Here is a 72089-nt window from a genome sequence, read left to right on the forward strand (position 1 = left end):
TTTGGATGAGGGGATCGAGCCTACCCTTCGCAAATTTGCAGAAGACACCAAGTTGGGGGGGAGTGTTGATCTACTGGAGGGTAGGAGGCTCTGCAGAGGGACCTGACCAGGCTGGATCGATGGGCCGAAACCAGTGGTACGAGGTTCAACAAGACCAAGTGCTGGGTCCTGTACTTTGGCCACAATAACCCCGTGCAGCACTACAGGCTGGGGACAGAGTGACTGGACAGCAGACAGGCAGAAAGGGACTTGGGGGTTCTGATTGACAGGAAGCTGAACATGAACCAACAGTGTGCCTGGGTGGCCAAGAAGGCCAATGGCATGCTGGAAGGCCATCTACCCTTACAGCAGGAAACACAGTTTGATGCTTTTATATCAACACCTTTCACATGCGCATAGCTTTAAGGCTATATTCTCTCCTGTGCTTTATGGCCTGCCTGTCTTCCAGCAGGGGCCCATAGGCATGTCTGAGAATCTTATCTCTTCTTGTAGCGGGGGAGTTACTTCTCTACACACAGAGAGAACATACACAGCACCATGTGTGAGAAAGAACTCTTTCCCATGCTAGGTCTTCCCTGGCAGCCAAGGTTTCCTTGAACAAATGCTCACTTTTCCCTCCTTGCAACTTTTCCAAAAACCTTTGCCCCTGACAGTAGCAAAGGATAGTAGTCTGTGCTCCTGACAATTTGTTGCACCCTCTCAGCAACAACTGAGACCGTAGCTCCCGGAATGCTGCATACCTCTCATGACTCTCTGTCAGGTTGGCAGATGGATGCCTCATTGCCCCTTAACAGTCACCCACTGTTAAAGAAGTTTCTTCACCCTAGGTGTACTGTAGCAGAATTTCAGGTTTTAAGCCCAATAAGGTAATTTATTTGAGTGGTACAGTGGTAGAAACAGCTCGAGCTGGGTACCTCCACAGAGGAACCCTGAACAAAAAAAACCCTGGGCAATTATACCTTTATGATCTTAATTCCTCACCCCTCTCATGACAGTTCTGACCAGTAGTAATATTAAGGTCTGGGGTCTTCCCATTCCTCACTGGGTCCCTTCATTGTCTCTAGGATGGCTGTTTCTTTTCTTATCTCTAAGGTTCCAGCTTCTGCTGGCTACAACCGGCTCTGGGGCCTCCTTTTATTTAACTAGGTAAAAGTTCAGCATATCTAGGTGAAAATTCACAGCTTGCAGCCTAAGGCTTCAACACACCTAGATACTAACGCTAAGTTATGCTAGGCAACTAATAAATATCCTTTCTTTACACCTGCTATGAGTACTTGTCTTTTTTTTTTTGTGATATCCAGTGTGTGCTCCTGTTACACTTTCTCCTTGCAGACCTTGCTTGTGGGTGTCTACAGCTGTTAAAGCTTCATATTTGGTTTTGCTTGTAATGCCAGAGGGTGAGGACTGAAGCAGAGTCCTGCTTTTGTAGGTCACTGTTAAGGAAACTTCCCTGTCTGACCATCCAAGAGCCACTCTGGCAGTCACACCCGCATCACCTGTGCTAGGACCAAAGCCCCTTCGCACTGGGCAGCTCCAGTGAGCTGACAGGTGTCCCACTTGACTCTCTACACACACCACACTTGTCGCTGTTAAAGCCGGAACAGCCAAAGCAACACAGATATCAGTCGTAGTCCAGGTGTAAGGTGATCAAGAAGCTGTTTATTGCTCTCAAGTGTTTCTTTTATACTCTTTGTATACTATCGTGCCACAACATAATTGGTTAAAAGTCTCAAGCATAAAACACTGTACATACTTTCATTGGTAACACAGAAGACACTGTACAGGCTTTCACTGGTGACACTGAAGACACTGTGCACACTGTCATTGGTGATACTATACACATTTTGATTGGTGACCTTTGGTCTCGACTGCATTACGTTTGTTCCGTCCGGCATTGCAGTAGATATTTCCTTAGAGTTGTTTACATTCCTCTGCAGTCTCCATATCATCTTCTTTTCAGGGATACACCGCAATCTAGTCAATGTCGATTGCCTCGTTGCTAAATGCCAGGCTGCTGACAGGCTTGCTGTCAACCCCGACACACACACACAGAGTCAAACCAGGTTTCCTTACCAGCTCGACCCCAGGTTTCCCATAGTAGAGTCTCAGACATCCTGATGGTTCAAATAGTTTAATCTTGGTGCAATAGCTAAATAACAAAGTAACAGCTCAAGCTGGGTGCCTCTGAGGAAGGACCTCAAACAGAGGACCCCCCTGGACTTTTATATCCTCACAGGAAAATCTGGGGTCCTTGGCTTCTGCTGTGTCTCTCAGTGTCCAGTCACCTGGCTTCACCCCAGGTCCCCGTGGCCTTTGTTGTGCAAAGGGTTGGTGCCAGTTCACAACCTCTTGCCTCAGGCTCCAGCCACCCAGAGCTCAACCTGCAGCTCACACTGCAGCTACACCTCAAGCTACCTGCACCAAATGTATTCCTCAACAGTCACCAAGGTCTAAGGTGCCTCATTCTCTGTGGTGTCCACCACAGGAGCATGATTCTGAAACCACTTATCTATCTCTGTCTTGGCCGTCCTAATACTGCTCAGCCGTTTCCGCAACTCGGTCACCTGATGCAAGAGATCATCGACCTGTGAGCATCTTTTGCAGGTTCTTACCTTTTCTCCAGGATAAGGGCCTGGGCACTCGTTGCAACCTACCATCTGTACTGATGTCTCCTTCCTTACCAGTTCTGTCTGGGTGGAAGCACTAGACATCTTGGGGGCTCTGTAGAAACACTGGTTTTAACTCTGGGGCAAGTGCTCACCATTATGGCAGAGACCTACAACACTTCCCTGGGCTCTGGGGCTACAAGCAGTGTGCACGGCCCTTCTCACACACTCTGTGCAAACTGCTGCACCTTCTCAATCCCTGTTTGCATACCCTGTTTGTATTTTTCCATTTTATTTTTACGCATGTGTATCTATGTGTGTGTAGATAAATATATATATTTTTCCCCTAGGTTTAAGAAAAAAAATATTTCTATGAGAGAGCAGGGGCAGTGAGTTTGATAGAGGGAATGGCTAAATTGAATTCCTTGTTCATGACACCTATGTTAGTGTAAAATTGAATTTGAAAGATGCTAGTATTAAGTTCTTATTTAAAAAATAAAAGTCAAATGACATAGTTTGAAATTATGACATATCAGTTTTACACTTTATTAAAGAAGAAATGTTTTAAAAGTAAAATAAATATTATTTTTTGGTAAGGTTTGGCCAAAGTACAGGAAAAACAGGGACATAGTCTGCACCTGGAAATATGTGACAGCTAGTGATTTGCCTTGGAATAAACTCATTCTCTTCTGGCTCTTAGACTACAGTGATCTCAGTGGTAGAAATAAATATATCAATTTTCTCTCTGATGTTTGGAAAAGTTGAGTTTTGGAGGTGGTTTTTGGGGTGGGTTTTGCTTATTTATTTAAGCGTAGGATTTAGGGACTTGTCTGGTAGGTATTTTCTTGTGTCTCAAGGTTTCTTCTTGCTGAATTTTTTTCTTTTCATATACCATCTTCCACAGTTCCTGTGACATTTACTTATGACACTGTGCTATGCTGAGAAATGCTATTGTTTTATAATGCTCTAATTTACCCAACACTAAAGGTAAGGTGAAAGTTGTGTATGATAATACTATTGTATTTAAAATATCTTTGGTGAAACATAATGGAAGTTGCCTTTAATTTTTAGTAAATGGTTTAAACTCCAGTTATATTCTACAGTGGATGCCTTGCTTTTATTTTTCACATCAGGTTAATATGTTAGCATTATATCATCATGCCTGAAGTAGGCCCTTGATGACAGGAATGGGAAGCAGCTTTGTTGCTCTCCAGCAAGTCTAAGTAAACACAGCAGTTGTATTTCTTCATATCCCCCCACTTCAAAATAAGGAAGCTTTATCCTGGTTTGTTTCTTTCTTTCAAAGTCAACGGATGCAAATGGTTGGTTGAGGTGCTGTCTACAGGAATCAGTTTGTGAATAGCTTAATTAATTTTTTCCCTCACTAGTACAATTTAATTGGTGTTAGTAACAGGGAGAGTAGTGGTTCTGTTTTGTGGCTTTAAATGTTGTCAATTAAGTGTGTTCTAGTGCAGAAGATGATCAACCTACCCCCTCCTCCCCCCACACACACTCTTGCTGGTTGACAGCCAGATGAATTGTGCTGTCAGTGATAGGCTTAGACTTTGATATTAGTTTTTGGGTTTTTATTGTTTTGAATTTTGTTATCATCTTTAATGAGGGGTTGTTTCTTTTAAAGGCTTGCAACACAAGTGTACATAATTTAAAATAATTTTGTTTGTGTGGTGGTGTAATTCCAATGTTTTCCCCCATGATATCTTAAAAGTATGGTAGTATTTAACCTAATGAGGAATTTGATTAAAGTTTTAACTTGGTTCCTTTGTAAAATTATTTTAGAAAACCAAATGTTTATATGTTTTTGAATAGTCATGAAATAAATGTTTAAATATTTTATTTGAATATGCTAAATCTAGTGTGAAATGGATGTACATGTGGAATAATCCAGTGGCTCAAGAGTATGCTCAGGTCACTGATTATATGACTTGGTACAAGTCATATAATCAGTGACAAATTCAGAGTTTGTCTGTGTGGGAAATTTTACTGCTGTTATTTTAACAGTATAAGATGGTCTGCATGGATTTATATTATGTGTGACAACCCACCTCTGGTTTTCCAGTTACTTCTAAAAACACTTTATTTAATCAGCTGTTTGGTCATATTTTGTATAAAGATGGTCCAAATCGCAACATGAAATGTAACTTGCAAGTGCTTCCTTAAAGATACTTTTCCCCCCTATTCTTTTAATGAAAAAATAAAACTAGGGGAACAAAACAGAGTTTATATTTGCTTTGAAGAAATGCATGCTCAAAATAAAAAATTGGGGGGACGACAGTCTAAAAAGACTTAAAGCAATTGTGTGTGTGTATACACAAAAATATGTGGGGTTTGATAGAGTTAAGTAAAGATTTTGGTGGGTGAAAAATAGTTTTGTTTGACTCCTCTAAATTAATGAAAAATGTTCTTCCTTCTTTCTTCTCTCCCTTCCCTCCCTCCCTTGCCGCTTCCTCTTTCCGCCCCCACACCCCCTGCTTCTTTTAAGGTTTGGTGAAAAGTATCTGATTAAACTCTGAATTTTCATTCCTGATTTATTTAATCCAGTGCATTCATTTGTATGCTATCTGTATGTCTGGGCTAAGCTAACAATTGATTTATAGGTGAAACTAAAGTTTTTTTAATGTGACCTGTTTTTTAATCCTATTTAATTAGCCATTGTATAATATCCTGTTAACTTCTAATTGCAGCCAGTCAGATGATGATTCTGGGTCAGCATCAGCTTCTGGATCTGGTTCAAGTTCTGGAAGCAGTAGTGATGGAAGTAGCAGTCAATCAGGTAGCAGTGACTCTGAATCTGGTTCAGAGTCTGACACATCTAGAGAGAAGAAACAAGTTCAAGCTAAACCACCACCAAAAGTTGATGGATCTGAGGTAAAACAAAACATAAATTAACCCTTTGTGGGGAAAAAACATTCTGTACAGAGTAGTTACAAGAGCAATTTTGATTTAAACAAACAAAACCCCCATAATTTTTACTTAAAATTTGAGTTGATTGAGTCAATGAGGTCACATACTTAGCTCTCATAACAAACAGGGCTGCTAAGTTCTCATCCCTGAAATACCTACAATTAGATAATTACCTAAATTTTATCATGCAGAAGCACCTATTAACTTATTGCATATTTTTTAAGACAAAGCCACACATAATGTTGCTATTTCTAAATTTTTTTCAAGTTGTCTCTCTAATACTTAGCTTCTTCATATCAATAAATGATTGTACAACAATTTCAGGCTTAGGTATGTCTTTTCTTCTGTATGGGAGAAAAGTCTGCCAAATTTAGAAAAAAAAAAGTGGTGTCTAGAAATGTCTTCAATGCAATGGATGAAAGTTATCTGATCTTTCCTCTGTTTCTCTATGTAATATGGCCTTAATTTGGATGATATGATATACATGAAGGGTAATAAAATATTTCCTACTGTAAGATTCAAAGGCTGTTAAGGATACTTTTTTTTGTGGTTTTTGTTTGTTTGTTTGTTTGTTTTTGTTGTTGTTCATGTTTGTGCTTTTGATATTGTCTCTTACAGTATCCTTCTGGACAAAATGTCCAGCATACAGCTAGACAAGTCCATAAAATGATGGGTGAATAATTGACTGATGGGTCCGACTCAAAGAGTTGTAGTAAATGGGGTTACATCAGGCTGGTGACCAGTCATTAGTAGAATTCTCCAGGGCTCAATATTAAGCCCATTTCTCTTCAATGTTTTTATAAATTATCTGAGCACAGGAATTGAATGTACATTAAGTTTGCCAACAATACTAAATGAGGAGGAGCTGTTGACTCCCTCGAGAGTAGAGAGGCCTTACAGAAAGATCTGGATAGACTAGAAAACTGGGCAATCACCAACTGTATGAAATTTAACAAGACCAAATGCCAGATTCTGCACCTGGGACGGAGTAATTCTGGGTATACATACAAACTGGGGGACAAGCGGCTGGAGAGCAGCACTGCGGAAAGAGATCTGGGGATTTGGGTTGATGGCAAGTTGAATATGAGTCAACAGTGTGCCCTGGCAGCCTAAAGGACTCATCAAGCACAGCATCGCCAGTCAGTCAAGGGAGGTGATTGTCCCACTCTACACTGCACTGGTGCAGCCCCACCTCGAGTACTATGTGCAGTTTTGGGTGTCACAGTATATAAAGGATATCAAACTATTAGAATCACAGAATATTCCGAGTTAAAAGGGACCCACAAGGACCATCAAGTCCAACTCTTAAGTGAATAGCCCGTATGGGGATTGAACCTGCAACCTTGATGTTATTAGCACCATGCTCCAACCGAGTGTCCAAAGGACTGTGAACAAGATGGTGAAAGGTCTTGAGGGCAAGACTTACAAAGAGTGGCTGAGATCACTTGTTCGACTTGGAGAAATGAAGGATGAGGGGTGACCTCATGGCAGTCTACAACTTCCTCAAGAGGGGTAGTGGAGGGGGAGGTGCTGATCTCCCTCAGTGATAGACCAAGAAAATGGAATGAAGCTGCATCAGGGGAACTTCAGACTGGACATTAGGAAAAGGTTCTTCATTGAGATGGTGGCTGGTCACTGGAACAGGCTCCCCGAGGAAGTGGTCATGGCACCAAATCTGTCAGAGTTCAAGGAGCATCTGGACAACACTCTTAGTCATATAATTTAGTTTTAGGTAGTCCTGCGAGGAGGAGGGAGTTGGACTCAATGTTCCTTATGGGTCCCTTCCAATTTGAGATATTCTATGATTGTGTGTACTTCAGTATTCCCATATGAAGCAAAAATATATCAGCAAAGTGACCTGGAAGGACTTATCTAGATCAGTTGTTACTTAAAAAAAAAATTATCTTAATAATAGAGGCCTGCACAGTTATTGTTATATTTACTGTAAAAATTGTGCTGACAATTCTTATATAACATTCCTTTCTACAGAAGTCTTACTATAAAATGCTATCCAATATTATTAATGCATGTGGTATTTTGTAGTGAGTTTTTTATTAATGATAAAATTGAGATTTATCTTAGTAGTGATGCTGTTCAGGTAAGTATGTGTTAAACTTTAAAGTTTCAATAGGTTTAAATGACTCTTGTATCTGAATTCCAATTCAGTTTTGGAAGTCCAGTCCAAGTATCCTTGCTGTGCAGAGATCAACAGTGCTCAAGAAGCATCAACAGCAGAAGGCACCCTCATCAGACAGTGGTTCAGAAGAGGTGAATAACATATAAGTTAGTAAATAAAATGTAAAAATGCATTTCTCATTACTCCATTGGTTAGAATAAAATTATGTAGAGCTAAGTTCTGTTCTCTCTGTGTTTAACAAGTCTGGTTTTAGTCTATAAAAGTAATGTTCAAGTAACTGACATATTTATAAGGAAACATGGGGGGAATATTTAGTTGCATGTTTTCAGGTGAGTTGTGCCAAAATGATAGCAGTTTGGATTGATATCTTAAGCTAGATATTTTGTGATGTATGGGCAAATTTTTCAAGTCACATTGTATTAACTTTCATTGTATTTCTTCCTTCTGAGTTCTATAAAGGCAGTTAAAAATACTAAAAGTTTTTTCCACTATTGTTTCTATATAAAGGTAGCTGCTGAAGTTTTCAAAAACACTATATGGAGTAGAAAGCTACATTTTTGCAACTTTTATAACAGCTATAAAAGAATTCTTGTATTTTAAGAACCATACTCCAATTTTAGAGATTTTTAAAACCTAAACCATAGCCTAAAGAAAAGTTGACTTTGTGCAGTATGAATATCTTTTAAGGACACTAGTGACTGAATTAGAAATAGTAAGCATTGTAATCGCAAGTCATCATTACCCTGCGTTTCTTTTTTTTTTTGGGCAAATCTAGCTGCTTATCATTAAAACTAAACAAAACAATTATATATAGTTAAAATATTAATTTATAGCTGTTGCTAAGTACTCTTTTCCTGAAGACTCTTTTTCAGGGTAAAAATTGTCTAAGTTTAATCTCTATGAGTTTGGTTTTAGGAAAATAATTTTAATAGGGTTCATAGATTTATTTATTAATTTTTGTTTAGGAGTGGAGAGAGAAGAAACATACATGCTATTCTAAAAATTTTCTTAGTGGTGTTTAAATGTCAGAGGATATGAAAGGTGAGACAGCTCTCCAAGGGCAAGAGGTTTTATTAAGCTTTTGATAGAACCTTCATCTTCATTTATTAACTCACAGCAGTCTAAACTATGACTATATGTAGGCACAATGGTTATATTTTAAGACAGTTTTTTTGTAGTGTTTCCTAGAGTTCTGCTGACATGGTATGTTTGTAGATGGAGAAATAGGAAATCAATAGCAATCCTGATCTTATTTGATATCAGTGGGTACACTGAGGGGGGTTAAGAGGATAAGACATGAAGAATATGATTTCAGTTTGAAAGTGGGAGCTGAATTATCTTTTTAATACTAAAAATACTTCATTCTTTTTGTGGCAATGAATCATGTATATTCTTTTCTTCATCTGCAGGATTCGTCGAACAGTGAAGACTCTGCAGATGACTCTTCCAGTGAAGCCAAGAAGAAAAAACACAGAGAGTAAGATATTTTTCGTAAATAATATAATTTTTTGTTATGGCAACATAATGCTTATAATTACCCAGGCTTTATTTCTCTGCACTCAAAATACATAATCTTGCACTTCTCAATTTTGATTAAAGTTTTGAATTATTTTAAAATAAATACTCTCAAAGGAACATACATGATCTTAGAGGTCTTTTCCAACCTAAATTATTCTATGATTTTATGATATCACTATTCATTTCTGAGCAAAAGAGACTGTATTACCTACAGTGTTATTGGAAAACATTCATCAGCACTTTTTATTTTGTAGTCTTATTTGTGGCATATTTTTGAGCTGAAGGTCCTCTCTGAAAATTATTGAGGAAATAGGAAATTACTTAATTAGATTGTCTTAGATAAAATTTGAGTTGGAATCCCATAGTTAATGCCAAATTTTTAAACACTTAGGCAACCTTTGTCCCCAAATTATTACAGGTTTGACAGTAATAAATCATCTTGGCTAGTCAATAAAGCCAAGTTGAAATTGAGCTGGTTTTAAGCTGTAGATGAAATAGTTTGTGAAAAAGGTTATACCTTCTCATCGGTAGTGACCTGTGGGGGGGTGGTTTTGTTTGTGATTTTGTGGGGTTTGTTTGGTTGTTGTTGTGTTGCTTTGGGTTTTTTTAATGAACAATGTATAGAAATTGAATTGTTTTCTCATTCTTCTTCTCCAGTTAATTGAATCTTCTAAATATTCAAAGTTGTCAATATAATATCTTCAAGAAATTGGATGGGGGAGGAGGAGGCAAAAAAGCCTGTTATGCAAAATAGTACTTCTTTAGTGATGAATTGTCATTCACAGTATTTTGTTACTTAAGAATGTGATTAAACCTAGTAACATACTCTGTTACCGGAAAGATAGTTTAGAAAGTAGTAACCAAATAACCTCATGTATCCAGTGCTTCAATTTTGATTTATGCCTATTTTGAACAAGTATGTTTGCAGTTGCTATCTGACATGCAGAGCTGATTTATATATATATATACTTAGTACAGGATCCAAGCCCTATAGAGTATGGTGTTTTATGTGTTGTCTTTATCTCCAAATAAATACAGGTTGTGGATTTGCATAGGAGTGGCGGAGTTGGTTGGTTTGGGGTGGGGTTTTCTTTTGTTTTTATTGGAGGGAGGTGTTGTTGTTTGGGTGTTTTTTAATTTACAGCTTACAGAAAAAAAATCTTTTAAGGAGACAGATGATTCTGTAGTATTTCTAAGACACACAGATGTATTGACCACAATGAAAACATAATTTCTAGGACCACTGCATATTTAATTGAAAGAAATGTCAAAGCCCTGATTCTTAGGTTTCCTGATCTGAAATGTAATAAAAAGGTCTTTGAGTAATATTTCATTTTTGAAGGACATTAGTACTGTTTGAGCATCTTGGTCAAAGACCCCTAAACCCAGTAATAGATGGTAGTATAAAGATTTAGCAACCTTTCAAGAATGCATGCCAGACTTTTCTTCCACCCCTACCCAAGCTTCTAAGATTAAATTTCTCTGTACAAACAGAGTCTGAGGTAAGATACTGTTGATCAGTGGGTACATTTTTCCTGTTGCAAAGTAGATCTCAGCTAAGCAGGAGAACAGAGATAGGACGACTGGGAGTCACAAGTGGCTTACTCATAGTATCTTGCATAGGTGTGAAGCATTGATTTGGAAGCTCTGTGGGGGCTTTTGGGAGCCAGTGCCTCTCAGATTGCCATGGTTGAAGTCTTTCTGTGTGTTTCTCTGTCTGATTCTGTATTATTTTTTGTTCCTGTGCTGAAGTTTCTAATTATTCACGTGAAGCACAGGGAACATAACCATTAGAGAAGAGGTTTATTACTTGAGCATAGGTAAGTTCCAGTAAACATGTATCTTTCCAGCTAAAGTCTTGTTAAGGACGTTGAGTTTATTCATGTCATAATAACTCAATTATTAAAGCTGCAATTTATACAGAAATCCAGACTTTTAGTTTGATTTGTTTTTTACATCTGTCTCTTGATAACAGAAAACTTAATTAAATTCCCTTTGAAGCCACTGGATATTTTTACCTGTAATCCATCCATGATAATTTTCTGTCATTCCAGCTGAAATGAATATTATATCAATTTTATTTCTGTGAAGAATGTTGAAATTAAAGCAACAAGCCCGTGGTGAATGCTTGATTTAAAAACAAACCCCCCAAAAAACTAATGTGAGTTACTATTTTGTTTCTCAATATGTACAGTGAAGACTGGCAAATGTCTGGGTCAGGGTCAGTGTCAGGAACTAGTTCTGATTCTGAATCAGATGAAGATAGAGAGAAAAGCAGTTGTGAAGATATTGAATCTGACTATGAGCCAAAAAACAAGATCAAAAGCCGGAAACCTCCAAGCAGGTAAGAAGTCTTGCATTTTAGATACCCTGGTACTATTTCTAATTTGTAATCAAGTACTATACTGCTATACAGCCAAATGAAAACATTAATGTTTATTATAGAACTTGAAGACTCTTTTTAATCTACAAAAGATGTTATCATACCAATGGTTTGTGTTGAATACCTCTTTCCTGTCTGCTCCAACTGAAAGTGGTGTAACTGAGCAGTCATGAAATACATGTATTCAGAAACAAATACAGAAGGCTTGTAGTTGTCCATGTTGAAACCCCACTGTTTTGGTGTATCTTATTGTCTTCAAGAATTGAGCCAAAAAGCAGCAAAAAGATTGCAGGACAGAAAAAGAGGCAACTTGATTCATCGGATGATGATGACTACGACAAGAGAGTATCTCGTCGCCAGGCAACAGTCAATGTTAGTTACAAAGAAGCTGAAGAAACCAAGACAGATTCTGATGACTTGTTGGAAGTTTGTGGAGAAGATGTCCCACAGACTGAAGAAGATGAATTTGAAACTATAGAGAAGTTTATGAATAGTCGAATTGGCCGAAAAGGAGGTAATTTTTTTATCAGCGTTCTTAAGATGCTGCACTGCATTGTGGTGCAATGTAAACAGTAATTGTTCTCAGCTGTAGATAACCCATGATGTTTGTAAAGAACTTTCAAAATACTGGAAAATAATCTTATTTTGTTTTTCATATTCATAAGGATGTTTCTTTTGTAAGCCTTATAAAATAAAGCATAGAAGAACATAAGTAACTTAAGTTCTTAAGTAATGCAAAAAGAAAAAATGAATTGGAATATAGCTTCATATCACATAAATGCATAACATACTGTTACGTCACTATTTGTACAGTTTATCGATACTTGATAGGTATAAACTGTATACAGGAGGGTGAAGAAAAAATGGAATGAATAGAAGAGCTAACCAGTAGCCTGAATGATGAAGGATGATGTTGGGAAGGCTGATGTTGGGAAGGCTGAACCATTGAGATTGTGATTTCAGTTATTCATTTCCAAAGAGTCCCAATACAGTGCAATGGATGGTGGAATATAAATTCAGTGGCATGCTTGCATGTGCACTTCTAAAAGTAATTTTATGAACAATGATAGGAGTGTCATATTTCCAGCAGCTGATGGGATGCAGTGTCCTGCTTGTGTGTTGCTTTCTTTTTTCCAGTGTATTCTTACTCTAGCCCCTTACTACTCTAATGCACAGTGTCACTGCTGTGTTAAAAGCCTTTTGGACTATGCTTCTTATATTTTGCATGCCCTTTACTATTGCCATGCTCTGTTGCTATATCTGTCCCCTGCATCTGGTTAGGTCCACTTCCTTATTTGTCTGTCCTCAGAAGTGAACCTGTTTCTTGCTGCTAGTGTGCTTCAGGTATAATACTGACTATTTAATTAAAAATTACCCCACATAAGATTCCAAAGATGGAGGGGTAGTAGTAAAATGAGTTTAGGGAGAAATAGTTCAAGAACAGCCCATCCCAAAGAGCAAGAAGTCAGGCAAAATTGCCAGTAGGCCTGCATAGATAAACAAGGAGCTCTTGGCAAAACTCAAAACCAAAAAGGAGGTATATGGAAGGTGGAAGCAGGGACTGGTAACCTGGGAGGAATACAGAGACTCTCTCCAAGCATGCAGAGACACAGTTTGGAAAGCCAAAGTCCACTTGGAATTGAATCTGGCAAGGGTTGTCAAGGGCAGCAAGAAAGGCCTCTATTTAGGTGACAAAAGGAAGACTAGGGAAAATATGGGCATACTGCTGAATGGGGCAGGGTCCTGATAACATAGTACATGGAAAAGACTGACATAATGAATGCCTTCTTCACCTCAGTCTTTACTATCAAGGACCGGTCTTCAGGAATCCTCGGTCTTTGAGATTGAAGGGAAAGTCTGGAGCAAGGAATATGTACCCTTGGTGGAAGAGTATCATGTCAGGGAATACTTAGGCAAACTGGACATACATAAGTCCATGGGCCTTGATGGAATGCATCCACAAGTACTGAGTGAGCTGGCAGATGTCCCTGCAAGGCCAGTCTCAATAATCTTTGATTGATCATGGCAACTGGGAGAATTGCCTGAGAACTGGAGGAAAGCAAAATCATAGAATGGTTTGGGTTGGAAAGGACCTTTAAAGGTCATCTACTCCAATCCCCCTGCAATGAGCAGTGACATCTTCAACTAGATCAGGTTGCTCAAAGCCCTATCCAACCTGACTTTGAATATTTCCAGGAATAGGGCATCTCTGGGCAACCTGTTAGTGTTTCACCACACTCATCAGAAAAAATTTCTTCCTTATATCTAATCTAAATCTCCCTTCTTTTAGTTTAAAACCAATACCCCTTGTCCTATGGCAACAGAGCCTATGCAACTAAGCCCCACACAGCCTCTCACTCACTTTCCCCCGTGGGATAGGGGGGAGTATCAGAACAGTAAAAAAAGTGAGAAAACTCGTGGGTTGAGATAAAGGCTGTTTAATAGGGTAAAGCAAAAGCTGCATGCACAAGCAAAGCAAAACAAGCAATTCATTCACTACTTTCCATTGACAGGCAGGTATTCAGCCATCTCTGGGAGAGCAGGACCACATCATGCATAATGGTTACTTGGGAAGACAAGCCTCCTCTCCCAACTTCTTGTGCACCCTCAGCCTACTTGCTGGTGGGGTGGTGTGAGAAGCAGAAAAGGCCTTCACTCTGTGTAAGCACTGCTCAGCAATAACTAAAACATCCTTGAATTATCAACACTGTTGCCAGCACAAATCCAAAACATAGCCCCATACTAGTTACTATGAATAAAATTAATTCTATCCCAGCCAAAACCAGAACACCCTAATAAAAAGTTTGTCTCCATCTTTTTTATAAGCCCCCTTTAAGTATTGAAAGACCACAATAAGGTGGAGTCTTCTCCACACTGAACAACCCCAACACTCTCAACCTGTCCTCATAGGAGAGGTGCTCCAGCCCTCTGATAATTTTCATGGCCCTCTTCTGGACATGCTCCAACAAATCCATGTATTTCTTGTACTGAGGACTCCAGAGCTGGATGCATTAATCCAGATGGGGTCTCACCAGCATGGAGTAGAGGGGCAGAATCACCTCCCTTGACCTGTTGGCCACACTTCTTTTGATGCAGCCCAGGATACAGTTGGCTTTTTGGGCTCTGGGAGCACATTGCTGACTCATGTCCAGCCTTTCATCCAGCAGTACTCCCAAGTCCTTCTCCACAGGGCTGCTCTTGATCACTTCATCCCCCAACTTGTATTGATACCAGGGATTACCCCAACCCAGGTGCGGGACCTTGCACTTGGCCTTCTTGAACCTCATGAGGTTCCCATGGGCCCACTTCTTGAGTTTGTCCAGGTCCTTCTGGATGGCATCCTGTCCTTCAGGAGTGTCAACTGCACCACTCAGCTTGGTGTCATCTGCAAACTTGCTGAGTGTGCACTTGGTCCCTCTATGTTGTTGATGAAGCTATTAAACAGGACTGGTCTCAATATGGACCCCTGAGGGACACCACTCATCACTGATCTCCATCGGGACATTGAGTCAATTCCTTATCCACGAAATAGTCCATCAATTTAGAGAGAAGGATATTGTGGGGGCCCATGTTAAAGGCTTTACAGAAGTCCAGATAGATGACATCTGTAGCCCTTCCCTTGTCCACTGATGGAGTCACACCATCATAGAAGGCCACTAGGTTTGTCAGGCAGGACTTGCCCTTGGTGAAGCCGTTCTGGCTGTCTTGAATCACCTCCCTGTCCTCCATGTGCCTTAGCATAGCTTCTAGGAGGATCTGTTCCATGATCTTCCCAGGTACAGAGGTGAGGCTGACAGGTCAGTAGTTCTCAGGGTCCTCCTTCCTACCCTTTATAAAGATGGGTACAATGTTTCCCTTTTTCCAGTCACCTGTGACTTCTCCCAACTGCCATGACTTTACAAATATCACTGAGAGGGTCTTGGCAACTACATCAGCCAATTCCCTCAGGACACTGGGATGCATCTCATCAGGTCCCATAGACTTATGTATGTTCAGATTCCTCAGGTGGTCTTGAACCTCATCTTCACTTACAGTGGTGGGGACTTTGCTTCCTCAGTTCCTGCCTTGACTGAGGCAAAAAAGTTGTTGAGTAACTAGGAATGCTAAGAAAATTCTCATGAAATGAGATACTATAGGTTAGATGCAGTGGTTTTTGGTTGCTTTTCTGAATCTTTGAATCATCATAATTCTTCAGATAAGAAGAGTGACATAAGCATTGCAGATATAATTAATCAAGTTGCATCCTCATACAAGAGCATCACAGATTGCTTTCTGCAGTGTTTTTTGTTAGTTAATTTATGGCAGTGCACGTTTAATTGAGCCTTATAGTGTGGTTTCTTTATTAGCTACTGGTGCTGCAACCACCATCTATGCAGTTGAGGCAGATGGTGACCCAAATACGGGGTTTGAAAAGTCAAAGGAGCTAGGAGAAATACAGTATCTTATTAAATGGAAAGGCTGGTCGCACATCCATAATACATGGGAAACTGAGGAAACACTGAAACAACAAAATGTTAAAGGAATGAAGAAACTGGACAACTATAAGAAAAAGGATCAGGAAACAAAACGCTGGTGAGTATTTTTATAACTATTTCCATGTCCCATATTTTTTGTAACAATATAGATGTTTTCAAGTGCCTGTACAACAGGAAGACAAAGCTTTAAAGTTGAAGCTTCCCTAACACCTTATGGTCCTGTAAGATTCTGAGCACACCAACTTGAACAAGTGACAATACTCACACATCTTGTAAAATCAGGCCTTTTAAGGAAGCAGCTTCTGCACCTAGATTTTAATATGTCTGTTATAAATGACGTTTTAACAAGATGAGTGGTGGGTTTTCTGGTTTTGTTTTAAATCTTAACTTTTACTAATTTTCTCATTGATTGATTGTTATTTTGATCAGAGTTCTTTGGGAATTACTGCAGAGATAAAAAAAAATCAGAAATGGCTGAAGCACTCAAAACATTACAGCATTTAGTTTTCTTGGCTCAAACTTTTGTCAAAGCCTCAGAACCAAGAAATTAAAAAAATCCTTGTGTTTTAGTGGTATGTTTTGGTATTGCAGTTAATGAGTATGTTTAATATAATCTATGAATAGTGCTGGAATTTTAGTGACTCCTACTCATAAGATAGATTCTTATAGTGAGACATCAGTGCTGTTCTGTGAAAATACCATGTGAAGTACACTACTGTGTTGAGAACAGATATTGTAAATTATCTGCATGACTAGTACAAGCTATAGCTGATAGTAATTTCTCTTGATAAGCTTCCTCAGTCATCAGTGATGAAGGACCTAGGCCAGATGCAACACTTTTATAGCAGGAATTCCAGAGCTGTAGCTTCTTCAAATAAACTCTCTAAGCAGCATTCCTATGGTGCTTACATTCAGAACTTTAAAATTGCCAGATTTTCTTAGTTTCAGAACTACACAGTGTAGTAAGTGCTGCAAATAAATTCCCGTTTCAGGCTGAAAAATGCTTCTCCAGAAGACGTGGAATATTATAACTGCCAGCAGGAACTTACAGATGATCTACATAAACAGTATCAAATAGTGGAGAGGATAATTGGTATGTGACAAAGTTCCACATGGAAAACAGTGTTGAGAATATTACAACTTTATTACTTGCATGTTTAATTTATAGTTAAGAAATTTAGGTTGTTAATATTCCTAGCAACTTAAGGCAAAACAAAATCTTTGGTGAAAAGTTGTCATATTGTCTTTGCTGTGAAACTAGTTCATGTTGTCTTATCCCCTAAAATGAATGTTTTCTTAAAATACAGAAAGAAAATATTGATCTGGTATCTCTGGTATGTTTCTGCAGCTCATTCAAATCAGAAATCAGCAGCTGGTTATCCAGATTACTATTGCAAATGGCAAGGTCTGCCTTACTCAGAATGTAGCTGGGAAGACGGTGCTCTCATTGCCAAAAAATTTCAGGCATGTATTGATGAGTATTTTAGCAGAAACCAATCCAAGACCACTCCATTTAAGGACTTCAAGGTGAGTGTGTAGTTTCAATGGATTTATACAGTTACAATAATTTAAAAAAGCTGATATATTTTATACATCCAAAATGCATATTATAAAATATTTTTGAATGCTGTCCAAAGCAGTAATAATGATAACTATATTTATATATGTAGGAAATATTACTCTTAAGAATAGCCTTAGGTGTCCCTGCCCATGGCAGAGGGATAGGAACTAAATGATCTTTAAGGTCCCTTCCAACCCAAACCATTCTATGATTCTATATTTGTTTTCTACTTATTTTATTGCCATTCAAAGATGGAATTGTTTATTACTTTAATTTGTTTTAAAAGTAACCTTTGTGAATGAGTTCATGTCACTTCTGTTGTGGAATTTAGATTAGCAAACTAATTTTAGCTTGCAAATGGATGGATATTGTTATATGGTCGAGATGTCTGTGATGAATAAAGACTAGATTTGGTGATCAAACAGAATCCTACTGCTACTTTGTTTCTATAAGAAGACTTTTTGGTAACTTCACTTAGTAGTAGGACTGATGCTCAATTTGCTTTTGACAGATTTTAAAACAGAGGCCGAGGTTTGTTGCACTAAAGAAGCAACCATCTTATATTGGAGGACATGAAGGTTTAGAGTTAAGAGATTATCAGTTAAATGGACTGAACTGGCTTGCTCACTCATGGTGCAAGTAAGTAGTCTTAAATTAGTCTTGCTGTTTTTAACTTGAAAGCATTTAAAATTTTGTTTGTTTGTTTGTTTGTTTGTTTTTTAGAGGGAATAGTTGTATTCTTGCAGATGAAATGGGTCTGGGTAAAACAATACAAACGATTTCTTTTCTGAACTACCTGTTTCATGAACATCAACTGTATGGGCCTTTCTTGCTAGTCGTGCCACTTTCTACCTTGACATCTTGGCAAAGAGAAATTCAAACTTGGGCTCCTCAGATGAATGCTGTGGTTTACTTAGGAGATATAACTAGCAGAAATACGGTGAGTATTTCTTTGTATCATTGAAAAAGATTAGCGGTAAACAAGACTCTTCATGTTCCTGTCTTATGCTAATCTCCAATATTTTGATTAGGAATGAGCAAATAATTAATTGAAACATTGCATGTGGTTAAAATGCAAATTAAAAGCATAAATTTTGATCAGATCTGAATGAATGTGAAAAATTTCATTCCTGCTTAATAATAAAAAGGATTAAAAATGCAACCTTGCATTTGAAAATAAATTGTCCTTTGTCATGCGATTATTTAGGTGAGTAAAATAAACATTTAAGACAGACAGGCATAATCTTAATTTGCTTCCTGAAAGGGGGAATATAAGTAACCTTATCCATTAAAGTTTAAAAAGCAAAAAAAACCCAAACAAAAACCACCCAATCACAAAAAAACCAAAACACACACACAAAGAAATCCACAAAAAACCCCAACCAAACAAAACCCAACAAACATATCCCCACTGTTTAACAACTTTAAGAAAAAAAACTTCATGTGTTGTGTTCCTTTTTCATGATCAGATTCTTGTATGTCACTTAACATCTATATTGCTATAGTACCTGAAGTCATCCTGATCAGTAAGACCATTTTTCTCTAGCTTATAGTTTGCTTGATTGTTCTTGTAGATAAGAACTCATGAATGGATGCATCCACAGACCAAGCGATTAAAATTTAATATACTTCTAACAACTTATGAAATTTTGCTGAAGGATAAGGTAATCACACTTACTTCTTCAGGGAGATGAAAATAATTTGTAGAATGTAAAATTCCTTTAGAGTTGACATATATTTGGGTTCTGGGCCGTTAAGTGGATGGGGAATATGACAGCTTTACTCTTGGAAGTATGAAGGTCAAGTTTTCTTTAAGCACTTTAAGATTTTATGTATGCGTGGTGAGACTTTCTGCCCCCTCCCTTCCCCCCATATCAAGTGGGTAAAACTTATTTTTCTTCTGTTTGTTTGTGCTTCACATTGCTGTAGTAATTTCTTTGCATCTCAAAATCTCTACTTTCCTGTTAGACAGTCATCCAGGAACTGAAGAAACAAACCAGTCCCTAGCCCCAAACACCTGTGATTCACAACTCTGAAATCCCATGTTTTTTCTTTGTATTTGTGTGCGCAGTATTACATATATCTATATTACTACTCTCTTTGTGATGGTAGTACATAAAGTTATTGTTAATCCTAACAGCATACGACAATTATAATAAAAAAGTTCTGCTTGTTGACTTTCTATTTCATTTGTTTGTACATGCTGAAAAGAAGAGAGTCAATAGTGGATTTTTGTGGATTGGGGTTTTTTTGTCAATTGAAAATTTATAGATCAGTTTTTTGCCTTCCTCCTCCCCCTAAGTATAAACTTGGTTTATACTTTCTTTTTAATCTTGGGATGTCTACATAGCCTTTTGTTGAATCTAGCAAACATAAAACCCATAATTAATGCTAAAAACATATAGGTGTCCTTTTTTTATTAAAATAAAAGGAGTGATGACATATGTATAACCTCGTGTAAAATGTCAGAAATTGCATAATATATTAACTTGTATAATATCTTCCCCCCCAATTTCTTGAAGTCATTCCTTGGTGGTCTGAATTGGATATTTATAGGAGTTGATGAAGCTCATCGTTTAAAAAATGATGATTCCCTTCTGTACAAGACTTTAATAGACTTTAAGTCTAATCATCGTCTTCTTATTACTGGAACCCCTCTGCAAAACTCCCTTAAAGAGCTTTGGTCTTTGCTGCACTTCATCATGCCAGAAAAGTAAGGAATGTGATGGGGGTTTTTTTGTTGATGTTGGGTTTGGGGTGTTTTTTTGTTGTTTGGGTTTTGTTGGTTGGTTGGTTTTTTTTGGTTTTTTTGTGGTCAAGTCTCTTATGGTCAAATATTATAGTGATTGGAGAATCAATAGAGATAAAGAATTGCATTGTGAAATAGTTTAAATATTTTTTATAAAATAGATGCACATATTTTTCATGCTGCTCTTGATAAACTGTTTTGGTAGCAGCTGTCACTTTTTCTGTTTTAGCAGTCCAGAAAAAAGATGGATTGATGGAAATCGAATGGGGCTGAGAATGTCATCTTTTCTGTGTTAGTACCATGAATGAAAACAAGATTATACCACAATGCCTGATATCCACTAGTTCATTCAGGCACATGGTGTGATTCTTGGGGTGGTCCTGTTCAGGGCCAGGAGTTGGACTTCGATGGTCTTTGTGGGTCTCTTCCAACTCAGGATATTCCGTGATTCTATGATTCAGGCAGCCAATTTGCCCCTGTGGTTTGCATAGAATAGGTTTACTGTATTGACATTATTCTATACTGACCTCTGTTTATATCTGGAATAAATAAGAGCACATGTTCCTTTCAGATATCTTGTAAATACAAAGCACTGTAGCTCCAATTAGTTTCAGAGCCATCCATTGCATTGACTTCTTTAGAACCTTACAAACAAAGCCACTAAGTTTGTTGTCTGGCACCTATTCTTCATTTGATCACAAAGTGCATTCTCTTAGTCTGGTCAACCTCACCAAGGCTTTCGATACTGTGAGCAGAAAAGGTCTGTGGCAGATTTTGGAATGTTTAGGTTGTCCCCCCAAGTTCCTTAAAATGATCATCTCACCTCACTCCATGAGGATCAGCATGGCCAAGTCAGATATGGCAACACACTTTCTGAGCCCTTTCTAATAAAGGATGGTGTGAAACAAGACTGCGTTCTTGCTCCTACCCTATTCACAGTCTTCTTCAACATGATGCTCCAAAGGGCCACAGCAGACCTCGATGTTCAGGGCGGTATCTACATTCGATATCGTACTGATGGAAGCCTATTCAACCTAAGGCGACTGAAGGCCCACACCAAGACCTTAAACCATCTTGTCCGGGAGCTGCTTTATGCTGATGACGCCGCCCTTGTCGCCCACACAGAAGCAGCTCTGCAGCGTTTAACATCCTACTTTGCAGATGCTGCTGAGCTCTTTGGGCTGGAAGTCAACTTAAAGAAGACAGAAGTTCTCCATCAACCTGCACCTCAGGAAGTCCCCCATCATCCCCACATCACCATTGGCCAATCAGAACTCAAATCAGTTCAGCAGTTTAATTACCTAGGTAGCCTCATCTCCTCAGATGGTAAGATTGACGGGGAGATAGACAACAGATTAGCAAAGGCATATAGTGCTTTCGAAAAACTCCATAAAAGAGTATGGCGTAATAAACACTTGAAGAAAAGCACAAAGATCAGTGTTTACAGAGCCATAGTGCTGTCTACTCTCTTATATGGTTCCGAATCATGGGTCATCTACCGCCACCACCTGCATCTCCTAGAACGCTTCCATCAACACTGTCTCCGTACAATCCTAAACATCCACTGGTCAGATTATGTGACCAATACATCTGTTCTGGAACAAGCAGCAGTCACAAGTATTGAGGCCATGTTGCTGAGAACACAGCTGCGATGGGCAGGGCACATCTGCAGGATGAAGGACCACCGCCTCCCCAAGATCTTGCTCTATGGTGAACTTGCCACCGGCTGCCGCAAGAGAGGAGCCCCGAAGAAAAGATACAGGGACTCCCTGAAACAACATCTCAGCCTTGGCCATATTGATCATCATAACTGGTCTACTCTGACCTCCAATCGGGAGGCCTGGAGACACACCATCTATAACGCAGCTGTCTCCTTTGAGAACGCACGCAGGATCACTCTCGGAGAAAGGACAACGCAGAAAGAACCGTGTCTTGCAGAATATACCATCTAAGGAGTCTTTCTGCTGTGCCTTTTGCAATCAGATATGTCTATCTCCTATTGGCCTCATTAGCCACCAGCGTGCCTGTAATAAATGTGGATAGAGCCCTCCTTAATCTTCGTTCGTGAAGTCTAGCCATGATGATTCTTCATTTGATCACAAAGTGCATTCTCTTAGTCTGTTAGGACATACCAGAGGATAATCACATTTCAGCTAGTCCATACAAGCTGTAAAAGGTATGTGAAGTGGTCTGTTCTCTTGCAATTTCTCCAACTATACAACTATTTTTTCATGCTGCTCTTGAGAAATATAATGGAATTCTGCAATGTTCTACCTGTGTTTCCATGCAGAAAAGCAAAATGCTGGGTTTTCACTGGAGAAATTAAAATTCAGTAGTTTTTTTTGAATTTTCATGCTGCGAAAGTTTGTTAATTTCCATTTTCCTATTTGCAGACAAAATATTTTGAATTTCTTGTGAGATGCAAATTCAGAAACTTATTTAATAAAACAGAGGAGTGGTGAAGAAGTCCATATGTGTTTGTGCATGTGTGGTATATTTATGGTCTTTGTGTGCCTGTGTTCATGGTATGTCATTATTTTACCCTTATTCTTTCTATGTTGAAGGTTTTCTTCCTGGGAAGTTTTTGAAGAGGAGCACGGCAAAGGGAGAGAGTTTGGTTATGCAAGTCTTCACAAAGAACTTGAACCATTTTTACTTAGAAGAGTTAAAAAAGATGTAGAAAAGTCTTTACCTGCTAAGGTTGAACAAATTTTGAGGATGGAAATGAGTGCATTGCAGAAGCAATATTACAAGTAAGTAATGACACTTTTTAATTCCCGCTCTTTTAATGGCATATCTATATGAAAATTACTGGTGTAATAGTTCTCATAATGCAATTTTAACTGAAATTTTGAGAGCTTACATCCTTCGTATTTCTACAAGTGGTTATAAATTACTTCCATTGTGCACATTCTATATCATAGGTGGATTTTAACCAGGAATTATAAAGCCCTGAGTAAAGGTTCAAAAGGCAGTACCTCAGGCTTTTTGAACATTATGATGGAACTCAAGAAGTGTTGTAACCATTGCTACCTCATTAAACCACCGGATGATAATGAATTCTATAATAGACAGGAGGCCTTACAGGTAATACCTTTTTTTAAAAAAAAATTTTTAAGTGATTTTACATCTCTTATATGAATGCAATAATTTTATAGTGTTCTGGCAATTTATTTGTTCTTATTAAATTATGTTAAGAAAGACCAAGTTCTCTATCAGATGTGCATCCTGGGTTTTACAGGTAAGTGAAATGATTATCTTTTTGTTTGTTTCTTAACTGGAACTGAATAATAGAGAGATCAATACTAAATAAAATATCCTTGGCTTGAATTATGATCAAAATAAAAACAAAATAGATTGAAATAGTCTCTGCATTTTCAGACTAAATAAACTGAAGACCTATTTAAACCCAGATTAAAATAAAGCAGTTAAATAAATAGGTAAATTGAATATAAATGCAAATGTATGTGACTGGCAATAGTACACCAACAATCCATGTGATAGCAGAAAGTAATCTGCAGAATCTCTTTAAGCTTTTTTGTAATCAAATACTGTTCTCTGCATGCCTTCAAACAACCAAATTGAAAGGAAATAAAAGTAATAAACATCCAAAGCTTAGTCTGGTTGTTTTGTTGTTATAAATGAAAGCAATTATAGCATCACTTCTAAAGCTGGTCTGTGATTGTGTTGTTTGTTTATAGTTTGAGGTTTTTTGGAAAGGTTAACTAATCTTTGTACTAAAACTGTTGAGAACCACACCAACAAATTAAAGCACTGTTATAATTTACACAGTTTATAACACCATAAATGTTTCTAAAGATCAGGGGTTTTTTTCTGTAAACTTTAAGTTCATAATTTAAATACTTGCCCAAAACTACTAGATTGAAATCACAAGCTGTCACTGCACAAACTATTTTGTATTATAAAATGCTTATCTAAGCTAAAGAATGTTTAATTTGCAATTTTGCACACTCTACTTAAATTTATAATTAATCTCACCAGAACCGTTCAACCGTTATTACTAATAATTGCATACTTGTAACAATTATTTCCTTGGCTCATCTGAATAAACTTTGTTAGCTCTAATTATGAATGATACATCCTTCTCATTTCTGGCATAAAGAATAAAAGCACCTAACTCCCAATTTTTTATTCTGAGCCTCTTCAGCTAAAGAGACCTAATGTTTTCAACATTAAATTCAGCATGCACCTGAGTTTCTGTTCTAGTTGTTTCCACTGGAGCTGAGAAGGCTGAACATTGTAACCTAGCTAAAGCATGTTGACTTCTACTAACAGGATTCCTCTCACTTTTATCTTGCCAGAAAAAATTGACTGATTAGGCATTGTTTAAAAATACTTATAGGATCAAGTAGCAATGCTTAGGTCTGTTCAAAAGACAGAAAGTGAGGAGCAAGTAGTACTCAGGTAGTCTGTTGTTGTTTATTTGGTAGAAGAGAATTTGTCTACACTGTAACTGCTCTAACTCATAGCACAGTATATTTGCTTAACATTTTAATGAAATGTTAAGATGCTGTTTTATGAACCAGAGCTGAGAAATGCATTTATTTGAAAAACATGTTAGTCCTGTTGATTTCAGTTAGAGAGCTTAACGCTTCTATAATGAGTTTTTACAAGATCAGGATTGACTAAATGCTTATAAAACTTTCATGTTCAGTTAATGAATGTCTAACCATCTGCAGTGTATGTTAGGGTTGAGGTGAACTTATTTTGTGGTACACGTTTTCTTGTCTTGTAGCATTTAATACGCAGCAGTGGGAAACTCATCCTTCTTGACAAGCTACTAATTCGCCTACGAGAACGTGGCAACAGAGTACTGATTTTCTCTCAGATGGTGAGGATGCTAGACATCCTAGCAGAGTATTTGAAGTATCGTCAGTTTCCCTTTCAGGTAAGAATTTTGCTGGTAGTAGCCAAGAAGCCTTGATCTTTACCATTTTATCTTTAAAAAAGTGTCCTTTTTGTAGAAAGACTTATGAAAGTTTAATTTTTTTGTACAGTAAAAGACTATCAATTACTATATGCTTAATAGTATTTTGAAATACAACTGATTACTTGGAAGTGTTACATTACTCTTATTCCCCTCCCCAATTATTTTGGCAATTGAGAATTCAAGTTGCTCTTAATAGAATATGGTAGGAGTTCCTTTTTAACTGTATTATTAACTGTATTATTACTCTTTAGAGACTTGATGGATCAATAAAAGGGGAATTGAGGAAACAAGCATTGGATCATTTTAATGCAGAAGGCTCAGAGGTATGGTATTAGTGGGTGGCTGATTTTTTTTAATCTACTCGGTTTTATTTTTTTTCTCCCAGGAAATATAACAAATATTGCACAAAAACTGAAGATAGAATAAAATGAGGGATGTATTCTGTTGAAATTCCATTGCTGTGGCAGAGACTATACGGTTTACAACTCTTAACAAACAAACAAAAAAAGAACAAAAAAATCCCTCAAAACAAACAAAAAAAATTAAAAAGCTAAGAGCAGGTTAAATAAGAAACACAGAATTTATGAAAATGGTGTTTATAACTAATATAACTACATAGTTATATTTTTAGATTTTTGTCAGTGCTCTTTATCAAAGTAATTTTAAGTGCTGTTTAGAAATTGAAGAATTTAATTTATTTTGTTGTGTAGGACTTAATCCTTCAGTTTTTACAGGAACACTGAACTTTAACTCAAGCTTTTGACATCAAAAACCTACTTAGGCAATGGGCAGAACTGAGTTGTGTATATCCTTGCATAAAGAAAAACTATGTCGAATAGCTTTAAATCTGGCTTCTGTTATTTTCATTTTTTCCCTCTTATTTCCTTGCCCTGGAAGAAACTGCAGAATTGATTTCTAGCCATTGTTTGTGTACCACTTAAGCTTCCTAGTTTATTTAGGTTTCCTATTATGGAAGCCATTCCATACCTTTGATAATCTTAGATCTTTTGTCCTATACTTTCAGTAATAGAAGCATAGCATTTGTCAGTTGCTGCTGAGCTTATGTTTCTGCTATGGTTGAGGAGGCAGGACTTCATTTCATAACATAAACTTCAGATATTTGTTAAATACAGAAGTTAGTTCTGTTTTAAATTTCTAGTACAGACATAATTGCCTTTTTCTGGAATCCTTGTAGTTGTACTGTACAGTTTTTAAGAAGAAGGGGGATCCAAATTTCACACAGCATTCAAGAATGAAGGCAAACTATGAAGTTGTACAGCAATAAAATTGTTACCTGTTTTATTCTCTATTTCTTTCCTAATAATAAATGTCAAAATGTCATGCCTTTTTTTTTGCTAATACTGAGCTAAGGTATTCATGGAAATATCTACAACAACTCCAAGGACTCATTCCTGAGCAGTAATGGCTTCTATTACCTTTGACTGTACTTGAAATTCAAATTTATTTCCTATTTCACTTTAGTTTCATGTGCTTTTTTATTGCCTGTCTCATAAGATCCTTCTGTAGTCCCTTGTAGTTGTCCCTGAATAACTCTGTATCATCTGCAAACTTTGTCACCTCATTACTCATCTCATTTTCCCATTGTTTATGAATATGTTGAAGAGCATTGACCCAGGCAAAACACTTTAGTTTCCTTTACAAAAAAAACAGAGGGACTTGGGCACACGTGCGGCTTTAACAACAAGGGGGTTTGTATTTTTGGCCAGTGCTTTGCTTGTTTTTTTTCTTCCCAAGTGACTTTTTTTCATCTTCCAGGATGTTGCTTCCTTTAAACCATGGAGAAACTGATAACTTCGCAAGAAAAGTTGATATCAGTTTGCTTTATACTTATACAAGGTCTGGCTGGACTGGAGTTCAATGTCTGCATAGCAGCTCATATGGTGCTGTGTTTTAGATTTGTGATGAAAACAGTGCTAATAACACACTAGTGTGTTAGCTGTTGCTAAACAGTGTTTACATAGTGTCAAGGCCTTCTCTGTTTCTCACTCTGCCCCTCCAGTGAATAGATTGGGTGGTGCACAAGTAGTTGAGAAGGGACATAACCAGGCAGATGACCTGAACTAACTAAAGAGATATTCCATGCCATATAACATCATGCTCAGCAATAAAAAAGTAGAGAATGGGGTTTAGGGAGGTTTGCCATCTTTTGCTTGGGAATTGGCTGGACATCAGTCCTGCCCATGGGAAGGTGGCGAGAGATTGCATTTGCATCACTTGTTCTGTTTTCTTTCTCTTTTTCCATTTCTCCTTTACTTACTAAACAATTTTTATCTTGACCCTCAAGTTTCCTTGCTATTAGTCTTCCTTTCTCCTTCCCCTGTCCCACTGGGGGTGTGGGGGAGAAGTGATTGTGTGGCTGCATGGTGCTTAGCTGCCTAAAGAAAATACTAACTGGTCTAAAGAAAACATTGGACCAATACTTGTTGAAGATGAAGGTGATCACCTGACTAATAGGAATTAAGTAAAAGCAGAGGCATTCAATGTGTTTTTAGCCTCAGTCTTTAATAATACTGATAGACCTTGGGCTGCCTGATCCACTGAGTCAGAGGACCATGAGTGTGGGAACAGTGACTTTCCATTTGTGGACACTGAAATTGTAAGGGACCAACTGTATCAGCTGAATGTTCATCAGTCCATGGGGCCTGACGAGATTCATCCCAGAGTATTGAAGGAGCTAGCAGCTGTTACAGCAAGACCTCTCGATCATTTACCAAAGGTCTTGGGAGTCTGGGGAAGTCCCTGCTGACTGGAAGCTAACCAGTGTTATTCCAATCTACAAAAGGGCATGAGGGAAGACCCAGGGAACTACAGACCTGTTAGTTTAATCTCAGTACCTAGAAAAATTATGGAGAAGATTATACTGTGTACCTCTGAAAGGCATTTAAAGAGCAATGCAATCATCAGGCACAGTCAACATGGATTCACAAAGGGAAAGTCCTGTCTAACTAATTTGATCTCCTATGATAAGGTCACCCACCTAGTGGATGGAGGGGAGGCAGTAGATGTAGTTTTTTTGGATTTTAGTAAGGTCTTTCATACTGTCCCTCACAGCATCTGGAGAAGTTGTCCAACTATGGGATGAGCAGGTTCACGGTGCGTTGGATGAAGAAGAAACTGAAGGGCAGAGCTCAAAGGGTTGTAGATTAATGGGGCTACATCTGACTGGTGACTCTCTTGAGGGACAAGAGGCCTTGCAGAGGGAGGGTTCTAGATAGGTTGGAGCATTGGGCAATCATTAATGGCACGATATCTAACAAGAAGAAATGCCAGATTCTGCACCTAGGACGTTGTAATGCTAGACAAATATAAATTGGGAGAGGAGTGGTTGGAGAGCAGCCCTGCAGAAAGGGATCTGGGGGTCCTGGTTGACAGCAGGCTCAGTATGAGTCAACAGTGGAACCTGGCAACCAAGAGGGCAAACTGCATTCTGGGGTGCATCAAATACAGCATATCCAGGCAGTCAAAAGAGGTGATTATCCTGCCATATTCAGTGTTGGTGTGGCTTTACCTTGAGTCCTGTGTGCAGTTCTGGGCCCCACAATTTAAGAAGGATGTGAAGTTCCTTGAATGCATCCACAGGAGGGCAACAAAGCTGGTGAAAGGTTGGAAGGCATGTCCTGTGAGGAACAGCTGAGGACTCTGGCTCTGTCTAGTTTGGGGAAAAGGAGGCTGAGGGGTGATCTCATTGCTCTCTGCAGCTTCCTGAGCAGGGGAAGTGGAGAGAGAGGTGCTGAGCGCTTCTCCCTGGTATCCAGTGACAGGACGCATGGGAATGATGCATGGGAATGGTTCAAAGCTGTCCCAGGGGAGGTCCAGACTTCACATTAAGAACAATTTCTTTATGGAGAGTGTGGTCAAACCCTGAAACAGGCTTCCTAGAGAGATGGTTGATGCCCCAAGCCTGTCAGTGTTTAAGAGGCATTTGGACAATGCCCTTAATTACATGCTTTAACTTTTGGTCAGTCCTGAAGGGGTCAGGCAGTTGGACTAGATGATCATTGTAGTTCCCTTCCAACTGAAATAGTCTATTCTATTCTAATAACAATTTACTTGCTCTAGCCATGACAAACAACTTTTTGTATTCCAAGTCTAATATATGTTTATGATATACCTTAAGAAGTATATGAGTTCACAGTCTGCTCCACAGAGCATATAAAGAAGCGTCATATTGATTCTTTGAGGGATATTATAGCTAATATATATAAAACTATTTCTTTTTTTATCATTTCAGGACTTCTGCTTTTTGCTGTCTACCAGAGCCGGAGGATTAGGTATAAATTTGGCATCTGCTGACACTGTAGTTATATTTGATTCTGATTGGAATCCACAGAATGATCTGCAGGCACAGGCTAGAGCTCATAGGATTGGACAGAAGAAACAGGTACGCACACTTCTCTTTTAAACTTCAAACCTGAAGGAGGGTTTCATTATGTTAGCCATAAGCTGTCTGTTTGGGCCATTGCAGTCCTCATATATTTTGAGAATAACTAATACTAATAACTAATACTTGCCAAAAATGTCTAAAAATGTTAATATTCCTAATTTGCCTTTTAATTTTTTTTTTAAGTCTCCCTATACAGAGAGATTGCATGGCAGCTGTAGTATATGGATAGGGAGAGGATCTGTGTACTTGTCCCACGTTCTTTGGCATTGTGTCATTCTAGAAAGTAACTGCTGTGCTTCGGGCGCATCCATTTTATTTCGTTTAATACTTTGCAGTTCTCTTTGGGTTTCTTTCTGGCAGAAGACTTCAAGTAGTGATCAGTCATAACACATTTCCTTATGGCCCTGCTTGTGCTTAATCATAGAAGTTTAAAGAGGAGAGGTCTAAGAATTTCCTTCTTTTATTTTTTTTAAATAATTTCTGTAGAGACTGTGATAACATGATTGACTGGTTTCATATACACAATACTAGTTCAGTAAGATTTAGAAATTTGTAATCACAGCTAATGTTTCTCCCTGTTGTTGCTCAAGGATTTTTTGTTAACTTCATCTGAGTATTTTTTCATGTGTAATTTGTGAGCAGGTAAATAAAGCCTTTTTTATAATATGCATAGGTTAATATTTATCGGCTAGTCACAAAAGGATCAGTAGAAGAAGATATTCTTGAAAGAGCCAAGAAAAAGATGGTGTTAGATCACTTAGTAATTCAGAGAATGGATACTACAGGGAAAACTGTACTGCATACAGGCTCTACTCCCTCCAGGTATATTTGTTTATTCTTTCCTATTACCTTATGCTTAAGTATACCTGACTATTTGAGCAAAAATGCAAGTAATTTCACTTGGTTAATAAAAGGCAAAAAATATGTGGTAAGCAGTTATGTAAGTAAAGACTGCAAAGTATATTTTCTTTGTAAATTTTTTTTTTTACATATTAAATATAGGTTTTAAGACAAAAGGAAGTTTGACTCATGGTTATAGTAATTTGAAACAAATCACTAAGATAAAGTGTTTACTTAAAACTTTCTGTATTTCAGCTCAACACCTTTTAATAAGGAAGAGTTGTCAGCAATTTTGAAGTTCGGTGCTGAGGAACTTTTTAAAGAACCTGAAGGGGAAGAAGAGGAGCCTCAGGTAAGTGGAACAGTGCATCTACTCTTCATGGACAGAGAAACATATGAATTCTTTTGTTGTAAAGAGAAACTTCTGTTTCAGGAAATGGATATAGATGAAATCCTGAAAAGGGCTGAAACTCGAGAAAATGAACCAGGCCCACTGACTGTAGGAGATGAGTTGCTTTCACAGTTCAAGGTATTGCTCTGTTACCTCCCTCTTTCCTTAATTATACTTTCCTTTATAAATGCTATTTTTTGTTCTTCTTTACCTATTCATCTTTTCTTCATTCTTATATCATTCACACATCATGCAATGGGTGAGTAACTGGCTCACGGGTCAGGCACAAAGGGTTATAGTAAATGGGGTTACCATCAGGCTGGCGACTGGTCACTAGTGGGGTTCCTCAGGGCTCCATGTTAGGCCCAGTGCTCATCAACATCTTCATAAATGACTTGGATGCAGAACTTGAAGGGATACTAAGTAAGTTTGCAGATGATACAAAACGGGGAGGAGCTGTTGACTCCCTTGAGGGCAGAGAGACCTCGACAAATTAGAGGACTGGGCAATCACCAACCATATGAAGTTTAACAAGGGCAAGTGCCAGATTCTGCACCTGGGATGGGGCAACCCTGGATGTACGTTGACTGGAGAATGAGATGCTGGAAAGCAGTGCTGTGGAAAGGGATCTGGAGGTCCTGGTCAATGGCAAGTTGAATATGAGTCAGCAGTGCCCTGGCAGCCAGGAGGGACAACCATGTCCTGGGGGCATCAGGCACAGCATTGCCAGTTGGTCAAGGGAGGTGTTTGTCCTGCTCTACTCTGCACTGGTGCGGCCTCACCTTGAATATTGTGTGCAGTTTTGGACACCACAATATAAGAAAGATATAGAGCTATTAGAAAGCATCCAAAGGAGAGCTACAAAGATGATGAAGTGCCTTGAGGGGAAGCCATATGAGGAGCAGCTGAGGTCACTTGGTCTGTTCAGCCTGAAACAGAGGAGACCGAGGGGAGACCTCATCACAGTCTACAACTTCCTCACAAGGGGAAGTGGAGGGGCAGGCACTGATCTCTTCTCTGTGGTGACCAGTGACAGGACCTGAGGGAATGGCATGAAGCTGTGTCAGGGGAGGTTTACATTAGATATTAGGAAAAGATTTTTCACCCAGAGGGTGGTTGGGTGCTGGAACAGGCTCCCCAGGGAAGTGGTCACAGCACCAAGCCTGACAAAGTTCAAGAAGCACTTGGACAATGCTCTCAGGCACATGGTGTGATTCTTGGGGATGTCCTGTGCAGGGCCAGGAGTTGGACTTTGATGGTCCTTGTGGGTCCCTTCCAACTCAGCATATTCTGTGATTCTGTGAAATGGGTGAAACAGCAAGTCAACTCTTTGGCATGCAATATCTATTCACCTATACAGGGTAATTAATGCCAGTGCAAACATGTAAAAATACATAATATATTTTGCTAACAAAATAAGAAAGATATTTACAAATACATTAGTCCTTGATTTAATTGTTAGAATAATGGGGAGGGCTGTTTTTCATTTAATGCTTTATGCTGTTAAGCACCTGTGTTATTTCTGAAAACAAAGAATGAAATTTGGATTTCTTAGTTGATGACTTTTAGAAATTCCTTTCAGCCCCCATGTAAACATGAATGCCAGATATGCTTAACTGGATAATACTTAAAATATTGAGTGAGTCCAATTGTGGGTGGTGAGGGTTTTTTGTTTGTTGGCGGGTTTTTTGTTTGTTTTTGTGGATCTTTTTGTTGTTGTTTAGGTTTGGTGTGGTTCTGCTTGGTTTTGTTTAAGTCAGGGCAGGACTTCTTTAGATCAGTAGAGTACTAAATCATTTTCATGCTAATCATTCATTTGCAGTATATTGTGATTTCTACTGTTTATTATTGTTTGGTTAGTTCTAAATTATTATACTTCCATATTAACTCCAACATATAGTTAGACTTGCTTTCTACTTTGAAGGAAATTAAACAACCATCACAGCTATCGGGGATGCATTTCATAGCGTTTTTATATTACTCAACTTGTAAAAGAAGAAAAATATTCTCATCTTTATATTCAGCCATGTTGCATGAGGTGTGTGTGTTTCATATATGAAAATACTTTCATTACAGACAGTGTTTCATGAAGCATTTTATATGTGTACGTTTTGTGTATACACAAATAAATAAAATATGCCATTCTGAACTAAGTTTTCCTAATATATTAATTACTGACTCTTTGTTTAAATAAAATCACGTACTGATTTGGTTAAAATACTTATGTTCCAATATATAAGGTGGCTAACTTTTCCAATATGGATGAAGATGACATTGAGTTGGAACCAGAAGAAAATTTAAGAAACTGGGAAGAAATCATTCCAGAAGTCCAGCGGCGACGAATAGAAGAGGAGGAAAGACAAAAAGAGCTTGAAGAAATATATATGCTCCCAAGGATGAGAAACTGTGCAAAACAGGTATCTCTGAGTTTTGATCAACTAACTTTGATTTTGTTGTTGTTCTTTGTTGTTTATTGCTGTTGTTTTGGCTTGTACTTTTGAGTTGGGTGGTTTTCACAAGTGGTACACACACACACATTCCTCCCCTCATTTTTGACAGGCTAGATAATATATTAATAAAATGTTTTAGTCATGTAGCTTTGAACTACTTAATCTGAAATTCCAGATCAGCTTTAATGGAAGTGAAGGGAAACGCAGTAGGAGGAGAAGATATTCTGGATCTGATAGTGACTCAATCTCAGAAAGAAAACGACCAAAAAAACGTGGAAGACCTCGAACTATTCCTCGAGAAAATATTAAAGGATTTAGCGATGCAGAGATTAGGCGGTAAGATGTGGGGGGACATGCATGTTTAAAGGGACAAAACATATTTTTTTATCATTTTGGAGTTTGAAAATATGGAAAACAGTCTATTTTTCATGAATTTGGTTGAAAATTTTTATTCTAGGCATTTAAGGCTTTACTCTGTGTAGTTTCGGGTGCTGACATAAGGAACTGTTATGTCCAGAATTTGAACCTATTTTGATGAGGAATAACATGGGGTTCAATGTTTTGTTTTGTTAAATTTCTTGCCATTGTAATTGTATTAATGTTATATGATGCTTTTTAAAGCTAAAAAAAAAAAAAAATCCATTTTGATAAGTTGTTGTGCTTTAACCTCCGTAGGCAGCTAAGCACCACACAGCTGCTTGCTCAGTCTCCCCCTGAGGGATCGGGTAGAGAATCAGAAGGGTAAAAATGAGAAAACTTGTGGGTTGAGATAAAGACAGTTTAATAGGAAAAGCAAAAGCCACACGCACAAGCAAAGCAAAACAAGGAATTCATTTACCACTTCCCACTAGCAAGCATTTACCCATTTCCTGGAAAGCACGGCTTCATCACGTGTGACAGTTACTGGGGAAGACAGATACCATAACACCAAACATCCCCTCTCCCTCCTTCTTCCACACAGTTTTTATTGCTATGCATGACATCATATGGTATAGAATATCCCTTTGGTCAGTTGGGGTCAGCTGTCCCATCTGTGTCTCCTCCCAACTTCTTGTGCACCCCCAGCCTACTCACTGGCAGGGTGGTGTGAGAAGCAGAAAAGGCCTGTTTTGCTCACAAATACAAAATGGACTAGCAGGTATGGTGCTCCGAAGAAAATTAACTTTTATCTCAGCGAAAACCAGTACATAAGTGAATCTGTACAGCTGGTCCCACAATCATGGCTAGACTTCGCGAATGAAGATTTGAGGAGGGCTCTACCCACGTTTGTTACAAGCGCGCTGGTGGCTAAAAAGGCCAATACAAGACAGGCACGTCCGGTTACAAAAGGCACAGCAAAAAGACTCCTTAGGTGGTATATTCTGCAAGGCACGATTCTTTCTGCGTTGTCTTTTCTCCTCGAGAGTGATCCTGCGTGCTTTCTCAAAGGCATCAGCAGCGTTATAGATAGTGTGTCTCCAGACCTCCCGATTGGAGGCCAGAGTAGACCAGTTATGTTGATCAATATGGCCAAGGCTGAGATGTTGTTTCAGGGAGTCCTTGTATCTTTTCTTCAGGACTCCTCTCATGCGGCAGCCAGTGGCAAGTTCACCATAAAGCAAGATCTTAGGGAGGTGGTGGTCCTTCATCCTTGAGATGTGTCCTGCCCAGCGCAGCTGTGTTCTGAATCTGTACAGCTGGTCCCACAATATTTGGTGCTAAAAATACTTCTTTGGTAGAAGGAGTAGAAATTGTTTTGCTTTACTTTGATTGACTTGTGAAATGCTACATTGCTTCTGTATTCATATTTCTCTAAAATACTGTAAAGCTTATAAAATATTTTTGATTATATAAATAGCCTTAAAGAACCTTGTTTCCTTTTCATTTTATCTAATATATAATGGTTTGCTGCTTTTGTCAGGGGTATTCTTGTGCTTGCATTCCTTTATCTTTCATGTTATGTTTTCCTGTCTTAAAATCAACATAAAATTGTAGCTAGCTTCTCTTTATTATGAGAGGCCTAACATAATATCTGAATTCTCAATTTACTATAAATCTACATTTAATTTCTATTAGACACATCACATTGCTGAATTCTTTGTCTTGTGAAACTAATTAGGAAAGAAATTTTTGAAATTAATTGCATCTTCTATTGTTTTATTTCTATCAGTCATTAAACCAAATAGAACTCTGGCTTTAAACGTGGGTTGTCTTCATATACTAAGCTGTCCTAGTCTCTCTAGTTCTTATTTTCTTTGCATTGTCCACATAGCCTTGTACTAAGACTTTACAAATACATTTTTAACATCAATGTAGTTAAGCATGGGACCCCTGGTGGCCTAGTGGTTAGCATGCGGGACTCTCACCGCTGCGACCCAGGTTCGATTCCCAGTCCCCCCGGGCAGATGGAGCCAGTTAGCCCTGTGAGGCCATCCATCTATGAGAAGGTCACTCTAAACAAACCTACGTCCTGAGGACCTCACTGCCATTGTCCAAGCTTGCTTGGCCCCGGCTGATGAACCTTAGGATTAAAGGGTGGGCTCAGTTCAGCGCAAGCTGTGTCTCACCTAAAAAATCCATTGTGCAGGCTGGAAAGGTGAAAGACCTTTCCCAAAAATCTTCGTTCGCAAAGACTGGCCATTGTTTTATTTTTATTAGTTAAGCATACATTTTTTTAACTGCAAAATTATTTTATGTTATTAGGTTTATCAAGAGTTACAAGAAATTCGGTGGCCCACTTGAAAGGTAAACTAATTTGCTTATATTTGTATAACAACTTGGTACCTTGTTTCCATTAAAATTAGAACAGTGCACCAAGAAACCTTAGGTTGAAGAGAAAATAATGTGCCTAATCTTTTGCCTGCACTATAACATGAATTTATTTTTTTTCCTTTCATCATATATGGTATGTAGACAGCCAGTTTGACAAATCTTTAAATTTGGCAAGACTGCTTGCTTTTTCTTTATACTTTACCTACTGTCCTGTTTAATCTGCATTAGTGACAATCATTTAGGTTTTTTGTTTGATAATTGTACACAGCATAGCAAGTGTGGGTGAATGATAACTTACATGATCACTTCTCTAGTTTCAAAATCTGAAGAAGTCATTCGTAATACTGAAGTTTTAGAGCTGTAAAAACATTTGTTTTCTTCCAGGTTAGATGCTATAGCTAGAGATGCTGAGCTAGTTGATAAATCTGAGATGGACCTTAGACGTCTGGGAGAACTTGTACATAATGGATGCATTAAGTCTTTAAAGGACAATTCCTTTGGACAAGAAAGAGCAGGTAAAGTGTGTTTGGGGGTGAGGGAGAGGAACAAAAAGTATCAAGAGATCTGAATGATTCTTGCACTTTGATTATAACAAAACAATTGTGTTAGGGGAAAACATTAACAAAATGTTAGCATGCTAGGTGATTTAGGAATGCAGTAGAATTTAGTAGAATGCAGTATGGTTTTGCTTTACCATGAAATTTAAAATTAATCTGCTACTATTAAGTGGAAGACCTTAAGATTCTGGAGTTTAATTAAAGCATTTGGTTAAGAAAAATTCATTTCTTATAATTGAATGTCTGCTGCTATAGCATCAAACTTTCTTTTTTCTCTATGTTTGTCTATAAGATACACGTAAAGGCTAAATATTTTAATAATTTGGTCCTTTATTTTAAGGAGGTAGATTTGGCAAAGTTAAAGGCCCAACATTTCGAATATCAGGAGTGCAGGTGAATGCAAAGCTAGTCATTTCTCATGAAGAAGAGTTGGCACCATTGCACAAATCCATTCCTGCAGATCCAGAAGAAAGGAAAAGGTATTTTTTTTTCTTCCTAAAGGAACCCATAATGTAGAAAGTTATTTAAGGCTTTTTGGCGTATATTTAAGCAATCCAGACTCAAAGTACACTGGGACACCCATGTTGCTCCATTACCTCTAAGAACTGGCACCAGCATTCTGCACCACATCCTTTCTTTATTCTTTCTTTCCTCTCCTTAGAAGTCAGTATTTGCTTTGGCTTCTGAACTGTATTCATTGGGGACTGGGTTCAGTTACTCTTAATTATTCCAGACTAGAAATTAGGCTTGTTGAGGAGCTACTTTGTGTCACCTCTACCTGAGAGAAAGCAATATTTGTCAAAATGGAGCAGATGGTAATTGTTGGTAGTTGTTTAGCCCTGTGAACTTTTTAGCTTGTTACCTTGTGTATCGTATTCCCTAGACTATCTGCTTATTCATTTAGCAGTTAAGCTTATCTTCATAGTTAGCCAGTTCTGACTCAGTCCATGGCCACAGATAGATGTCTGGTTTTTATATCTTGATCTGCTTTAAAACATGTTTTGGTACTGATTTTAATAAATATTTTATAGAAATTGTAAGAAAGCCTGATAGTTATCTGGATTACCTACTAAATATACCAGGATCTTAGTGCTGTGTGGCATGTTCTCCTATCCCTTACTAAGTTTGAGAAGTTTGCTTATCTATATTTCTAATTTATTTCTACTAGATATGTCATCCCATGCCACACCAAGGCAGCTCATTTTGATATAGATTGGGGTAAGGAAGATGATTCCAATCTGTTAATAGGTATCTATGAATATGGCTATGGCAGCTGGGAAATGATAAAAATGGATCCTGATCTCAGTTTGACACAGAAGGTATGTCATCTACAAAATTTCATCAAGGACTTTTTTTGTTTAGGTGATAATCCTAATAAGAACAGTTACTGAAAGAGCTTATTTTATGATAACTGAAATTGCACAGAAGTTAGGTCAGTTGTACTCCTTTGTATCCTTTTGGTAAATTATTAGATTTTAAGATTTTGTGTATTCAGTTGAAGTATACCTTCTCAGAGTGTGCTATGTTTCTGTATTTCTATGTATTTGTATCTCTGTCACTTGAATTCTCTCTTCCATCCTCTGCTTCCCTAGTTTAGATACTCTAGTTGTGTTCATTTTAATTAATTACAGACCTTTGGAAAAAGAGGCAGGCAGCTCAGGAAGAGTACAAGGATGTTGTTAGGTCATGTAGAAAGAAAATTACAAAGGCAAAAGCTTAACTAGAATTCAATCTGGCCACTGCTGTAAAAGATAATAAAAAGTGTTTTTATAAATACATTAACAAAAAATGGAGGGCCAAGAAAAATCTCCATTCTTTATTGGACCCAGAGGGGAACATTGTCACAAAAGATGAGGAAAAGGTTGAGGTACTTAAGACCTTCTTTGCCTCAGTCTTTGACAGTAAGACCAATTATCCCCAGGGCAACCAGCCCCCTGAGCTACTAGACAGGGACAGGGAGCAGAAAAGAATCCCTGCAATCCAAGAGGAAGCAGTGCCACCTGCTGTGCCACTTAGACACTCACAAGTTTATGGGACCAGATGGGATTCATCCAAGGGTACTGAGGGAGCTGGCAGAAAAACTCATCAGTCCTGGCTAACCAGGGAGGTCCCATATGACTGGAGGTTGGCCAATGTGACGCCCATCCACAAGAAGGGCTGGAAGGAGCATCCAGGGAACTACAGACCTGTCAGCCTGACCTCAGTGCCCTGCAAGGTGATGGAGCAGGTCATGTTGAGTGTGATCACACACCACCTATAGGACACATGGGGGATCAGACCCAGACAGCAGGGATTTAGGAGGGGCAGGTCCTGCCTGACCAACCTGATCTCCTTTTATGACCAGGTAACCCACCTAGTGGATGAGGGAAAGGCTGTGGATGTAGTCTATCTGGACTTCAGCAAAGCCTTTTACACCATCTCCCATGACATACTCCTGGAAAAGCTGGCAGCCCATGGCTTGGACAGGTGCATTCTTCACTAGGTTAAGAACTGGCTGGATGGCCAGGCCCAGAGAGTGGTGGGGAATGGTGTTGCATCCAGTTGGTGGATGGTCACTAGTGCTGTTCCCCAGGGCTCAGTGTTGGGCCTGATCCTGTTTAATATCTTCATTAATGATGTGGACAAGGGGATCAAGCATATCCTCAGTAAATTCGCTGGTGACACTAAGTTGGGTGGGAGTGTTGATCTGCTGGAGGGTAGGAATGCTCTGCAGAGGGATCTGAACAGGCTGAATCAATGGGCCAAGACCAATTGTATGAAGTTCAACAAGGCCAGGTGCTGGGTTCTACACTTGGGTCACAACAACCCCATGCAATGCTACAAGCTTGGTGAAGAGTGTCTGGAAAGAGGCCCAGCAGAAAAGGACCTGAGGGTCCTGGTCGACAGCCAGCTGAACATGAACCAGTAGTGTGCCCAGGTGGCCAAAAAGGCCAATGGCATCCTGGCTTGTATCAGAAATAGTGTGGTCAGCAGGACCAGGGAAGTGATCGTCCCTCTGTACTTGGCACTGGTGAGGTCACACCTTGAGTACTGTGTCCAGTTCTGGGCCCCTCACTACAGGAAAGGCATTGAGGGGCTGGAGCATGTCCAGAGAAGGGCAATGAAGCTTGTGAAGTGTCTAGAGAGTAAGTCATATCAGGAGCAGCTGAGGGAGCTAGGGTTGTTTAACCTGGAGAAAAGGAATCTCAGGGGAGACCTTATTGCTCTCTACAACTACCTGAAAGGAGGTTGTAGCACGGTGTGCATCGGCCTCTTTTCCCAGGCAACTAGTGACAGGCCAAGCACCTCAAGCTGTGCCAGGGGAGATTCAGGTTGGACATCAGGAGAAATTTCTTCACAGAAAGGGTTGTTAAGCATTGGAATGTACTGCCCAGGAAGGTGTTCGAGTCACCATCCCTGGCAGTGTTCAAGAAATGACTGGACATGGCACTTAGTGTCATGGTCTAGTTGACAAGGTGGTGATCACTCAGTGGTTGGACTCGATGATCTCAGAGGTCTTTTCCAATCTAAATGATTCTGTGATTTTGTAATTTTATTCTTGATCTTTTGGAGGGAAATTGGTTTGGGGATTTTGGTTTGGTTTCCCTATCCCTGTTTCCCTTGCTTGAAACTGTCTTTCATTTGCAACATGAGAATTGCTGTATTTATCGGATTAGAAGTAGTGCAATGGCTGCTTAGAATTAGTGAGAAACATTTAGGGAAAAACTGGAGTGAAGCAAACTCAGTGATACTGCCAACAACCTGTAGCTTTGAGATTTGAGGAGCCAGGGTTGTATATAAATCTGTTTAAGGATATCCTGTCCCTGCCTTCCATTAATTTGCTTGTTTTATGAAACCACTCATTTATATTTTTGGCTTCTGGCATATCCTGTGGTAATGAGTTAATACATTTAGAAGCACAAGGCAGAACTAGGAGATCTGAATTTTTCAGATAAACTATGAGAGTGGAAACAGAAATCTGAGGCTAGTTTCTTGAGTTTACTGTAAACTTTGTGCGACTATTTTCAAGACTACATTAATTGTGTGTTTGAGGAAAAATTAAATGTTTAAGTTCTCCATTCCTTGAAGCATGCCTGCAGGTATAGTTGGAGTGGATTTGTTTTTTACCTATTTTTTTAATTCAGCTTTTTCTGTTCCCAGTGTTCCAGACTAGCAGCTTCCTAATTTGATAATATGTACTTATAGTTGATGCTACCATTGCTCTCCTCAGATTTTACCTGATGATCCAGATAAGAAACCCCAGGCCAAGCAGTTGCAGACCCGTGCAGATTACCTCATTAAATTACTGAATAAAGACCTTGCAAGAAAAGAAGTGCAAAGACTTACTGGTGCAGTAAGTTAAGCTTAATATTCAGTAGTGAGATAACATAATATGCCTGTGGGAATGTCAGCAGATATATGTTTTATTCTTAGTTCCACTCTGTGTAATTTTTCTCTGTATTGGTAATAGTATTATATGAGATTAACTCAAGGAATGTATTGCAAGTTTAATATTGCTTTTTTCTCCCTTATTTGTATATATTCTCTACTGTTGCATTAGGCTTGGTCTCCAGTCCTGAGAAAAGTGGTGATCATTAGTGGCAATAAATAAAATTAATGATTTCTTTAACATAAAAACCAAAATCTTTTTCTTCAACTGTGATGCAGACACTTGTCAGTTGACATAATAAAAGTACTAATTTGCATTCAGGGCAATTCAAAGAGGAAGAAAACAAGAAGTAAGAATAGAGCAACAAAGGCTGCAAAAATTAAAGAAGAAATAAAAAGTGACTCCTCGTCACCACCCTCAGAAAACTCTGATGAAGATGATGAGTATAATGAGGTAAACATCATTCATATAAAGATTGTATCTTTTAGAAATTTTTAATATTTTAATATAACATCTGAATATAAAACTAGTGTTTCTGATTAATCCATTATTACTACTGATAATGATTCTTCAGGTAGCAACTTTTGTTCAGGCTCGGGAAAAAATTAATCTTGATTAGAAAGTACAGCATGAATAAACAATGTTTTGAGACATGCAAGTGAATGCTTCTGCTACTGATCACAATCCTCTGGGATCTGCCATTCAGCCAGTTCTCAATCTACCTTACCATCCACTCATCCAGCCCTCACTTCCTGAGTTTGCCTATGAGGATATCATAGGATACGGTGTTGAAAGCCTTGCTGAAGTCAAGGTAGACAATATCCACTGCTCTCCCCTTATCTATCCAACCAGTTGTCCCATTGTAGAAGGCAATCAGGTTGGTCAAGTACGATTTCCCTTTGGTGAATCCATGCTGACTACTCCTGATCTTCTTGTCTTCCATGTGCATAGAAATGACCTCCAGGATGAGCTGTTCCATTACTTTTTCAAGGATGACGGTGAGGCTGACTGGCCTTTACTTCCCTGGGTCCTCCTTCAAAGATGATTGAGGGTGACCTAACACTGATGTCTGCCAGTCCCCTCAGCACTCGTGGATTCATCCCATCAGGGCCCATGGACTTGTGAATGTCAAGTTTGACTATTAATAGATACTGTTCTAACAGGCTACTCAACTTTGTTGTGTTTTTATTACTTCTGATGTATTCCTTTAGGACTCTGTTTTTGTTGGGTCATTTATTTAAATTTATCACACAGCAGAAACCACTAGAGAGAAGAAAAAAACCCCAACAGATTAAGTTTAGGGGCCACGTTACACCTAATTTTGTGACTTTGAAGGTAGCTGAAAGAACACTAGATTCTTTGGAACATCTCGGAAAAAGAGAAAGTTGTTCCCTTCTCCTGTGACTGTGACATTTAATTTGTGGTCAGTCAAAAGTTACTGGAACAAAACTAACCAGAACAGAGGTCTTCTATCATCACAATGCCCTGAAAAATCAGCTCAGTCTTGTGATGCCTACTTCCTTATTATTTTTAACTCTTGGCAGCTTAACTACCTTTTACGGGGCAGATTTCTTTGGTAATATGAAAGTTAAATGGATTTAATCTCTCACACACCCCCATTACCCCTGCCCAATCAAGACTTGTTTTGTGTCATATCAAGGAAATGAGTGAGTAGTCCTCATTTTGTTTCACAACTGCATCCAGCTCCATTTGATAGGTGTTAAACCTATTTCTAAAGAAATCACACACAGAAAAAAAGTGCATTTTAATCTGATGGTTACAAAATTTGTATAGTTAGGAACTCGATGTGACATATATGTTTGTGTATTGCAGGATAAGATTGTTTCAGTGAAACGTCCACATAAAAAAATTAAAGCAAAAGAAGAAAATGAAGAAAAGCCTGAGCCAGATATTGGTATAAAAAAGGAAGCTGAAGAAAAAAGAGAGACAAGAGAAAAAGAAAACAAGAGGAATCTGAAAAGGGAGAAAAAAGAAAAAGAGGATAAGAAAGAATTTAAAAATATTAAAGAAAAGAGAGAAAACAAAGTAAAAGAATCCATACAGAAAGAAAAAGAAGTAAAGGAAGAAAAGGTAACTAGGTTTATTTTTTCTTATATAGCACTAGAAAAGGCCACTAGGGATTTGTGAATGACTTTGAGTTGAAAAGATATTTTGGATCATTCACTTTACAGTTGTCATTTCATTGAAATTTTTTGCATCATATGAAGTTTTATTTTTACCACTTGTAACTAGAAGGACAGGTAAATGAAATGGGAAATTGCCTCTTTAAAGATCCATAGCTTAGTGGGACTGAGTGCAAGTGGTGCAAAGAAACTTGTCCATTCTCCTTCTCCATCCCTCAGAGAGAGAAAATAAAAGGTACTGTCACTGAATGTCAGATTTTTTTCTTTTTTTTGTGTTATTATTGAAGAGAATGCAATAAATACAGTGATTGCCTAATTACAGTATAATTCCAGGCCAAAAATAAGGTTTGCTTATCAGATAAATTTTCATATTTTGTTCTTAGGTAAATGAAATCAAATCTGAAAATAAAGAAAAAAATAAAAAAGTTTCATTGTTGGATATTCCAGTTCATATTACTGCAACTAGTGAACCAGTTCCAATATCAGATGAATCTGAAGAACTGGATCAGAAGACATTCAGTGTGGTAAGTCCCTTGCTGATAATTTATTGTTTACACTTGATATTCTAAATGAGCACAATTTCTGATGTTTTTGATGCTGTTAGGCATTATAATACAGATATCTATTGCCAGTAAAATCTTAGATCAGTGAAAGGTTATTGATGCTATACTAAATTCAGTTTTGTTTTCAGGCCAGCAGTTTTATTTTATTGCATTTATGCAGTATAGTGAAGAGTATTTGTCTAGTTGTCTGTGTGCTGGACAGTTTTAAAATACAGACTGTGAAGATCCATCCTCAAGAATAATTTGTGGATACTGTTTCTTAAAGGACAAAACTGAATGAGGAAGGAACAAATCCTAAAGTCCTTAGAAATATCTTGCCCAAGTAATATCTCTGATACCAAAAGAATTTCAGTTATATCACTACTTTTGACCGCAACAGAATCAATATTGGAAGAAAAAAAGGGAGGTGTGTAACATTTTATAGGTCTATTGGGGCCTTTGGAAAGATGCTAAGGAGTTATTTTGAGCAGCTACTTTTTTGCTGTGAAAGTTCTATCATTCAGCTCTCAACAGTTGTTACTGCTAGACAGGTTTACTGTGTCTACTGTGGTGCTGGCTATGAGAAGCAAATTATCTTGTTTTCTCATTGGTATGGTACTGACCAGTTTATCTATGTGGGGGTTGTTGTTTTGTGATTTGTTTTTTATCTAAATGATGTTATAAGTGACTGGCCACTGTGAGTGGCCAGGTGACTGAAAATCACACTATTCCCATGAACAATTGTACTTCTCTGTTCACATCTACACTTAACTTAAGCAGTGTACTTTGTAAACTGTCTTTTTAAAGGTTGCTTTAAGCTGTGGTTAGTGCAATAGGTAATGTAGCTGCTTAATTACTTAATGGCATGAACTGGTAATGGAACAGCTTCACTGATTTTTGAGTTGTCCCTAGATGTTCCCACAGTGATGGTGATGTTCTCCAAAATCCCTCATATTTTTGATTCTGGATATACAGACTTGCCTCTCTTCCTAAGTGGGAGCAATTCTAGGTTGGGTTTGCATATAGAACATTTTTTTGGCCAGGCCCTCTGTTCTGGAAGGTATATTCATCATTATGCCATAATCAGATGAAATCTAACTAGCATGTTTACATTTTAAAATGGAAATTACTGCTGTGGGTTGTTGAGGCTAACTCATTTGACTTCTTGTCTACCTTGTGGCAGGTAAAAATATGCATTTCGTCTGTCTACCTTGCTGTTGTGATTGAATGGTATTTCCAAGCAAGCATCTATAATTTAAAACACACTAACTGGTTTATCTGTATTTACTATTAACACATTTGAATTAGTGTGAAAATTCAAAAATACACATAGGAAATATATCTATCAGTACATATGTGTTGTCATCACTGTTACTAATTTAGGCACACCTAAACTAGATTTATCCTAGCATCTGCATAGAACTCAGGCTTAAAAACTACTCAAAGGAATGCTGATCCTCTGTTGAATGCCAAGTTTAATTATTGCAGAAAGTATCTATTTAAAATATATTCTCATTCTTGACACTGAGTTTGTATAGCTTTCAAGGCTCTAAAAAATAAAATAAGTCTTATCCTTGTCTTGGTTTAAAGACAAATATTGGGAAGTCGGAACTCTAATAAGATGAACTCTCCCTTTTTATAGAGGAACCCAAAAAAAAATGAGAGGAGGTTATAATTGAAAAAAATAACAGTTTACTAAAAGGAAATAGCAGTAACTACACAGATACAGAGGAAACGGTTTACCCACAGAGAGGGGAATGCACCACCCACGTGGCCCCCCAGGAACAAAGGGGAAACAAAATGATTGAGGGTTTTTTTCCCCACCAACCCCCTCCTTCAGGTCTTAACTGCACAGGTGGTACCAGTTCGAAGTCTCTTTGTTCCCTGGCTTCCGAGCGGCAGGGGGTGCAGCTGTCCCACGCCGGGTGAGCAGTGAGCAAAGCGGAGTGGCGAGGGGGGTAGTGTGCAGCCATCCCACGCCAGGCGAGCAGCAGCAGCGAGCTAAGTGGAGTGGCTCCCAGCTGGCTCAGTCGTACCTCGGAGCTGTCCGCTTCAGCACCGAAACTCTGTACTAGCACTCTGGAGGAGAAATGGGAGGAAGAGAATTGGCAGGTGGCAGAAGGGACCAAATTTCTCCATGGGTTTTTTGGGGACAGTCCACACTGTTTCAGCGACCAAGGCAAGATGGCGTACTTCTGGTTCCCGGAGTTTCTGTTGTCCCCGCCAGGCAGGGATGGCTTCCAGCCACAGCTGAGGCCCCAGAAACAAATTTTACCTACATTGAAACCCCCCCCTTCCCTCCAACTCCCCGTGTCGGGAGGGCGGGGTGGCCCCCTTCAGATGATGTAATGATATGAATATTGATCGCTATAACTCTCTTCACTGGCTTGTAACCATAACAGTCCTATATACTTGTGCTGAAAGTTAAACCCGTGATTGGAAAACCTAGTTATAATAATTCCTTTCTCTCAGAAAATCTTTTATATTAACTTAGTGCTTTCTTAAATCTTTAATATTTTTTACATACAATTTAATACTTTCATATAGGAGTAAATTTTCAACTGTATTTAAAAAACTACTTTTTCCAAATGAAACCTTGTAGTAAAACCAAAAGAGCTGCGAGCAAAGATTTGTTTTTTCATTTGGCTTACAACAGTACTGTCTTTGCATATGTAAGGGTGAGTTATGTTTTACAATTTTTATTATGTTTTTATTTTTTAATTAATGTATTCCTTTTTTACATTTTATAGTGCAAAGAAAGAATGAGGCCTGTCAAAGCAGCATTGAAACAATTAGATAGACCAGAGAAAGGCCTTTCTGAAAGGGAACAGCTGGAGCATACTAGACAGTGCCTAATCAAAATTGGGGACCACATTACTGAATGTCTAAAGGAGTACACAAATCCTGAACAAATTAAACAGTGGAGAAAGTAAGTTATTCTGCATGGTATTTCTTGAAAATGGGAAATCCATAATAGCTTCTATTAATCAGAACACTTTTTAATTATTTGTCTTGTTTCTTATTCTCCCTTTCTTTTACTTTTCTGCTGTACTAAATAAGGACTTTGTCTCAGTTTACCGAGACAGAAGTGTTTGCTAAGGAGGGAGAGATATGAGGAAAACCAAGCTTCTCCCTCTAAGCAATTTTAACTCCAAAATTAAGAGGCTCCAGTTGAGGAAATGTGGAGAAAGAAAAAATAACAGCTCTTTATTAAAGAATATATGTGTATAGGTAGACACAACAAAAGAAAAAAACCCCAACAATCCTGCACCCAAATTCCCACCAAAAAAAAAAAACAGTTCTTTTCACCTTTCAGCGCAGTTCTAACCACGACCAGCAGGGGGCGCTGTTGGATCTCTGGTGGAGCAAAGGCTGCAGTTGCTCTCTGGTGGTCAGCAGGGGGCACTGTTGAGCTCTGGCGGCCGCTGCGTGAGGCCCAGCGCATGGGAGGTGGCCAGATGGGACCCCCCCACTGAAGGGGGGAAAGGAGCTCTCTCTCCTCCCACACACCCTCCCTGAGTCCGGCAAAGGAGTGAAGTCCCCTCCCCAGAGGAAAGAAAAAAAAAACAAAAGCTCACCTCTCCCCACAACCACCGAAGCCATTAGCTTGGAATGTGGGGCTTTTGTGTGTGTGCTCACTCCAACCATCTCCTCCCACGGGGCACTGCAGCCTCTCAAGCAGCTCCCCTGCTCTAACCTTTCTTTCACAGTGGTAAAGGGAAAAAAAAATTCCAAGCAGAGTTCCCCTCCTTTTTTTTCTTTAAAACAAGAAAACCTATGACAGACTTATAAAAAGATGATTATAGATGGTTCAAACTTTTATTGGATTCACTTTTTTATACTTGCATAGCAATGCATTTTGTCCAGTAGGTGGAGTGTACTTTTTAAAACCAAAAGCAAACAAAATAACTATATTTAGAGTATATTTAATGTTTAGTGGAAAAGAGTTCTTATCATTAAAGAATCTGGCTTTTTCAACTTTGAAGTTTGTTTTGGTTTTTTTATTCGTACTAAAAATAGGCCATTATAAATTTGTGTATTTAACTTTGATTTTGAGTTGCAGAATCCTTTATTCTTTTTAAAAATATACTCTAAAATTAAATCAGATGTGAACTGACTTGATAGAAAATATTTATAACATACTCAGAAATGTATTTCAAAATGAAAGAAGAGTTTTAAGTGTTCTTATGCATCTGTGAGGTGATAACATTGGAAAAAATAAGAAAAATGTTGGTTTATAAACTTGCTATATTTTGTAGTTAAGTTCTTAATACAATTTGAGTTAGTTTTATCATAAAGTGTACTTAATTCCTTCACGGTTGCAAATATGGTTGCACTTCCATATATGACACTCCTCAGTCAAGTGTTTAATTTTCTTGCAGACTGTTGTTAACATAGAATATTTCTGCTGTTTGTACTTGCTTTATTTTAAAATATTGGGGTGAACTGAAATACAAAAACAATATCCATGTCTTAAAGACACTTTGGTAAATGTTATGTTTCTTTAAGTGGAAATTCATAGTAGGATCACAGAATCATAAAATCGTTGTTGGAAAAAACCTCTAAAATCATCAACCATTAACCTAACACTGTCATGTTCACCACTAAACCATGTCACCAAGTACCACATCCACATGTTTTTTGAACACTTCCAGGGATAGTGATTCCACCACTTTCCTGAGCAGCCTGTTTCAATTCATGAACACCCTTTCAGTGAAGAATGAGTATAGTAGAGCTACTATAATGTTAATTCTTAATAACACTACAGTACCATACATAGATTATTAAAATATGTATTTCATCAGTCTTTAATAAGACAGAATTTAGTAAAGGTATTCATGCTATATTTCTTATACAGATGTCATTAGGCACACCACTGTCTGGTTGTGTCTACTTTTGCAAACCTCTAGGCCAAAACTATAACATTTAAATCATCACAGTGAAAGAGCAGATAGATGCTTCTTGAATGTACACACTTGAGATGTTTCTGAACTAAACACTAGTTTTCATGCACTTTGCATTCTGCAGTCATTGTGATAACTATTACAAAACAACAAATTCCTGAAGTAATTAATTTCTGTGAAGTTTGAAATACAACTAAGTAATGATTGCTGTGCAGCTAGGTAATAATCTGTGTAATGGACTTTACAATGATTTCAGTTTACTGAAGTACTGTTGAAATAATTTCATTTAAGTCCATGTTCTGTTGTATGACTGTAGTTGGTTGACCCTGTCTAGATGCCAGGTACCCACCAAAGCCACTCTATCACTCCCCTTACCAGCTGGACAGGGCAGAGAGAATAACGAAGGGTTCACGAACTGAGATAAGGACTGGGAGAAATCACTCACTGATTACTGTCACAGGCAAAACAGACTCAAGGTGGGGATATTAATTAAATTTATTACTGACAAAATCAGAGTAGGATAATAAGTAGTACAGTAAATCTTAAAAACACCATCCCCCCACCCCTCCCTTCTTACCAAGTTCTACTTCCTCCTCCCCCAGTGGCGCAGGGAGATGGGGAATGGGGGTTGCAGTCAGTCCATCACAAGTTGTTTCTGTCACTGCTCAGAGAGAGGAGTCCTTCCCCCACTCCACCGTGGGGTTCCTCCCACGGGAGACAGTTCTTCATGAACTTCTCCAGCTTGAGTCCATCCCAAGGGCAACAGTTCTTCACAAACTGCTGCAACGTGGGTCACTTTTCCATGAGGTGCAGTACTTCAGGCACAGGCTGCTCCACAGCATCACAAGTCCTACCAGGAAAACCTGCTCCAGCATGGGCCTCCCATGGGATCACAGCCTCCTTCAGGCATCCACCTGCTCTGGCGTGGGTCTCCTCCACAGGTTGCAGGTGGATCTCTGCACCCCTGTGGTCCTCCATGGACTGCAGGGGGACAGCCGCCTCACCATGGTCTGCACCACGGGCTGCAGGGGAACCTCAGCTCTGACGCCTGGAGCCCCTCCTCCCCCTCCTTCTCCACTGACCTTGGTGTCTGCAGAATTGTTCACATGTTCTCACTCTTCTCTGGCTGCCATTTCATCTGTGCAACAACTTTTTTCCTTCTTAAATATGTTATCACAGAGACATTACTATCACTCCTAACTGGTTTGGCCTTGGCCAGCGGCGGGTCCGTCCTGGAGCTGGCTGTCATTGGCTCTGTCAGACATGGGAGAAGCTTCTAGCAACTTCTCACAGAAGCCACCCCTGTAGTCCCCCTGTTACCAAAACCTGGCCATGCAAACCCAATACAATGACACAATAAAAACTAATATATGGAAAATTATAACCTCTCTTTCTTTTTCCTTAGAAACTTGTGGATTTTTGTCTCTAAGTTTACAGAATTTGATGCCAGAAAGCTGCACAAGCTGTATAAACATGCAATCAAAAAACGCCAAGAATCTCAGGTAATACTTTCAGACTCTCTAAATATACAAATATATATTCTAAGTTTTATAATTGTTATTATTATATATCAATTGTCTACACTCAATACACTTTAAATGTATTTTACTGTTCGTAGTAAACTAGTCTGTTTTCTTAGGATATTTTCTGAAGAATTCAGATGCAACTCTGGGATTTATCAATGATTATTTTTATACTTGTCTCTTTTAGCACAGTGACCAGAATATTAGCAACAACGTGAATACACATGTAATTAGAAATCCAGGTAAGAAATCTTGAGCACATTATTGTGCTGTATATCTTAAATGATGGTATGTAAAATGAAATAAATTTAAAACTGTCTCCTAGAACTCCCATACTGATGGATATCATAGAAATAGGATTACTTAGCATAACTTCACTAGTTTGCTGATGAAATTCAACTGAGCATGGACTAAATTTGGCACTTACTGATTTTAGTAGCAAGTTATTTGGCCATTCTTTTAAAGTAAATAAATTAATTTTTAAAACCCACACTTTTTTGTATTTAATTTTGAGAAGGGAGAGAGGCCAACTCAACACTTGTAAACTTCTTGGAAGCTCTATACTTGTTTGTAGCAGTTGTAATGTCACCATATCATAAGAAAGATATTCCCTGAAGTCATGGTTAGCAATCAGTTATATGGGATGTCTTTTATTATTGGCAATAATACTGTTTTTCTGTGCTTCCACTGTTACCTTCTTGTAATACTTGGTTTTATACCATGTTATATAAAACCTAGAGTATGTTATCATGGGTTTAAAATGAGTATAATGTATTTTAGGAATACCACTAATAACCTTTCATTAAGGTGTACCTCTAAAGCTGGTGTTCACACTAGGGCTTTCTCTCCTTTGAGAGGAACTTCCTACCATTTTGTTTCAAATTGCTCTGCCAAAGGCACCTGGTCTCTACTCACTGCCCATTTGGACCACACTGATCTTCTCCATTCAGTCTGTAAGGTTGAAAAATTTAGTTTCTCAGCCCTACATATCTACATTTCTATCTTGCTTGCTTCCTTACTTCCGAGGTTTCTCTCAGTTTGCTCACATTACTGCATTTGTCTTTCAATTATTTAGATCTTGTTTCTGGCAAACTATAATGCCACTTTCACATTGCTTTAAATCTGACAGATAGAAGTGCTGTTTGAATTGATGAAGAAAAAAAATTATACTATATGAGACTTCCTTATAACCTCTGCTTTATTAAACAGATGTTGAAAGACTGAAGGAGAATACAAACCATGATGACAGTAGCAGGGACAGTTCTTCTGATAGATATTTGTCACAGTACCATGATCATCATAAGGACAGGTATCAGGGAGATGCTTATAAGAAAAGTGACTCGAGGAAAAGGTCCTATTCAGTCTTCAGCAATGGAAAAGACCTCAGAGACTGGGATCACTATAAACAAGACAGCAGGTAAATTGCTCTGTTAAGAATTCCCTTCCTGGTTTTGCAGTATGCTTGTAGTAAGCACCAAAGAATCTTTTCTAAGCAATGCAGAATTGCAAAGACATTTCTCTTATGCAGTTCTATTGAATTGACATAATTGTAGTTCTTACTATGTGTTCAGTAATAAGTAAATTTTTTCAGATACTATAGTGATAGTAAACATAGAAAGCTGGATGACCACAGGAGCAGAGATCACAGGTCAAACCTGGAAGGAAGTTTAAAAGACAGTCGGCCTCATTCAGATCACCGTTCCCATTCAGACCACAGGATACATTCAGATCACCGTTTCACTTCAGAATACAGCCATCATAAATCTTCCAGAGATTATAGGTACCACTCAGACTGGCAAATGGACCACAGAGCTTCTGGTAGTGGCCCAAGGTCACCATTAGATCAGAGGTCTCCTTATGGTTCAAGATCTCCTATAGGACACAGATCTCCATTTGAACACTCATCAGATCACAAAAGTACACCTGAACATGCATGGAGTAGCTGGAAAACATAACAAAGACCGACATTTTCTGGACCTTCTTTTAGCCATATACAGTAAACTTACACAATAATTGCCTTATGTGACTTGAAAGATATGGACTGGATATTCTGTCACTAGCAGTATTGTTACTTCTTTCCAGGATGCAAGGTCTATTATCCCAACAATAGAAAAATATTTTTGTATTTCAAATTTATGCTGCACTGTGCTGCAAATGTTGTGGCAGGTGGGGTTTTTTTTCCCCTCTTTAAGAAATGGAAAATGTTTACTTTTACAGGGACCTCAACACTGCCCTATTCAGACTGGATCTCATAAAACTGTTTTTAGGGTGAACACAGTTTAAATTATGTTTGCAAATGAATTTTTAAACACTGACCTGTGATCATGTTTCAGGGAGAAATGAGGAGTTTGTTTTGTTTTCTTAATAAAGAATTCTCAAGGACATTTGTTCACTTTTCAAAGCTATTTATTTACACTGTACGCTGCAACCGCCTTGCTGCTTTTCATCAAGTTCTGTACCTATAACTGTAAAATAGCCAGGATTTCTCCTGTTTGTGATCAGTTATAATAATGCCTTTTTTCAAAATAAAATAAATGGCTGAAAATTTTTGCAAACCAATTCAATGAGATTTTTTTTTTGCTTGTTCCTTTCCCCACCTACTCAGTCCTTCTTATCACAGAGTCAGTATACTAACACTTTTTAATAAAATATCTTTATGAAATCACTGTTCAGAATGCAAAAATGGAGACAGGAACTTTTTTATTCCATTTAGTGTCCCCTTTTTATTGGATGCTTCAGATACATGTTTTGGATTTGTTTTTCTATTAAACTGTCAATATTGTGATTTGTTGTAATGAAATGTTGGGAAATATCAAGCTAAACTGATCTGGAAAGTTTTTTTCAGTCCATAGGTTTTAAAGAAGGAGTGTTCAATATCTGAATGCTTTTGAATCCAAATCAGACAAAATTTATTGAAAATTTATCGAAAATTTATCGTTTTCCCTCTTGAAATGGGCAATAATGTCAAATGTGCTATGCAGCCAGTTAATATTTTAGATTTTAATGGCTTTCTATTACTAGAATTATTACAGTACATGCTGATTGTACATAGATAACTTCTGTCTGACAAATTAAATTTAAAATTAAATGTGAGCTCATGTTTTCTGCTGGTGTTTTTCTACAGCATACATCTTTCTCATTTAACCATAAAAATATTCAACTCTAAGTACTAAATACACAACATAATTAGGGAAGATAAATGTCTACCCTGACATCATGTGGTTGGAGCTAATATGTTGCTCCAATTTTAATTCATCGTGCAATGTGTTGAGCATTTTTTTCCAATTAACCAGGGTTACATGAAAGCATTAAAATTCAACCAAAACCTGTTCAGAGTACCTGTCTCTTATGATCTCACTATAGGCACAGCTGCTGCACATTCTAAGTTAATATCATTTAGCCAAGTACATTTAAGCTAATTTAATGTAGGCTGCAACTCAGATAATTAATGCTTCTTCATTTCTTAGCTGTCACCTTCCCAGGGTTGGGAGGCTTTTGAACTCTGCTTTTGAGCCTAATTACTGAAGCAGTGTTTAGCTAGTGGTGGCTAGTAAAGTCGTGTGTGTGTGCTATGCATCTTCTTCTAGTGGTGAAAATCTAGAAGTTGGAGCATCCACATCCACTGCCTAGATCTTATAGTTTGGATAGAGAGCTGGAATCTTGGATCCACTATAACACATCAGTAGAGCAGTCCCACTAAGTCTGTTTTACTATCGGTATAGCTAGACAGAACATAGTTGGTGGCTTTGGTTAGAATCTTTGCTAATTAGTATATTTTGGTTGTGTTAACTTTAATAATGTTATAGCGGTTTAAGACTTAACTGAACGCAGAGGGGAATGAAGTTTGATGGTATAGGTGTTCTCTGTGGCTTATAAGACTGACTGTTATGGGATTCTCCTTAATAGTAGGATATGCACCATATCCTCTGCAAATAAACCATTTATAATTCATTTTTCTTGCATGCAGATGTGGTGGTTGGACCTTGGCTGGATACCAGGTGCCCACCAAAGCTGGTCTATTGCTCCCCCTCCTCAACTGGACAGGGGAGAGAAAATACAACAAAAGGCTCATGGGTTGAGATAAGGACAGGGAGAGATCAGTCACCAATTGCCATCACAGGCAAAACAGACTCGACTTGGGGAAATTAATTAAATTTATTACCAATCAAATCAGAATAGGATAATGAGTGTAAAGTAAGATAGGCAGGTATCCCCAGAAATGCCAAGGTAGTGGAAAAAATTCAAAAGTTTATTTAGAAGACCAGAACATGGGAAACTTAAAAATACCCGACAGTCCTGTTTAAGCACCAGACCTTAGGGAGAAAAAGACAAACCTTCTGTTCACTCACAGGCTTTATCATTGCTGGCTCCCCCGACTCTCCCCATGCCACCACGGCCCTGTAGCATTTCTGCAAATGTTATCTCTCTCCTCTCACATATCAGAGAGGGAGGCTGAGAACTTCTCTTGCCATGCAGCGGGGGGGGAAAAGCATTGAAACTGCCTTTGAGAAAGAGTTACCTTTTAGGCAGAAAGCCTTCCTAAGCGAAAACAGTTTTTAGCTTTCCTGTTACAATAGATTGGTTTTGATTTAAAAGTGCCAAGCACACACTGTACAGATCTAATAGACTACAAAAGCAAGGAAATTCAGGTGGAAGCTGCCAATACATCTTTGATTTGCTCTGTTTCATATACTCAAAGTTTCTCAGAATGCAGGCTTTAAGACAAGAGCTATAAAGTATACCTGCAGATATTAGGAAGAAATTCTTTACTGTGAGGGTGGTGCGGCACTGGAACAGGTTGTCCCAAGAGGTTGTGGACTCCCCATCCCTGGAAGTGTTCAAGACCAGGCTGGATGGGGCTCTGAGTAACCTGGTCTGGTGGAAGGTGTCCCTGCCCATGGCAAGGGGGTTGGAACTAGATGATCTTTAAGGTCCCTTCCAACCCAAACCATTCTATGATTCTAAAAAGGATGTGGATGAGGCGCTCCAGGCACCAGAGCAGATATTCCTGTGCAGACCATGGTGAGGTAGGTTGTCCCCCTGCAGACCATGGTGGACCATGGTGGAGCAGGTATTCACCTGCAGACCATAGAGGACCCAATGCTGGAGCAGTCCCTTCCTGAAAGACCTCACTCACCATGCTTTGGTTCACATCTTGGACTGCATAAAATGACTCCTTTCAGATAAAACTAAATCAAAAGAGCATATAATACACTCCAACGGCTGATGAATGTTTGGTCTATTTGAACTTATCCAAAGCAAAATCCTTCAAAATGTGCAGGGGTGGGCACTAGATCTTCAGAACCAAAGATTTCACGCTACATTTCTGCTTCCACTGGGCCACATAGAAGCAATATCCTAATACTTTTTTGAACATAAGTCCATTATTTGTTTCATGTTTCATAATTGTGAAATTAGACATTTTACCATGGAATCTAAACCCAGAAGTAGAAAGCATTTCCATTTGCAAGGCTGCATTTTTTTCTTCTTTTGGTAAACAGTCACATCACGATTATCAGGTTTTCTAAATAGATCATCAATAAAAAAAATAAAGCAAGTAGAGGAAGCTAAACAATAATCCACAAACTTACAAGGGTTAGATGAATCTCTGCTGACAAAGAAGAAACTCTTATCTTGTTTGTCAGTGAACATGCATGTCTACTTGTAGAAAGCTTTCAAAGATTCAAAACATGGAGTGTCATCACTGAAGGATTTCATATGTATTGATTGAGGAGTTTAAAATAGTTGGGGGGGGATGATTGTCATTGAAGTAGATGTACCTGAAATTATTTTTCACCTGAGGCATATCTACATCTGATTTCCCATTGAGGATATTTATTCCTCCCTGTACTGTACATAAAGGCAAACTTATTTGTAAGATGAAGCAAAACTTGTGTCTTTTTAATAAGTACATAAACCCCCCACATAGGGACCCCTGGTGGCCTAGTGGTTAGCATGCAGGACTCTCACTGCTGCGACCCCGGTTCGATTCCTCGGTCCCCCGGGCAGATGGAGCCCGTTAGCCCTGTGAGGCCATCCATCTATGAGAAGGACACTCTAAACAAACCTACGTCCTGAGGACCTCACTGCCATTGTCCAAGATTGCTTGGCCCCGGCAGATGAACCTTAGGATTAAAGGGTGGGCTCAGTTCAGCGCAGGCTGTGTCTCACCTAAAAAAATTCATTGCGCAGGCTGGAAAGGTAAAAGACCTTTCCCAAAATCTTCGTTCGCGAAGACTGGCCATTATATATTTATATTTATAAACCCCCCACACCTTCAAAATAGTGGCCTTTCAAAGACTCACAAGCATGAGTTGTGCAAGTCACAGTTTAATTATTTAGGGTCTTTATATAGGATTTAGAATTCATAAATCTACATTACATAATTTTTTAACTTGCCTTCGCCACCAGAAGGGTTGGCCACTACTGAGCTAGCTCACATGTTCTTAAAAAGACTGATATGAAAAAGCTGGTTGGTACTTCTGGGAAAGAATAGCTCCCAAATCAAGCCTATGGGACTCTGTTGTGGTTTAACCCCAGCCAGTAGCCAAGCCCCATGCAGCCGCTTGCTCACTCCCCCACTAGCAGGACTGGGGAGACAATTGGAAGGGTAAAAGCTAAGACAGTTTAATAGGGAAAGCAAAAGCTGTGCACAGCCAGCATGGCTTCATGAGAGGAAAGTCCTGCTTATAAAACCTGATCTCCTTCTATGACAAGGTAACCCACCAAGTTGATCAAGGGAAGCCAGTTCATGAAATCTTTTTGGATTTCAGTAAAGCTTTCGATACTGTCTCTCACGGGATCCTTCTGGACAAAATGTCCAGCACACAGCTGGATAAACACATCATGTGGTGGGTGAACAATTGGCACATGGGTCAGGTGCAAAGGGTAATAGTGAATGTGGTTACATCAGACTGGCGACCTGTCACTAGTTGGGTTCTGCAGGGCTTCATCTTAGGCCCTGTGCTCTTCAACATCTTCATAAATGACTTGGATGCAGGACTGGAAAGGATGCAAAGCAAGTTTGCAGATGACACAAACCTGGGAGGAGCTGTTGACTCCCTTGAAGGCAAGGCCCCACAGAGAGACCTCGACAAATTAGAGGACTGGGCAATCACCAACCATATGAAGTTTAACAAGGGCAAGTGACAGATTCTGCACCTGGGATGGAGCAACCCAGGATGTACGTACAGATTGGGGAATGAGATGCTGGAAAGCAGTGCTGTGGAAAGGGATCTGGAGGTCCTGGTCAATGGCAAGTTGAATATGAGTCAGCAGTGCCCTGGCAGTCAGGAGGGCCAACCGTGTCCTGGGGGCATTAGGCACAGCATCACCAGCTGGTCGAGGGAGGTGATTGTCCCACTCTACTCTGCACTGGTGCAACCTCACCTTGAATATTGTGTGCAGTTTTGGTCACCGCAGTATAGAAAGATACTAAGCTATAAGTTTAAAATTGTCTCTTGTAATTTTACCATACCACCAGTAGGTGGCGCGCGATGGGACCTGCTGGAGAGGGGCGGGGAGGGGAGCCATGCTTTAAAGTGTTTGCCGCTGTGGGATCAGGGGAGATGAAATTGCGAGAAGCCCCGCGGGAAGTGGAGGGATATAAAGACCGCTGGTGTCACGGGAGGTGACTGTTCCCTACTCAGGTCTGGACAAGGAGCTGCCGCCTCCCCCTCCCTGCCAGCCACACCGCTGGAGCCAGTTCCAGCCCCTGAGAGGTGGGGACCATCACTGCAGCAGCTGCACCGGGTTGAGGGGCTTGTCCCATTGCAGCCCTACTCCGCGGGTCACCGGTGCCTGCAGGGGAGTCCCCCGCCTGCATCCGCTGCCTTGTGCCACGGCCGCCATTTTGTCGCCACTATTGCGTAGTGGCCGCCATTACTGTCACTGCCGCGGAGAAAGCCTGCCATTGCCACCTTCTGACTGCGGCTGTAACTGCACCGAAGGAAACCACAGTTACTGTTTCAGCAACACATCAGTGGACAAAGAGACTTTTCTGGGTGATATTCTCTCTCTCTGTTATTATGTGTTTGTAGTTTAGTTTTGGTTTTGCCTTCTGTTTTTTCAGTAAACTTGTTGTTCTGTTTCTACACTTTTCCTCGTGAGTATCATTTGGTTTTTTTTTCCAAATTTATAATAAGTCCAGGAAAGTTAGTGTCTCTTTTCCATTTTAAGTCCCTCTTCCTTGGCAACACTGTCTTAAAACCAAGAAAGCTATCAGAGAGTGTCCAAAGGAGGGCAATGAAGATGGTGAAGGGCCTTGAGGGAAGCCATATGAGGAGCACCTGAGGTCACTTGGTCTGTTCAGCCTGGAGAAGACTGAGGGAAGTCCTCATTGCAGTCTGCAACTTCCTTGTGAGGGGAAGAGGAGGGGCAGGCACTGATCTCTTCTTTGTGGTGACCAGTGACAGAACCTGAGGGAATGGCCTGAAGTTGTGTCAGGGGAGGTTTGGGTTGTATATTACAAAAAGGTTCTTCACCCGGAGGGTGGTTGGGTGCTGGAACAGGCTCCCCAGGGAAGTGGTCACAGCACCAAGCCTGACAGAGTTCAAGAAGCATTTGGATGATGCTCTCAGGCACATGGTGTGACTCTTGGGGATGGTCCTGTGCAGGGCTAAGAGTTGGACTCGATGATCCTTGTGGGTCCCTTCCAACTCAGCATATTCTGTGATTCTGTGAAGCAAAGCAAAACAAGGAATTAATTCACTGTTTCCCATGGCCAGACAGGTTTTCAACTGTCCCCAGAAGAGCAGGGCCCCATCACATGTAACAGTTACTTGGGAAGACAAACACCATCACTCCAAATTCCCCCCTTTCCTCCTTCTTCCTCCCACTTTATATACTGAGCATGATGCCATATGGTATGGAATATCCCTTTGGTCATTTGGGGTCACCTCTCCCAACTGTATCTCCTCCCAGTTTCCCATGCACTCCCAGCCCCCTTGCCAGCGTGGCAGTATGAGAAGCAGAAAGGGCCTTGGCTGTGTGTAAGCCCTGCTCAGCAATAACAAAAACATCCCTGTGTTATCAACCCTGCGTTCAGCACAAATCCCCAGCATACCCCCCACACTAGCCACTGTGAAGAAAATTAACTCTATCCCAGCCAAAACCAGCACAGTCATAAAAGGAGGAAAACCTAAATTATTTTTATCAGATACAGGTGTAACCTAGGTACTGAGCTATTTATAATGAAGATGTTATAGGTATCTGTAATTATTTCATTGACAAGCTGGCTTTTAAAAACCACTTATATGCTGGACCTACTGTTTAGGAACTGCAGTGCTATGAAGCATAGCATGAAGACATTTGGGCTGTGCTGCTGTTCTTTCAACCTGACTTTTGAACCCTGAGATAATTTGAAGCAAATAAAAACACAAAGAGCCAGAACAGGGCTTTGTAGTCTTATAGAATAGAATGGAATAGAATAAAAATGTTTACAGGTAACAAAGAATATAATATACCCACTCAATGCCATTTTTCTTAACCTAGGAGTCTATGAGGTTATTTCAGAAATGAGACCCATTGTTTGACGCAATTCCTGCTGGGGTACTGTGTTACCAAAGAACTAGTCTTTCAAGACTCAGGATGCTATTCCGGGTGGTGGCATGGTTTACAGGGTATGTTTCCAGCTGCCTGGTAATCACTTCCACCATGGTAAGCACATAGTGCTTGACTTAGCAGGTTCGTGACAGTGGTCCAGTATAGTATATCTGCCATATATCCCCGCCACTGGCCTCTATTCTAAGGAACACTTGTGTGGCTCACATAATTGCAGCACGTTTCATATTCCTGGGTGGACCTACATGACCATGTCAGTGGTCACGTCCACCCCTCAACCATGACCCTATCTATATATTGCATCTCTCCCTAGATGACCCAATGTTTCATAGGCCCACTAACACTTACATTCCCAGTCCAGGTCCACCTGAGCCACTTCAGTTCTGGCAGCCTGGTCTACCTGATCATTGTTTTGATGTTCTTCTGTAGTATGGTGCTTGGGCATGTGAATGTCTACACAACTGTCTCAGTTTAACGAGACAGAAGTGCTTGCTAAGGAGGGCGGGTTATGAGGAAAACCAAGGTCCTCTCTCTAAGCAATTGTAAATTCGAAATTAAGAGGCTCCAGTCGAGGAAATGTGGAGAAAGAAAAAATAACAGCCTTTAATTAAAGAATATATGTGTATAGGTAACACAACAAAAGAAAAAACCAAACAACAATCCTGCACCTAAATTCCCACCAAAAAAACCCTCCAGTTAAGTACTTTTTGCCTTTCGGCGCAATTCTAACCACAACCAGCAGGGGGCGCTGTTTGATCTCTGGAGGGGTGGAGGCTGCAGTTGCTCTCCGATGGCCAGCAGGGAGCGCTGTTGGGCTCTGGTGGCCGCCACGTGGGGCCCTGGCACGCGGGAGGCAGCTGGATGGGGACCCACCCCCCCCCCACCGAAGGGGAAAGGAGAAGGAAGGGAGGGTAATCTTCCTGTGGACTCACGCTGTCAAAGGCTGTGGCTGGAAACTCCTTTTCCTCGTCAATGGACACAGGCTTCCCCCCGGCACGGAAAGAGGAGGAGGAGGAGGGAAGAAAAGCAGCTTTTCCCCCCCAGAAATTCCTCCGCAGATCAGCACTTGCTTCTCTGATGAAATCCCAGGCAGTCCGGGCAGTGGGCAGAACAGGGCGTGAGGGAACGGAGGCAAACCGGGTCCAAAAGCAGCCAGGTGACCTTGCCAAGAGCAGAAAACCCTGACCCCGGAGCTTTCCTCTTCCCCCTAACATACACCCCGAGTTCCGCCCCTAAACCCAGTCCCTCCCCCTAGGAAAAAAAATCCCAAACCTGAGTTTTCCCTACTCCCCCCCCCCGGACTTGGGTAGAGGGAAACAAGAGTCTTGCTTCTTGCCGAGAGGAGTCCTTTAGTGTATCAATGACATTCATTAAGGTCTAAGCAAGCAAACACCAAAATCTGAAAAGCTCATCTCCACCCCAGCCAAGCGGTTGGTGTGAAAAAAATTCACCAGAAGCTAATGAAAAAGGAAGAGAAACTATAACGATGACATACCTTTACAGCAATGTTTTCTACCTGGGCAGTGATGTCTTGCCACAATGCAGCAGCTCAGATGGGTTTCTCTCTACACTACCAGTTGGTCTTCTTCCACTGCTGCAGCCACCCCCACAGGGCATTAGCCACCATCCAGGAGTCAATATGAGACCCCTGGTGGCCTAGTGGTTAGCGTGCAGGACTTTCACTGCTGCGACCACGGGTTCAAATCCCGGTCTCCTGGCCTGATGGAGGTCGTTAGCCCTGTGTGGCCATCCATCTATGAGAAGGACACTCTAAACAAACCTACGTCCTGAGGACCTCACTGCCATTGTCCAAGATTGCTTGGCCCCGGCAGATGAACCTTAGGATTAAAGGGTGGGCTCAGTTCAGCGCAGGCTGTGTCTCACCTAAAAAATCCATTGCGCAGGCTGGAAAGGTAAAAGACCTTTCCCCAAATCTTCGTTCGCGAAGATGGGCCATTATAGGAGTCAATATAGAGATACAGTACTGGCTTCTTTTCTCATTCAGCTGGAAGGCCTTCATTTCTGCAAACTGACTCAACTTGCCTTCTCTTTTGACAGTTTCTGCAAATTATCATGTGGGACTCCACAGAGCAGTTTTTCACTTCCAATGGTTTCCTAAAGCATTACAGCATCCATTGGGAAACAGAGCACAACACTTTTCATCTTCTGATAACTCATTATATGGTGGTGCCTCTTGGGCACAGACCACCTTCTCAGGCAATGCTCCAAAATCTCTTCCTTCTGGCTAGTCCATGATCTCTTTCAGGATTCCTGGGTGGTTGGGATTCCCCATTTGAGCCCATTGCATTATCAGTTCTACCCACTTCTTCCACGTAGAGTCCGTTCCATGATGTGTTTCCTTTGGGGATGTTTCCTCTGAACATCCAGTGTAGCACAGGCAATTGCAGTGCCAAGAGGTGATATGCTTCTGTCTCAACAACTTCTGAAGTGAACTGAACCCTGTAACAGGGAAGGATGCTGAAACTGAAACCATACACCGCTGAAAGCTCAACACAAACAGTATTTATTACCAAGAGGTGGCCAACAAAACGAAAAACCCAAGAGAGACAAAGGAGGAGAAAAAAAAGCCCTCAGTATGACTCCCCCAGTCACCCAGGTGTTGCTTATGAAATTATCTTACCGACCCAGAATGCCTAGAATTACCCATAGCAGAAACTGCATTCTCAGAGTGTCGGCAGGCTCACAAGATGGCGGGCGTCCCCACAAAAGGCAACGTTGTCCTTTGATGTGAAGCTTGCGTTCTCCCCAGCATGAGCCATCTGCTTTTTATACAATTTGCCGGTGACGTCTACCTGGGCAGGTGTGGTCATCACCACCCAGCTAGAGGCCTTCAGTCCCTCCCTCCGTTATGCAAGTGGCATCTCTTCTGCACATGCGTGGGTACTCTGGAATTTCCCTGCGCGTGCGTGCTGCACCTCAGGGGGTCTTTCCTAAAAGAGTCTTGGGGCTTACTTCATCCTCCTCCTCTTCAGCTTCTCCTTCAAATGCCCTTGGAGGGCCGTCAACCAATAGTGAGGTACCAATTAACTATAGTTTATACAAGATGCTCCCTTCAAGGACAAAGTTCTAGTTTATCAGTGCTTGTTTTCTCATAACTTGGCAGGAAAAGAATAGATTCTCACAGGTGGCTGGGCCAACCACAGACCAAAATAGCAGCATCTAATTAAGCACGAATACAAACCCCTTCATATGCTGCTAGTATCTCTTTTTCAGTAGGAGTGTAGTGGGCTTCTGATCCTCTATACCCCTGGCTCGACCACAGATTTCTCCTGATGTTTTGTCCCAGAGGCTCCAAATGAGACCATACTCTCTGGCTGCACTGTAGAGCATATTTTGCATGGCTGGGCTTGTCTGAACAGGCCTATTTGATCTATTCAAAGGCTTGTTGCTGCTCAGGGTCCTACTAAAAATGGTATTCTTTCAGGACACTTGGTAGAGAGGGCTCCAAAGCTAACTATAACCTGGAATACAAATTCTCCAGAATCACACAACACCTAGGAAAGCTTGTGCTTCCTTTTTGCTAGCTAGTGGAGACATGGCTGTTACTTATTGATCACATCCACAGGTGTGATGACATACATTGATGCCTTAAGCCCCTATTAGTTTTTTATTTTTCTAATTTTTGTAAGCTTTATAAGTTTTATAAGTAGTAGAAATAGATTTTAAAAGCAGCAGCCCTCGTTCCCTTATCCTGTAGTACAAGTAGTTTACACATTCCTTAACCCTCTTACCCCATTCCATGCACCCTATATCAATCCTACCCCCGAATCCAGTAGAAATGTTTAGTCTCTTGTCAAGACAAGGCCTATACTGTTTAGAGAACACCCATATCTAGGCCTGAACAACAGAACAGAGTCAAGAACTAAGTGACTATGTACCCTTTGTGCTCTGAAGATGATGAGAATGATGAAGTAAGTGGTCCCAAAGGCCCCCAGACCCAATTCTCAGGGGGTGGACCCGAGGCGGACCAGAGCAAAGGCTACGGGGTGGACACACTTGGGATTGGACAGATATTATTATAAAATGTAACATCTCAGGCACAGCTGGCACGCGTCTTGTAACATCTATTGCCTTGGCACAATTAAACCCTTTCCTTATCTCACCCTCAATTAACTGCTCCTGAGTTATTTTTTTTTAGCATCTACATTGAAAGGCATCAACATCTTGGCATTTTATTCCCAAGATCTGAATCTTCTGTGAAGGTCCTTTGACCTTGCACTGTTTTATGGCAAAAACAGCTTTCAGAAGAATCTGGATTATTCTTTTCCTCTTCTTAAACACTTCATCTGCCTTTTTGCCCCACATGATAATGTCGTAGAGATATTGTAGTGATGCCTGCTCTGCTGGTGCTATGAAAAAAAAATCTAGGAGCCGTTTAGCTGGGATGAGATAAGAAAGGGTTTAATTATGCCAAGGCAATAGAGATGTTACACGATGCGCGCGCCCCGGGCTGTGCCCGAGATGTTACATTTATAACAATATCTGGCCAATCCCAAGTGTGTCCTCCCCGTGGCTTTTGCTCTGGTCCACCCCCTGGCCCACCTCCTGGAATTGGGTCGGGGGGCTTTTTGGGACCCCCTCTTCATCATTCTTCCTCATCTTCGGGGTACAGAGAGCAGAGTGACCTAGTTCCTTGACTCTGTCCTGCGGTTTAGGCCAAGATACAAGCGTTCTCCAAACAAGACAGGCTTGCCTTGACTAAGAGACTAAACATTTTCTACTGGATATGGGAATAGGGTGAGAGGATTAAGGAATGTATAAACTAAGGAGTGCTACAGGGAGGAGGGAGAAAGGGGTTTGTTTCTAAAATCTACTTCTATTACCTATAAAACTTATAAGGTAGAAAAATAAAAAATCATTATGGGCTTAAGGCATCAGTAGATGTTCAGGGGCATCACCCTGTTCCAGTGCAGTCTGGATCCCCCCATGGCAAATGGTAGGGCTGATCTTCTACCCCTGGGGCAGTCAATTCCAGGTGTATTGGACACCCCTCCACCACATGAAAGCAAACTGTGGCCTGCATTCTGCTGCCAAAGAAATTGAGAAAAACTCATTGGCAATGTCAATTGTAGCATAGCATTTGGCTGCCTTCGACTCCAGTTCATATCGGAGCTCTAACATGTCCGGTACAGCAGCACTCAGTGGTAGCATTACTTTCTTCAGGCCACGATAGTCTACTGTTAACCTCTACCCTCCATCAGACTTTTGCACTGGCCATATGGGACTATTAAAAGGTGAGTGAGTCTTACTGATCATTCCTTGGGCTCTCCAATAATGAATCAGCTCATGGATGAGAACCAGTGAGTCTTGGTTTGTGCAATATTGCCACTGGTGCACCATTGGGACAGTAATCATCACTTGCTGTTTAGTTGTTACCTGCTGTTCTTTGATATGCAGCAACCCCACAACAGAGGAATCCTCTGGGAGGACAGAAAAGGTAGACAGCTGTTTAATCTTCTCTGTACCCATGGTGATTACACCAGAAGTGCAAGGACCCCTTTTGGGTCCTTGAAGTACCCTCTCTGTGCCCAGAATACATGGGGCCTTTGGGTCAGTCACTATGGGATGATGTCATGGTTTAACCCCAGCCAGCAGCCAAGTATCATGCAGCTGCTCACTCACTCCCCCACCAGCAGGATTGGGGAGGAAATTAACTCTACCCCAGCCAAAACCAGCACAGATGCTTTTGCCAGTTGTTCCTTGTTAAGCTCATCTCAGCCTCCTACACTGTTAGAAAACTGTTGTGGTTTCCCTGTCATGCGAGAAAATAAAAATGAATTCCACTCCCTTGTACCCTGATGGCATTAGGGTACACTGTATGCCGGTGTCCACCAAAGCCTCATACTTCTGTGGGTCTGATGTGCCAGTCCATTGAATCCACACAGTCGAGTAATAGTGGTTGTTGTCCTTTTCCTTCACCTGGCTGGAGGCAGGGACCTTCTACTCCAGGTAACAGTATTCACTATCATCTGACCTTTGCAGTGCCAGATCAGAAGTTTGTTCATCAAAATCAGGAGGAGAGGCATTCTTGGACCTTCTTCTATGTATGGGGAGATTGCTGGTTGCCTTCTGCCAACAGCAACTGGAGTGAAAACTTTCTTGGATGGCCCCTTCTTAGCAGCTGTCTTCACCTTCGTTTATGTATGCGGGCTTCTAGCTTAAAGGCAGGCTCACCATCCCACTTAGGAAGGGATCCTTGCTGCTAGACTTATATACCCTCTTATTCCTGACTGTTGACCACAGTATCCCAGCATCAGAGCAACCAGGCAGCAATCCACTAGCATGGCTGGTAGCCATAATCTTTCCATAGATCTTGCAGCTCACTCAGGGTTACCAGTTGGATGGTTTCTGCCTCTTGTCTGATTTCTCTCACTTCTTCCTCCTCTTTCTTTGCTGAAGTACTGGCTTCCCAATCAGTCCCTTCCTCCTTCTCCGCCTACTTTACTAATTCATAGAATCATTAAGGTTGGAAAATACCTCCAAGAACATTGAGTCCAACATTTGGCCGAACACTACCTAGTCAACTAAACCATAGCACTAAGTGCCACGTCCAAATGTTTCATGAACACTTCCATGGATGGCGACGCCACCACTTCCCTGGACAGCCTGTTACAATGCCTAACCACCCTTTCAATGAAGAAATTCTTCCTGATGTCCAACCTGAACCTCCCCTGGCACAGTTTGAGGCTGTGTCCTCTTGTCCTGTCACTAGTTGCCTGGAAGAAGAGACCAACACCCACCTTGCTACAACCTCCTTTCAGGTAGTTGCACAGAGCAATAAGGTCTCCCCTGAGACTCCTTTTCTCCAGGTTAAACAACCCCAGCTCCCTCAGTTGCTCCCGTGTCTTAGTTTAACAAGATTACAACTTAGAAATTAAGAAACTTTAGGTGGAAGTGTAGAAAAGGAAAAAAAACAGCTTTTTATTAACAAAATCTGAATAAACAACAAATGGTGCAATCAAAAACTTTCAGCAGAAACAAAACAAAGTCCCAATTACCCAGGTGAGGGGGGAGAAACTCGTGGCAACCCGGGGATGGCAGGGAAGGCAGGACTGTCACGGCCGTTCAACAGCTGCTCACAGCCACATGTGCTCGCAGCCAGCAATGAAAAAGTCCTTTTTCCCACAGGCAGTCTTGAAAGCAGAATACCTTGCTCAGAGATGGGTCGGTCTCTCTCTCTCAGTCGTCCTCCGCGGGGTGTCCCGTGGGGAAAAAAAACTTCCTCTCAGGAAAAGAAAAAGAGGCGTCCGAAACTGGGCTACCACTCTGACCGGTCCGCGGACCAAACCAAAAAGCCCCTGAACAAAGGATTCCCCCAGCTGTCCCTCCATCAACCACGCTTCCCCGGGAGACCTCCCCCCTCTCCCTGCTCCTGCGTTGCCCAGCACATGCTATTGCCCTTAGGCAGGTGGGCCATCCATTGCTTACTTCGTCCAATTGCTTGGAGAAGTAGGCTACTGCTCTTTTGTATGGCCCTAGTTGCTGAGCCAGGACCCCTAGAGCCGTTCCTTGTCATTCATGCGAGAACAACCAAAAGGGCTTCGTTACATCAGGCAATCCCAACGCCGGAGCCCTCGTGAGTTCTCGCCTCAGTTGTTTGAAGGCTCCACTTGCTTCGGGAGTCCAGACTAGGTTGCCCTTAGTTATTTTCAGCAGGTCATATAAAGGCTTTGCAATTAACCCATACTGATATATCTATAAACAACACCAACCTGTCATTCCTAGAAAGGCTCGAAGGTTTCTCACCATCTGTGGTTTCGGTGTCTGGCAGATGGTTTCCTTTCTTGTTGTCCCCAGAGATCATTGTCCTCTTGATAATTCATATCCCAGGTACATGATTTTCTCCTGGACCAGCTGAGCTTTCTGTTGAGAGACTCGATAACCATTTAAGTCCAAAAAGTTTAGGAGGTTTACTGTCCATTGGACACATTCTTCTTGTTTTTCAGTAATAATCAATAGATCATTCACATATTATAAAAGTACACCCTCTCCCGGTGGTGACTGCCGTTGTTCCAGTTCTTTAGCTAATTGATTCCCAAAAATTGTGGGAATATTTTCAAACCCTTAAGGTAACACTGTCCAAATGAGATGAGTTTTCCTTCCTGTGGTGGAATTTTCCCACTTGAAGGCAAATATCCTTTGACTTTCCTGTGTTAAGGGAAGGCAGAAAAAGGCATCTCTTAAGTCTAATACTGTGAACCACATTAAATTTTCTTTTAATATTGTTAAGAGGGTATATAGGTTTTCAACAGCTGCATGTATGTTTTAACTATTTTATTTACTGCTCTTAAATCCTGAACCAATCTGTATGTTCCATTTGGCTTCTTGACTGGTAAAATTGGGGTGTTGAAATCTGATTCACACTCTACAAAAAGCCCTAATTTCAAGAAGTTATCTATTATTGGTTCAATTCCTTTTCTGTCTTCAAGCCTCAGTGCATATTGCTTCCTAATTACTGGGTTTGCTCCTGGCCGTAATTCTATTTGAATGGGAACTGCCCTTTTCAACTTTCCTGGTGTTTCAATAGCCCAAACTCCTGGGTATACCTGATCTAAAATTTGATTGACATTTGAATTATCCTGGCTTGGCTCCACATAGCTCATTGCTAAACTCAGAGCTGCTATTAATTGTTCTTCCTTTACCTTAAATTCAATTTTACCTTGTTTGAATTCTATTACAGCTCCCAGATTTTCTAGTAGGTCTCTGCCCAATACGGGTTTGGGTAAATTTGGTAAATACAAAAACTGATGCACTCCCATTTGTTTTCCAATTTTGAACTTCAGGGGTTTCAAAGGAAAGCTTTTCTGATTGACCAGTGGCACCCATGACTTAAACATATTTATCACTTTTAGGTATTAAGTTTTGATTCAAAACAGAAAATGTATCCCCGGTATCAATTAGAAAATCTAATTCTTCTTTTTCTTCCCCTAGCTTAATTTTTACCAGCAGGTCCCCTAGGTGCTGGCCCGCTGCCCCCCCTTCACTCAGTACTCTGTAAGCAACAACAGCCCCTCCTGTGCCTGTATTTCCACCTGTTAATTCAGGGCATTCTTGCTTCCAGTGTCCCTCTTTTCTACAATATGCACACTGGTTCTGACCCAACCTTGTCTGTCGGGGAGGCAAACCTTACATCTGTTACACAAGGCTCGTACATATAACTAACAGTTGCAAAATGGACAAATCTTAATTCTAGGTCTTATCCAAAGTAGTGTGCTTATAGTTAACTCTTCCATATAGCAATTCTTAGCATGATAATACCTTTAACTATGTGCTCCTGGATGTTTCAAGGTAAGCAAGGTATATCAGGTACACAATAACTTTTCTGACACAATAGCAGCGCCCCAATCCCCAGTTCATAGGGTGGTTATGAACATAAAGGAACCAATACCCTAAACAAAAGAACAAACAAAAGGAAACCTAAATACCTTGTTTCCCTCAAAATAAACAATATTTGGCCAAATACAAACAAAACCAGACCAGACCAGACCAGGGGGGATATTCCCCTGGAAGAGCGCCCTCTTCTGTATCCCTGCAGGTGACAGTGTCTCGCCTTCAACTTCTGGGAATCCAGAACCAAAATAACCAGAACCAGAATAGGCAAAACCAGAAACCAGATACAAATACCTTTTATCAATAGGCAGTGTTCTTGTCCAGCCCCCACAAGAAGCCATCGAAGAAGGGAGCCCCTTCGGGTAAAAAGACTTACCTGAGGGCGCCCAAAGGGGTCCCATCCTCCGAGGGATTCCGCAGCGGGTGGAGAAGGTGTCCTGCCGCGGTCGCCAAATGAATCCAAAAAACTCGGTCCGAAAGGCTGCTCAGAGACATTTTTTTATCTTTAAGCAGCAAGGTATTTGTTTATTCAACGTTGGGAGCAAGCCAGCTCGTGCTGGACAAACTTGCTCGACTTGCAAGTGCAAAACTAAGCCATTTTATACACTTTAGGTACATGGTTACATCATTTATTATACATGTTAATAAGAAGGCTAGTGTCTGGGCGGAGTCTTTCCAGACATGCGCAGTCTTCTACTGTGGGGGTCTTCTCCTCAAGCCTTCATCCCTCTGGTGGTCGCCATGGACGTCTTCCTCAATTTGACCTCTTCAATTAGGTGACCTGAATTCTTCAAGCTTGCAAAATCCTGGCTCTGGGCCTTCTAGATCTTATTCAAACATCTAGTTTACCTAATTTATTACTGTGTGTGTACTACTCCTATTCTTTCTATAATAAGGCCTTTGGTCCAGTGAGCAGAACAGAACATGATATTAACCAGTGCTCCTAAAATGTTCTTCTAGCAAAACAGGTATTGGGGTTTCTTAACAGGCCAAGATATCTCAGTTAACTCTTTTAGGCCTGGCTCCTGTTTCAGTTTCTTCCCCCCAACCTGGGGAATTGAGACTTTGTTTTGTTTCTTCTGAAAGTTTTTGATTGCACCATTTGTTGTTTATTCATATTTTGTTAATAAAAAGCTGGGTTTTTTTCCTTTTCCACCCTTCCACCTGAAGTTTCTTAATTTCTAAGTTGTAATCTTGTTAAACTAAGACATTCATTTGACACCCAAATTGTGGGCCTCGAAGAGAGGAAAGGTGGAAAAGGAATAACTGCCCTTGTGTGATTTACACACATGTTGAACCTGTAGGCACCATGATGCTTGGGGTTGTTGCTTTCCTTTGGCGCATAACCATGCCAAGATATCTGTCCCATTTGTCGATGTGTTTCAGCTCAGATATTAAGACCCTCATTGTGATAAGTACCTTCGAGTTTGTGCATTGGGTTTATGATGTGGCAAACTCAGCACCTGTGATTTTCATCCAGAGTATGTCCTCAAGGATGCACTACTGCTCTAGCCTAAGCTGCTTCCTCTGGGGATTTAAGGATGACACCCATCCCTATGGAGAAATACAATTGCCTCTGGGAAGTTTAAATTCTCCTTAGATGTCAGAGACGTTTTACTTTTTGGGCTTTTCGTGCAAGTTTGTGCCATTATGGTATACCTAATATATAAAGCTAGGGCCAAGAATTATCGAGAACGTGTCCAGAAGCCTGCCCCAGGGGTGGGAAACCTCGAGTGGCATGGGTTCTGGGAGGATATGGGTAAATTCCTAGAAAGTTGTTCGGCTCCTATGACATGGAAGCTCACCCTCAAACAACTCCTAAACCCTACAAAAATAATGAAAGCCGTGAGGGAGAGAGGTCGTGATAGACCCATAGAGAGGCAGCTGGCAGCTGCATGTGGGGCTTTGGCCATTGCCTACCGGAAGCTGCTCGGTATGGTGCAGCACTTCCAGGGAAAAGGGAAAGATGAAAACAAGATGCCTGATACCACGGTGACTCAGGATAGGGCCAAATCAAAGGGACAGACCAAGCCAGTGGAGGTTGCCCCTATCCAAAAGAGGAAATATAAGACCAAATTGGTTCCCCCAGTTGACGATGATGGGGAGGCAGGACGTTCACAGGTGGCTGGTCCAGAGCCAGAAATCATCAGTGAGTCCTTATCGTATAACAACCTCCGGAGCTTACGGGCAGATGTTATTCGTCACCCGAATGAGCCCATTCTGACCTGGATGATCCGAGTTTGGGACTCTACAGGTGATGCCATAAACCTTGATGGTGGTGAAGCAAGGTTCTTGAGGTCTATTGCCCAGGATGTGGGTATAGAGGAGGCGTTCCTGAGAGAATCAAAGCCCCTGTCTCTCTGGGCACAGCTTTTGGACGGTGTGAAGGAAAGGTTCATCTACAGAGGTTCCTTGCAGGTAGACCATTATGCAAAGGGCTGGAAGACCATAGAGGAGGGGATCCTACGCCTGAGGGCAATGGCACTGTTGGAGGTACTGTTTGGAAGGGATGGGCAACCCACCAACAATCATGACAGGGTTAAGTGTACACCACAGATGCGGTGGAGCCTCACATGTGTGGGGCCATCCACACACGCCAGTTACCAGACATCATTGCAGGCTGGGGAGAAGCAAGAGCCAGTGATGTCTATAATAAATAAACTTTGGTTGTATGACAGTATGATCGAAGGACCACTACAGGCCCACATCTCCAGTGTGGAGACATTGATTAAGGACCTGAAGACACTAACTACAGAGGTGAAAGATAAACTGGAGAGACTGAAAGAGAGGATTGAAGGAAACAGTTTCCATATGGCACCAGTGAGAACCAGATGCCCCCCAGCTAGAAAGAGTGGACAGACCTCATGAACGGAGTTGTGGTATTTCCTAGCTGACCATGGAGAAGACATGAGACAGTGGGACAGGAAACCTACCCGTGTCCTAGCAGCCTGAGTACAAGAGTTGAAAGAGAGAGGAAAAGGGAAGTCTGTGAAAGTGAG

The 72089-nt window shown here is 40.2% G+C and overlaps 1 protein-coding gene across 1 annotated transcript; it reads left to right on the forward strand.

Annotated features, from left to right (window-relative positions):
- Positions 1-4496: 4496 nt before the first annotated feature.
- Positions 4497-52133, forward strand: LOC113960808 (chromodomain-helicase-DNA-binding protein 1-like). The gene is made up of 36 exons (XM_027670561.1): positions 4497-4552; positions 5309-5492; positions 7695-7796; positions 9075-9142; positions 11378-11527; positions 11827-12080; positions 15913-16138; positions 17034-17134; positions 17390-17568; positions 18114-18241; positions 18326-18542; positions 19177-19266; positions 20125-20315; positions 22916-23104; positions 23276-23438; positions 25108-25260; positions 25554-25625; positions 29555-29704; positions 30381-30529; positions 30803-30899; positions 30981-31076; positions 33179-33355; positions 33564-33724; positions 36071-36112; positions 36524-36654; positions 37037-37175; positions 37865-38015; positions 40907-41029; positions 41387-41518; positions 42899-43156; positions 43593-43733; positions 46502-46680; positions 50061-50157; positions 50366-50420; positions 51388-51595; positions 51770-52133. Exons 1-36 carry the CDS (start codon positions 4497-4499, stop codon positions 52131-52133), a joined length of 5373 nt encoding a protein of 1790 aa, XP_027526362.1.
- The last annotated feature ends 19956 nt before the right edge of the window (positions 52134-72089 follow it).

This window comes from Neopelma chrysocephalum, unplaced genomic scaffold (genome assembly GCF_003984885.1).
Source record: "Neopelma chrysocephalum unplaced genomic scaffold, ASM398488v2 Primary Assembly neopelma1_96914, whole genome shotgun sequence".
NCBI lineage: Eukaryota > Metazoa > Chordata > Aves > Passeriformes > Pipridae > Neopelma > Neopelma chrysocephalum.

Excerpts from the sequence above, each read along its gene's own strand:
- LOC113960808 (XM_027670561.1), top strand. The coding sequence starts at position 4,497 with ATGTGGAATAATCCAGTGGCTCAAGAGTATGCTCAGGTCACTGATTAT. Across the intron at positions 4,553-5,308 it reads GTCACTGATTATATGACTTG|CCAGTCAGATGATGATTCTG; the intron begins GTACAAGTCATA and ends TTCTAATTGCAG. Across the intron at positions 33,725-36,070 it reads AGCGATGCAGAGATTAGGCG|GTTTATCAAGAGTTACAAGA; the intron begins GTAAGATGTGGG and ends TTATGTTATTAG.